The sequence below is a fragment of the Centroberyx affinis genome, unplaced genomic scaffold (assembly GCF_046629955.1).
Source record: "Centroberyx affinis isolate AG114_WGS23_722 - 3 ecotype Tasmania unplaced genomic scaffold, CSIRO-AGI_Caff_v1 ptg000341l_1, whole genome shotgun sequence".
Taxonomy (NCBI): domain Eukaryota; kingdom Metazoa; phylum Chordata; class Actinopteri; order Beryciformes; family Berycidae; genus Centroberyx; species Centroberyx affinis.
The window spans coordinates 13,389-85,477 of record NW_027279015.1 but is presented as its reverse complement, the minus strand read 5'-3'; the positions used below and the strand labels follow the sequence as shown (position 1 = coordinate 85,477).

At 41.1% G+C, this 72,089-nt stretch overlaps 3 protein-coding genes across 3 annotated transcripts; all 3 read right to left on the bottom strand.

The window, feature by feature from the left end:
* Positions 1–19,087: 19,087 nt before the first annotated feature.
* Positions 19,088–30,003, bottom strand: LOC139641090 (uncharacterized). Its single transcript, XM_071515334.1, has 11 exons — positions 29,897–30,003; positions 28,256–28,408; positions 27,487–27,592; positions 26,808–26,931; positions 25,931–26,042; positions 23,839–25,555; positions 23,628–23,778; positions 22,907–23,111; positions 21,855–22,017; positions 20,246–20,378; positions 19,088–19,432 (listed from the first exon to the last, which is right to left on the bottom strand). Exons 1-11 carry the CDS (start codon positions 29,959–29,961, stop codon positions 19,266–19,268), a joined length of 3,096 nt encoding a protein of 1,031 aa, XP_071371435.1. The 5' UTR covers positions 29,962–30,003; the 3' UTR covers positions 19,088–19,265.
* Positions 30,004–32,326: 2,323 nt separating this feature from the next.
* On the bottom strand, positions 32,327–45,115 carry alpi.2 (alkaline phosphatase, intestinal, tandem duplicate 2). Its single transcript, XM_071515332.1, has 11 exons — positions 45,034–45,115; positions 43,689–43,805; positions 41,374–41,489; positions 39,185–39,359; positions 38,098–38,270; positions 37,175–37,300; positions 36,532–36,601; positions 34,551–34,689; positions 33,919–34,109; positions 33,649–33,765; positions 32,327–32,610 (listed from the first exon to the last, which is right to left on the bottom strand). The coding sequence occupies exons 1-11, from the start codon at positions 45,113–45,115 to the stop codon at positions 32,327–32,329; spliced, it is 1,590 nt and encodes a 529-aa protein (XP_071371433.1).
* A 5,427-nt stretch (positions 45,116–50,542) lies between these two features.
* alpi.1 (alkaline phosphatase, intestinal, tandem duplicate 1) lies at positions 50,543–70,511 on the bottom strand. Its single transcript, XM_071515333.1, has 11 exons — positions 70,352–70,511; positions 69,092–69,217; positions 67,855–67,970; positions 64,277–64,451; positions 62,064–62,236; positions 60,608–60,742; positions 60,140–60,215; positions 57,962–58,096; positions 54,698–54,889; positions 52,877–52,993; positions 50,543–51,026 (listed from the first exon to the last, which is right to left on the bottom strand). Exons 1-11 carry the CDS (start codon positions 70,428–70,430, stop codon positions 50,755–50,757), a joined length of 1,596 nt encoding a protein of 531 aa, XP_071371434.1. The 5' UTR covers positions 70,431–70,511; the 3' UTR covers positions 50,543–50,754.
* Between the last annotated feature and the right edge of the window lie 1,578 nt (positions 70,512–72,089).

Genomic DNA, 72,089 nt, shown 5'->3' with positions numbered 1-72,089 from the left:
CTTAAGGCCTCAGTGAGGTTTGCGGCCTGTTGGAGGGGGGAGGGGGGGACTCAGATGTCTGTTTTGAGCAGGAAGGCACGCCCAGAGGATGGAGACAATTAAGACTTGTGACGTTTTGTTGGGTAGGGAGGGTGTTTGGTTGACTGCTCTGGGTGGTCTAGCTCTACATGTCTCTACTAGTTTTATTACAAACAGACACGATATGGTAAAAACACAGACATATCCTGGCAGAGCGCGGAGAACAGCGTATTTAGTGTATTCCCTACACAAACGGTAGAGGAATGAAAGAGCGCTGCCATGTCACTTGTTTCCTTCCATCTTGTTTCCTGCGCTGGTTTCCCTGGCGGTTGATTGGACGTGTCACAGCAGGTGAGGAATGGGCAGACTTGATCAAAGCAGGCGGTAGATGTACTTGACATGCATAGAGGTGCAGTTATACATGACGCATTCGCTTGACAAACTGCAAAAGAGTCAGTGGCCTCTGCTTTTCATCACGGGGCCAAATTGCTGTACAAGTAGTTTGTTATTTTAGCCGTATGTCATATGCCATTATATAATGTCACTAGGTGGAGGCTTTCATCCAAAGTGTCTTACAGTTTCATGAGGATATGTTGTTAAGACGAACATAATCCAACAAGAAAGCCAAAAGAGGCCAACTGATGCAAAAAAAAAAAGTATTTACATAAAAAAAAAACAGTGCAGAAATAGAAAATGTTTTGGTCAGTAGAGAAACATTTTCTGTTTGTGCACTTTTTTTGTCACTTTGACAGCTAATGTAAATAAATGCCAGTCATTTTTAAAGTGTCATTAGGCCTCTTTTGGATTTCTTTGGTTTTATCAATATGAGTTCTTTTTAGTTTTTTTTTTAATGATTTTTGAACCCACACACCTGAGACAAACCTCCTAACTCTGACTTTTCGTTAGAGTCCAGACATGTCTCACTTGCTCTAGTGGCTTAAACTTTAAACCCTCGGTGGCCCCAGTGGAGATTGAACCCCTAACCCTGTAAGTGTAAGTGTCTGTACTCGTTGAGCCACACAGGGCCACAAGCAGAGCATTCAGCTGTGATTGCAAGGGGGTGTTCGTTAATCTGTTAACTTCAGGCTAGGTTTATTTGCAGTGAGCTGGGAGCTCACTCTCTGTAGGGGTTAGGGTTAGTGGAGAGATAAATAAGAGATCAATAAGCTCTTAGCATCTTGTGACTTCGACTTAAGCCACACGGCTCACTGTCATTCCCCTGTCATTCCCCTGATAAACCTTACTATTTAACTCAGTGATACTGCAAATGTGAAAGGTTATTTTCCAAAACTCTATATTTAAATTTTTAGGGAAAAAAATCAGGATCTAAAGCTCATTGTTCAATATTTGTAAAATATAGACGATCTGGTCTGCAATGGTGTTATCAATTTGCCAGCCAAGGCCTTATCCATTAGAAAGTAGCACAATTTGTGTTAGTTCTGTGCTATCAATCATGTTAGAGTAGGTGTCACTTTTTGCAAATGTGGTGGGTATCACATTATGGAATGAAACTCTTCAGGTGTTGCAGCAGCCTACCTTCTGAGTTCATTAAATTGAGCTAACACGCTTAACTGAGTTATGCAGAGTCAGAATTTTCTCGGCCACATTTGGACACAGAGATGTTCAATAGGAAAGTGCTGCATTTATTTAGTGGAAAAAGAAAACAAAAAAATTGCAAGGCCAGTCAGTCCCCCAACAAGGGATTTCAAGCAGTCAATCCTGATTAATAACATCTTCTCGTTAACACATAAACACGCCACGTAGCCTCAAACGTCCCCTCGGTTAATTTGCAGCCCCCTTTTTTTCTATTTGCGCGAATTGGCTCATTTATCCGGCAGAGAGAACACAGATCTTTATTGTTGCATTTTGTTTTGAGGGGGCATAAACGCGTGGGTGGTCCCCGGCTTTTTTTTTTTTTTTTTTTTTAATGCAGTGAGCAGCACATGGATCTGTTAATGAGAGAATAAATTGGCGACTCCGTGCCGGGACCTTAATGACGGAAGTGCCCTCCCTGGTCTCTGCAAGTCTGCTTACTGGAGCAGAGAGAGAGGGATGGAAATAGGAGAGGGGAAGAAAGACAATGAGAGAGAGAAAGGGAGAGAGATGGGAGGGAGAGAGAAATGGTGGGGGAGGTGGTGAGAAAAACAGAGAAAGAGAGAAAGTGTTTGCTGGAAGAAGCCTACCATAGATAAGGACCGAAACTGAAAGATAGATTAGGCGGGCAAGACGGAAGAAGTAAAATGTACGTACATTCTGGGAGATGCAAGCAAATGAACAGAGAAAGACGGCCTTAGAGAGAGAGAGAGAGAGAGAGAGGAAAAAAGGGGTTGGGGGGTTCTTAGGCGGCATAAAAGGCTTCATTTCTCCTTCAGCTGTGGCAAGCAGCTTTCCGGTGCTGCCCGGTTTCACTGTATTTAACATCAAAGTGAAGTATGAACAATTGAGGCAATTTTTCATCCGGCCAAGGTCAATCATTGTTCTTCCTCTGTGAATGTAGAGCCGGTTGAGAGGAATTCGGAGGTACCGTAATCCACCGGCAAGTCTATATTTTAGCACGCCACCTTTCAACCACTTTTTGGATGGATTCCGTTTTTTTTTGTTTTGTTTTTTTTTCACTTTCCACCTGGGCTTCCAGATTGTGCTTAAAGAGTGTTGCATGAATGTTCTAGTCCATTTATTACATCCCTGGCGTTATTTTTTTGGCATGGGTTTCATTAGAGCCACGTCTAGACTGTTTTAAATAATATATGTGACTCATTCCACGTAATATGAAAGAGAAAGTAGATTGATGTGAGCGGAAAAGATTACTACTACATATAAAATATCTCAGGGCTGAAGTTGGCTGGAGACGCTGCGCTCAGATCTTTCGGTTTGCCTGCTATTGGTTAAATTGAAGATGGAGGATCGGTGGCCTGGTCCTGGATCAGATTTGAGATCCAAAAACTCCACGTTTTGTTTACACAAACTAAAAATAGAACTGGTCTAGGGCGTATACCTGGCTCAAACACAGCACATGTGGACTTGTAGATATCTTTAGAAAATATAAGAAATGCTTGTGCTTGCCACATCCAACCATGACCAATTCCTAGAGTTTTCGTAAAAAGGGCCAAATGGCAATTTAACCAGAGAAAACATAAGGAGCCACAACTCTGTAAAGCAGTGATTCTCAACCTTTTTCATATCAAGGACCCCATAATTTAGTCCACATCGAGGCCACAGACCCCTATTTGATGAGATTTTGTCTCTTGGACCCAAATCTGTGAATATTTTTATTGTTTGATATGATTTTGTCCAGAATCTCATGACTATCTGTATTGTAGGTAGAGAGATAACAGTGAAACTATGATCAAAATAGTCATTCTTCTACATTTTCCAACTGTGTTAACTTGTAAATGAAATAATGCTGAAGTTTTACCATCCATCAGTTTGACTGGGGACCCCCTGGAAACCCCTCAAGGACCCCCGGTGGTCCACAGACCCCACATTGAGAACCACTGCTGTAAAGTAAAGGGACTTTGAGGAATCTGTTGGGTTTCTTAAAACTACAAACACATGGGAACCCCAGAAGACTGCTCAAAGAACCCCTTAATAAGAGGTTGAACCTTCTTTAAAGAACCATTGATGAATATTTCTTCTCCTGAGGAACCTATAGGTGCTTATTGGCCCACAGATGAACTCCTAGTTTTTAGAGTACAGGGAGTTATTTCCCTCACCCCTACTACCCTGACTCAATATTGGAGTCACAAATGGCTCCTGAACCAAAGGAACCCTGGTACCCCGAGAGGCAGTTCTGCTATTAAAGGCTTGTGAACTTTCTCAAGTTGAAGCACTGAAGGATTTCCAGATGATATAGGGTTTGGCATTTGCAAGCCAGCTGTGATGGAGAATGTTTATTAGCTCCAAGCCCAAATTCAGACATACAGCATGGCCTGGTCAAAGTAAAAAAAAAAAAACCCTTCTTTTTTTTTTTTTTTTGACCGTGAGCGTGAGAATATCCAAAGATGTTCAGACGCTCAGAAATTCTTTTTGATAATTCATTCTATCTCAGTGTACATCACTGCCGGCTTCAGCATGCTGTAGGCGCGCCACAGAAACCCGGCTCTATATAATACATTACAGTCAGCGCTCTCATTATTCCGTTGCAGGGAAATGCTTTCATTGTGTTTACAGTACCGCATAAAAGCACACCGACGACACTTGAGCTGTATAAAAGCAGACATAATAGACATCGCATCACACAAGCAACACTTCAGAATAAAATAATAAATAAAAAAGCCTAGCATCTCCTATCAATAGATCTGATTTTACACAGCGGAAAATGGCTTCAAAGGCAGACCTCCTTATGTTGTGCTGTAGCGAGGCTCTTTTCTTGAGGCAGGATACTTTTTTTTTTTTTTTTTCACTACGAAGCCGACTTCCAACCGAGTCGTGTTGTTTTTTCTTTGAGATGAATGGGGGTGTTAATGTACACACAGGACAGCTCCTTGTCATTGTTTCTACAGACCACCCAGGGTGTTTATACAAGTCGGGTTATGAGTGGGTTTGCTGCACATATAAAAACATGAGTGACTTTTTCAGTTTCGGGGGGGGGTTGGGCAGACTTATTACACTTATGACTGCTCCACACGTCAGTCAGTGCTGTTAATGGATAATTTAAGACAAAGATCACCGCGACAGAAACACGTTATTTGGAAATGGAGGCGTACATTAAGTGTAAAACCACTTTGTGTGAGATGAACACCTCAGATTTAGCGTGATAAATCATTCTGTTTGTTACACAGAGTTGCTTTCTTCTTGGCTCTGTTCCACTGTGTGTATGTGTTTGTGTGTGTGTGTGTGTGTCGCATGCCTATGTATGTACATGCCTGCCTGTCAGTGTGTGTGTGTGTGTTTCTCTGTTTCTCTGTGATTCATTCCTATGGCTGTGTGTGTGTATGACTATTTTAATAACACGGTTTACCAAACAACACCTGAATTTATCCCTGGCTTTCTTCTCTGTTTGTTTTCTGCCCAGGTCCAGACATGAAGGAGACACACATACACACATAACACACACACACACACATACGGCACCGAGAGTCTGTCTGCGGTCTACCACCAGCCTGCCACACACACACACCTCTTACGGTAAGAATCAGAGACCACCGAGTCAGAGGAGTGGATGTGTAATAATAGTGTGGATGCGGGAAAACAAACTCATTATCCACTACTGTTTTCTTCTCCGAGTATCGTTTAAAACAAATTGAAGAGTTCTGTTCCAAAACGCTATAAATTCATTTTAGAAATAAAAAAAAATCTATCATTACATATACATATACTGTATATGTATATGTTTTTTCTCATTTTGCAACAAAACTCTTCAATTAGTATCACAGCTACTGTTAATGCTCATACAAAATAATGTAATTTTGCATAAGGAGTGATTGCGTGTATGTGCTGTCATGCATGCTTCACCTTATCTAGTGTGTGTGTGTGTGTGTGTGTGTGCTAGGCCTGCTTCACCTCTTGCTAACTATCTCCATCAGTCAAAACCAATCTCCATGAGTCAGATTTAACAGCCACACCACATATCCCACAAGCCCCATATCCAGCCCCCATATTCCACCCCACCCCGAGCCCTTCCCAGACTTCCCAGCGTCCTGCTTCGTTTCCCCCCCAAAAATGGCATGCTGAAATTACAGTGTGTGTGGGGGGGGGAGAGGGGGGGTCACTGTCTTCTCTTCCCTCCTCTGTCTCTCTTTTTCCTTCCTTTCCTTCCTTATCTGTTTCTCATTTGTGCGATCCGTGAGAGGGAGTGGGGGGGGTATTTTTATGTTCATTAAACTGTCATAGATTTGCCTGTTAATTTGCATGTAAAATTACGACGACCCCAGTTCAGAAGGAGGTTAACAAGGTATTAATGCAGTCCTAAAGAAGATAGGCTTCTTGTTTTGATTAGTTTTTATTTGTTGGCCATTACAGATTAGATTTAGGATGGTACAGTTTGTCCTAATATGATTGCTGAAGGGGAAAGGTGTGAGTGTGTGTGTGTGTTTACGACTGGAGAGCACTCCAAAAACCACAACAGTTCATAAATAAACAAAAGCTCTAATTAATTAGCATTGATCCGTTGCTCAATATGTCTCCAGATAATCACATCGGGGCAGGCAAAAGAACAACAACTGCACCACATTAGCATAAGGCCCAACTGCTGGCCTCCTTTCTCCTCTCCCGTCAAATTAAACTCCACTCGACCAGCCTGAACACTTTTAGCCACTGTCGGATCCATTCAGGTCTAACGAGTGGCTAAAGAGAGACTGTCCTGCAGCCACAAGGTCAGAGGTTCCATCCCCACAGCAGACAATATGTCCATCTGCAAACCATGTCTCCTGTTTGAGTGTCCTTGAGCAAAACATTGAACCTCCACCATTTCCTCATTCATATTGTAAGTCATGGAAGTGGTTAAATACTGTGGAGGGTAATGATGATGATGCTGTTCCCTAAGAGCAACACTTATTAACCAGGTTGCACATTTTCATATAAATGAATGTCTGTTTTTCCGCTCTTTATCGACAATTGATATAACACAGTATTGATCGAACCTATATCTAGTTCTAGCTTTTACATTTGCTGTTCTAAATACCCGGTGTCTGGTAGCTCTTTCCCAGGAAAAATCTTCTGCCTCACAGAAAATTATGCATTTTTATGTTTCCGATTTGTTTGGAATAAACAGTAGAAGAAGAACTGGGTAGTTAGCATGAGCAGTGATAGCCACCATGGCTGAACAGACAAAGAAAAGAGAGCGCCACCTACAGAAACTCAAACTGCATCAATGATGTCACAGTCCCGCCCACACTGTTTGATTGACAGGTGATCTCTGGGAAGTGCAGTGCAGAAACCACCACAGCAGTGAGCGCTTAGAGCCAAAGATGGAGACAATTTTTTTTTTTTAAATGAGGAACTGGAGGATATTATTACTTTTAAATTCCAATCAAAAAGCAATAACCTCCTCCTGGTTTTAGCTCCAGGTTCCTCCAGCCTCACAGCCAGCTGCATCAGTCGAGCCTGGACTAGTTGCACGAGGCCAGCTTGGTTAACAGGCGGCTTGAGGTGCAGCGTCAGAGTGTGTGCCAGGCAAACGCCGGCTATTAAAGCCCTTCAGAATCAGAGAGGAAGAGACTCGGGCTGCTAATGGATGTGTCTATTGATGCTCCCGTTTAGCAGTGCACTGTAAACGATAGGGGAATGATTGTGTTGAAGACCGAGGAGAGGAGGGGAAGGAGGGAGGGGGGGGGTTTGGCTGAGCGATGATAATGACAAGGAAGGTTATTATTCGGCACCCTACGGAGTCTCTCTCTGCTTTGTGTATCTGCGTGTGTGTGTGTGTGTGTGAGAGAGAGAGAGAGGGAGAGACTCTTCCTCCATCTCTCTCGCTCCCGTCGCTCTCTAGGCCTATTAGCTATTATTCACTTCGCGCTTTTCTCCTCAGTCCGCTCCTCTCTCGCAATCTCGTGACATTATTCACTGCTGTTAGTCTACATCCAATTGTGGCTGTCTCTCTTTCACATCCACCTCTATTTCTCTTTCACAATGATCAGCTCCTTTTTCAAACGTACAGTGCAGACTCTCATTTTTTTTCTTTCTCGTGCTGGCTGGTTAAAATAGCCGTTATAGAAAGGAGGCAGAAACAAAAAAAGTCAAAGGGAGAATAATGCAGCAGAGGTGGGAAAAGGGTTATGCGTTTTGAAATTCTGAGGATAGAAGGTTGCCCTTGAAATATCGATTTACTCACAAGTAGGAATTTTTTTTTTTTTTTTTGCCCAGCCGTGTGAGAGAGTGTGTGTTTGTCCTGTCAGTTCCAATCAGAGTGTGTGTGATGAATATGAATACAGTCAGCCTGCCTGCAGGTTTGGCAGGGGACCTCCTCCAGCTGGAGTCAGACCCCTGCTCAAGTGTGTGTGTGTGTGTGTGTGTGTGTGTGTGTGTGTGTGTGTGTGTGTGTGTGTGTGTGTGTGTGTGTGTGTGTGTGTGTGTGTGTGTGTGTGGGATTATACACGTCAGTCTGTATCTATCAGCCCAGTGACAATCTGAGGATTAAATAACGGAAAATGCATACCATAATATGCCGTCTGGAGGACGCTTGTATCCAAAGTGCCTTCCAGCACCCAGGATTGCATCTTTTTTTCAGCATGGGCAGCCCCAGTGGGAATTAAACCTTTAACCCTGGCACTGCTAGTGCCTTGCTCTACCCATCAAGATACACAGCATCTCCGCATATTGAAATTTGTATGTTTGTAGCTACTATTGAAAACAAATGCTAGGTTTTGCTCAGTTCTTGCAAACGTTGGACTCTCTCTTATAGCTCTCCGAGGTTTAGCTGGTGTGTGTGTGTGTGTGAGAGACAGTTGAGGGGCTTGATGTCAGTGTTCCAGCGCGCGCTCAATCCTGCCCTCCCCACTTCCATTGCCTAGATTACTGTAATCAACCCCATTCATTCAAACCCAGCTTGTCATTGTTGGTGTGTTTGTCTGTGTGTTGCTGTGTTCACTGCATATTGTTTGTTATTGCACTCCTATAGCTGGTCGATTTACAAATGTCTTGTCAGTGTAGTAACAGTCCATCTATCATTCTCTCTGCTCTGTCTGTGTGTGTGTGTGTGTGTGTGTGTGTGCCTTTGTGTATCTGTATGTGTCTGTGTGTGCGCGCATAATCGCAGGGCACAAGGCAAAGAGAGAGAGACGCCATTCCAGCTGTGAAGAGTCGGAAGAAGCCAACCCACACACACACACACGTACACGCATGCACACCCACACACACACCCGGAGGCGCGTGAGCAGGTGAGCATTAAGTCAGGCAGCTAAACAGATCACGTCGCAGTATGATATCTGCAGACAGGCAGACAGAGGAGGCCGGTCTGTACCTGCAGGCAGAGAGCAACAACTCACAGCACACTCACCAGGAATTTCCGCCACCTCCTGAAAGAGAGAGACACACACAGAGAGAGAGACACAGAGAGAGAGAGAGAGACACAGATAGAGAGAGAGACATAAACTGGTTTCCATCCAAGCATTTTTATGCAAACCCAATTAGAATATGTGAGCACAAACTGGTTCACAAATTTCAATAAAAAGTATTGTGTCACAAAGATTTTTTTTACGCTTGAATGAATCAGAATTTTTTTTGTTGTGGATCAAGCACTTGGAGATAAGTACCGATGAAATGCTGACTAAATAATGATGCATCTCAGCCTGAGGGATGATTGAATCCAATTGCAAAACAGCTTCCTGAAATTTCTGAGAAAAGTCTGTCCACCAGATTCCCAGAAATGTCATACGTGTTGTTTCTCCCATGTATAGAGCATCACAAGTGCATTACTTTGTTTATATAAAATATGGCCAAAATTAGCTGACACTAAAGGACAATAACAACTTGCCCAAAACTGATAAATTCTTGAAAGTGTCTCTCCATTTATTTAGTTTTATTTTTTGCTATTCAGGAAGACTGTTTATTTGGTTCAACCCAGCTGATTGAAACACACCTAATTCGCATTTTACTTATCACAACATTTAAAAAGTTTGATTACAATTTGCGTCACAGATGGATATCACAGCTTATCATAGTTATAGATAGAGGAAGGAAGATTAAAAGACGGAGGCAGAGAGAGACAGGAAGATGAAGAGAGAAAGTAAGAGAGGCAGAGAGAGAGAGAGAGAGTAATCCTGTCAAGACAAATCCCACAAGAAGTGACAGAAAATCTCAAACAGCGTAGCCCAAGGGAAGAACCGGTCCACCCAGGAGGCTGTGCAGCTCTCCTGTCCCCGCTAAAGCTGTCCCTGCAAAATGTCCTCTCCTCTGATTGGCTGAGGTTTTGGACCAACACCCTGCCTCAACCTCTTTTAGGTGAAAGGAGATCCTTGGACGTTTAAAAAAAAGCTGCATATTCACACGCTACTGTGATACCGAGTGTAGACGTCTCCTTTTGTTATTTTGAAGAAATTCGATCACCCCTGTATGATTTGTCTTTCTGGAATTACTGAGGTGTTTTGACAGGGTCCGTGATACATGTCATTGTGAAACTCTGACAGTATCTGTTACGCAAGCTTGTTTCGCCGGTTTGCTATTGTTATCGTCGCTTAGAGTTTTGGCGTGGGGTTTTTCTTACTAAATGTTCTAGCTTTCATTCATTCAAGGTTTGCTCAGCATATATGCTCTTTATCAGCAACGCCCAGTTTCACATTCATACAGTTGCACAAATTCCCACCTGGGAGTTGCTCAGTACAACCACAGTCCTCTACGCCCTCGCTGAAGCAGCTGGGGGTTAAGTTCTTGCTCAAGAGAACCTCAACAGTAGTCGTTAAAGGAGGGAGAGTGTTAGCTAATCACTTTTCCTGCCCAGGGATTCAAACCGCCGGCCTTCAAGTCACAAGCCCGCTTCTCGGTTCTTCAATCTACCAAGTTGTTTCACCCATCAGGCAAATCAGCCATGTTCTATGATCAGCTTTATTCCCCGTCTTAGATTTTCTTTTAGTTCTTCTTCAAAGCTCTTTATATTTAGCCTGAAAAACGCCTCCTGAAAATTTTACAAGTCACAATTCTCCCCACACCAACCCCCGCATCCACTTATCTAAAAATGATTCAGTGGTTAAATGTCAGAGCTGTCCATGCCATTAAGGCCAGCATGTTTGAGGGAAGGACACCCTGCCTCCCCTCTCCCTCCTCTGTCTCTTCTTATTCCTCTCTCGCCCTCCCTTCTCCTTGCTCTCTCCCCATAGCCCCCTCATCATCTATCCCCCATCCATCCCCTCACCCAGGGTGGTTTGAGGGCCGATGTGCAGGCCTTGTCATTCAGATTAGGGCCAGATTGTCAGCTCAGGGCCCTTCTCTCTCTCCACTCGCGTGTCCCGGATCTCTCTTCCTACTGTCGCCCTCATCCTGCGGCCAAAGAAGACCTTATAAAGCAACATTCCTCCTCGTCCACTTCTGTCAATTCCAACACTGTCACTCAAATCACTTTTCGGGAGAGTGGAGAGGCTGAGTTAGCGGTGTCCCTCGCAGCAAGGACTGTGCTTTTTTGTCCGAGATTAGATGACGCGTCAGCAGCTAGCAAACTGTTTTTTGATTGAGCTATTTTGAGTTTTGTGATTTCTTTTCTTTATTTTTTTTGTTCGGTTCAGGACTGAAAAGCTTCTCGAATAAAAATAAGAGAAGTCGCGTTAACTGGGATGTGCAGGAAATGATAAAGAAGAGAAGCGGTTATAAGGCGCTCTTGGATAATGGGGTTTTGGAATCCAAAGAAAACAAAAGGAGCAGGACATTCTTCACTGTGATGTGGTAGAAAAATAAGTCTATGAAAATGTATTCACTGATTAATTAAGTGAGGAGTGCCATAGTACTCTTTATTTATTTTTTTTACTCAATGGCTTCTGTGTGGAATGAATAAGATGAGGCAGGAGATAAGAAATCTGCCACATTCTCTTAGTCACTCCTTACACTACCCTGTAAAAGCGGCCACATACCACGTTAATCATCCGACCACATCTTGACTCAGCGCCACAGTTTAATTGTCACATCGTATCACATTGCCACAGCAATTCTGTGGCATTTCATTTTTGTCCTTCTCACAAACACTGCTGGTTTTTTTCACAGGGTGAGCAACTATGATTCAGCACTGTGTAAGTAAAACCTTTCGTGCAAGATGGCGGACGGTCTCTTTACGGGTATTAGTGCTAGACAAAAAAAAAAAAAGACCCAAGTCTCCACATTGCCACATCATAGCGAAACACCAGATGCTATCGATCTTGGTGAGCTGACAGTGACAGAGTTTCATAGCCGTTGCCTTCCTCGTCCTCCACCTTGCATGCGGCCCTCGAGGCATGCTGCTGTCTGTCTGGAGGCCAAGCCGCTGAGCTTCAGCACAGCACATGACGATAAGCCACAGCCTCCACTCCGGTGCTATGTTTACTAAAGCCCGCTATGAGTCAGGAGTTTCAAGATGACTTCCCCCTTCTAACTGCTACTTACAGCGAAAACAAAATGTGTTCCCATACCCTGACGCAGTCTTTGTCTGGTGGTATAATGACCATGTGTGTATTCTCTCTGAAGCAGAGGCAAGCAGCTAAAGTTGACACTATGTAGCCGGTGACAAGCCAAAATTGCCATTATTTAGGAACGGGTGGGGCAAAGCCAATTCTGCTTTTTTGCAAGGGCTGTGGTAGTGGTAAGCACAAAGTGAAGCTCTTTTAATAAGAAATCTAATAAATCATTGATGGGTTTTATTTGAAATGGCAGACACCCAGCACCAATTTCGAGGACATATATTCATAAATTCCATTTGATTTATCCCAGCATGTTTGATCCTTGAAATGAATCCTTTTTTCTGTCTCCCTTCCTCAGGTACAATATGCAAATGGCCAACACCAGGTGCAAAGAGTGGGAGAAAAAGCCGCTTGTTCTAACAAACCTTATTCTCTGACTGACTCCTTTATAGCTATCAGCAGGTGCTGTGAATTTGAATACTCTAGAACCAAGACCGCTAATGTTAATGGATATGGAAATGGAACATATTATTCGATCTTTAAATCTGTAGATAGTCATCTGATGAGCCAAAATGGAGTCTGCCAAGAAGCTGGCGTCATCGGAGGGTAAAACGCTCATGACTTTTTTAGTGTCCTTCCCGCTCCGAGAGAATGAAAGGGGGATTAGCAGAAAGATAGAGGGAGAAAGAGAGAGAGAGATAGTGTGTGAGAGAGAGAGTTAGAAGCCTCTCTGCCCACAGAGAAGTCTTGTCTCCTCTGCATCTCTAAGCAGACTGTCATCCCGGCTCACCATCAGGTCTGCGCTCGCCCCAGTGAACATTCAACGCTGTCGGTGAGTTTGAGCTAAATTGAAAAAACCATCGACCGTTGATTGTACCCTGTGGCCAGCCCTTGTCGCTCAATGTCTTCAAAAAAAAAAAGAAGAGAGAAACACATGCATAAACTTGCACACACACATGGCCAATGACTCCCTGAACAGTCACATGAAGAACACTTTGTCCCTCTTCCACCTCCTCCCCCCAAGCTCCCTACCGACTTATCCTCCCTTTCCGCCCAAACAAACTCTGCAAATACACAACACCCAAAAAAACAAAAACACAAAAAAAAACTTCCAGCCTCCAAACCACAGCAAAGGTCACAATCAACATTCATTGCTGTCGGTGGGTTTAACTGTGTGGAAGAGCTCACTGAACGATGAATGCAACTGTGTCCCAGATTTCCACGGCCGACCGTCACAAGGAATAGCGTCACGATATGCTGATGATGCCGTTATTTATTTCTCCGCCCGCCTCCCCACCTCCCTTCCCCCTCAACAACAGGCTCATGCAGGGAATGTAAATTGACAGGCAGTTCAGAATGCATCTCGATCATGCTGGCTGGGGTATGTGTGAGGGGATGAGAGGAGGGGAGGGGAGGGGGGGTCCTAATGTGACTTTAGGAGCAGAGGGGGGAAAAAGAGATGCAAGAGATAGTTGGGGAAAAATTACCTTTGAGAAAAATACACAAAGAATGTTGTGCTTGCATTGCATCTAGGGCCTGATAAATTACTTGGTTTTCATAACAGAGTTGCAAGAGGCAGTTGTAAAAATGGCCCTTTAACAAAAATACAGCAATAATGTAGCGGCTGTTGGACCAGAAGGTAGTATTGCATATGAAGAGTTGCAAAATGCTAGGTAACAGTTTTGGAGAAAAATTATCTCCTGAAGTTCATCATTTAATATCTCTGAAATAAAGATGATTCACTCTGTAAAAGTAATGAATTTGTCAGCCAAGTTAAGGTTAGCATCAGCTAAATGTCTTAAATGTAACTACTATTTGTTTTAATTTTGCACAAATAATCATTTTGCAAGATCATATATTTTTTGTCAAATGGTGGATATCCCATTTGGAAACGATGGTGAGTAATGTATGTATTGCTTCTCATTCATGTATATACTGTTTAATATGTGTTACTTAGTGTTTCTTTTTCTGTCTGTCTGCCAAACCATTTAAGGACCACAACTGAAATACGTTTTATAACTTCATTGTGTAATTGTAGTTGTTACAATACTGCATGCTGGTTTGTGTGTTGTATTTTATCAAATAAATGTTATCAGTCAAACCTTCAGTGATGTGCTGGGTCTCTCAGGTTCTTTTTTTAGTTTGGTCAAAGGAGATGTGAAAGTGGTGTAGCACAGGATACAGAGTCTAAGTCCTTTCAGTTTAACCATTCGGAAACAAAGTGAAACTGCCATATATAAGTGTTATTGCTGTACTTATAATTTGGCTTTTTTTGTATTACTGAAACTCTAACACAAAATGCTTACTATAGTCAATTTAGCAAAGGTATCCTTTAAGTCTTTTTGATGGTTACATTGTTGGTGTAGGAGCCATAAAACATAGCGTAGTCAAAGCAACTTCATGTATTTTTTGTCTATAAAGATTATTTTCTTGAGAAATGTGTCTTCATTCAACAACTTAGTGGCCTAGTCACATACACAGAGCAATAAAATACAATTATATATCACATAAATACACTCACACAACCACAACAAGCTATTCAAGCAATCAACAGATCCAAAACAGAAAGAACATACTGTAGACACCATCAACCTCTGCAAATTTGTTATGGCTTTCAGCAAGAATACTTCTACAGAAATGAATAAGCAATAAAGATGCTGATTTTTCATATTGTGTTGAGAATTTGATTCCTTGAATTGACCCAAAACCTAATTAATAAGTACTGCATGTAAGGCCTTTATTCATATTTTAATAATTTTGCAAAGTTAAATTGTGTTTCATTGCAATTTTACTGTAAGATAAGGGATGTTGAATTAATAAAAATATTTTACCATAAGACAATGAAGTCATAGCTGGCTACATGTCTAGCATGTCTAATTGAGATCACATTAAAACAATTTATTAACACATTTTCTGTGTAATTTCAGACTTAAAAAATGTCACAGACTTTATACTATCTCTGTAATTCTCTGCCCCTTTCTTCACATAACATATTTATGTTTTTCTTCCAGAGTATTATGTTACCCATAGTGGCACAATAGAGTTTGTTTTTCCATAATGTTTTGTTCCTAGTGTGGTTGAGTTTGGTCTGTGTATGATAGGAGTGTGCTGGTTAGACACCCAAACATAATTAGGTACTGGCCCATGTTCAAAGGCTGCTGGCTGGGTTACATCCTGGTTTCTGAATACTGCTGTCCTACCCAGTCAACACTGTACCTTTTTCAGTGGAAAACTAAAGAGACCTGATACTGTATCATAACCACTGTACCACCAGTGCATGTACAGAACAGCAATGGAAAAACCCCACTGATATGGTCTTCTAGTTTCACATTTGCACAAGGGGTGAAAGGTGAAACTAATCTTCACCCTTCAAAATAGCTCTGCAATATAGCATTGGGAAATATACAGTATCACCATTATTTTAATTAGATTTGAGATACATTTCGCTGTTTATATTGCATATTTATGCTATACATTTGCCAGACCATTATCTTAAGCATCCAAATTGTGAAATGTGTGCATGGAAGAGTAAATATTCAGGTGAGATATGCAGGCATGTTCAGTCAGATAATTTCATGGCTCAGTAAGGTCACCCAGCCTTAGGGCCACCACCAGACCAGAGCAGAGGATATTCACATTATGTTTATATAGATATATATATATCATGGGGATGCTTGCTAGAAAATATAGACTAACCACTAGCTAGAAGCTGTAAATCTATGTAACCCAATGAGTCATGATAACAGTAATTGAAGAGCTTTGTTCCAAAACTAGATATCCATTTGAAGAAAAAGCAACACCTAGTGCTAGGGAAAAATTAAAACCATTTACAGTGTTTTTTTTGAAGGATAGCAGGCAACTTCCTTGTTTGACAAAATGGTAACACTTTTACAGACCTGGATCCTCAATTTACAGATACTGAATCATGAAATTCAAGAAATGATTCATAGAATGTCTCACTTCTTGAAGGAATTTTGCATAATGAGACAATGAGTGTCATGTTTATTAGACCATGATAACTCTTGAAATACAGCTAAATATCCTGCTGTATTATTATTGGTGTAGTTATCATACAGTCTTACCAAACAGTATAATCACATAGATAATTCTCCAGGAGTAAATTAAATAACCACTCATGAAATTATTCCCAGAAACCAATTGTAACTAATCACACAGTAAGTGAATGAAGAGTGGTTACCCTATGAAGAGGACAACTGCAGACTGGTGAACAATTAATGACGTCCTCTGTCCACTAGAGGGATACAGAGAACAGGACATGAAAAAGACCAAAGACCCACCCAATTCAAGTTCATGTCTTCTGTATTTTGACATCATTGATACAAATAGAAAATAAAGGGGGAAAGGAACATCACAGATAAAGCAATACAAAAAAATCATAATGAAAAGCCAGCAATATGAACACAATCCAGGAACCTATGGGAACCTCATTTCATGTATTGCTGCATGTGAAGGATACATAATGTGTTTGGACAGTCACTGATGAAAAGATGTCAAACATAGATCAGACATAAGGAATTTTATTTCTAGGGCTATGGAAATGAAGTCTACTCATACTACTAGTCATTGCACTATTAAAATGATTTCATACTAAAAATGATCAATTTCATTCTAAATAAAATATGACCATAAACATCCTAACAAACATCCTACTACCTGATCTGGTGATCTCTAGTCTATGATTTTCAACATTGGGGGTTGGGACTGTAAAAAAATATATATTTCTAATATAAAAATGTACCAATTATAATGCTTGTGATTAATGCCTTTTTTGTGATATAATATTTGCAGCCTCCAGACTTATTCCTATTATTGATCAAGTACAATACCTTGAAAAGAGAAAATGAATGAAAAAAACAAAAACAAAACAAAACATTCAGTGTTGAAGTTCACCATCCTGAGCATTAATGCTTGCAACAAGGGATTGTGAGCTAACATTTTAAGAACAACTGAGTCAGTTAGGGCCTGCTTTGACTTCTAGATCAGCCACTTACTGGGCAGGAAGCTAAATATTTTGTCCACCAGTCACAGAGGCCGGTTCATCCCAAAAAGTCACCAGCCACTTTCACTATTTTACTAGCCAACTAGATTTTTAGAACAGATTAAGACGGCTGGTTACCTGCCAAAGAGCCTGGTGGCTGGTGTTAATTTCCCACCCTGGTCACAACAATATAAAATGGCATGAACTAACACACTACACTGTAGTTATTTACTCTTACAACAAATTTCCTTTTTACAAAAACACTACTTCTCTACAAGCTTAGACAGCGTACTGATCTACTCAACCGACAACATCGACTCCCAAGTGCTTTTCTTCTAGAGAAATACATAGCTTCTCATTACATTGACAGTTTCAAACAATTATATACTGTATGTACAGATACCTAATACTAGTGGATGGATTCATTTTATTAGCTGCCGTGCAATGTTTTTTTTTTTAACAAAACGATAGCAAAAAAAGGCACAGAGAAATGAAATGGAAATCTAGACTTGCAAACAAATGATCATCCCATTGCGTCAAATTTCCAGCTTCCAAAACTATATACCTCATTGTTGATTTATCCATGAGTTTTATGAAGCAAAATACAAATTATTTCCAGAAAGTATAATTCCAACAAACCTTTGCGTTACTGACTGGACTCTACTTTATCCACTGTAAACAGGACAGGAGCTTGTATATCCCTGAATTTCACCAGCCACCATCACTATTTTACATCTAACTGATGTCTGGTTACCTGCCAAAGTGTCTGGTACAGCAGACAAACATGCCAGCCTCAGCCAAAATCCACCAGCATCTGTCTGGTGGCACTTTTAGCGCTACAAACAGTGATTTGACTCGCTGCCAAGCTTGCTCGAAGTGTAATACCGTGCTCCCGCTCTTCTCCGGAAATCATTTTTCAAGACATTATGCACTGAGTTGTGAATGTGTAATGTGGCAGCACCTAATATGATTATGCTGCTTAAGACATTAGAATATACTGGTGGATCAATTTGGAAAAGTCATTAGTAATACAGCAGTCTGGGGGGAAATGTTCCGCTGGGAAGAGCATTTTCGAAAAATAACTTTGAAATGCTTATTTGTGGTGACTTCTGAGAGAAGGACCTGCAGCCTTTTGATTATTATTTCCAGGACATTTTATTCATTTACCCACTTTGTTTCTTTTTTTCCATGAGTGGAAAACTGTCTTTGTACAAAGTTCTATTTTTAACTCTTTGTGGGATCAGATTTTTTCTGACTGAACAGCCAAAAAACAAAACTAGATTCCATATTTCTGTTTAGGCAGCTTTAAGTGCATCAGGCCTGTGTCACAAAGTTAAAAATGAGATTGCAAGTGGTTTCCCCATTTAGACAGCTGAGGTGAGATGACAAGTTAAATCTTTGCACCTCTGTCACTCCAGTCTTTTCCAGGTTTATGAGGAGAAACGGGAACCCTGCAGTTCTCCCAATCATGGTTCTTTCTTACATGGCTGAATAAGACAATTCCATATTTTTAATCAGAGTGGCATCTGATTAAATAGTATTTGGTAATGCTCTTTATCAGGGTCCCTGCACAGTTTCAATTTCAAAATAACATACATTTTCCTGACCTTAATTATTATTATTAACTATGCCATATCACTCGGTAGCTGTAGATTATTCTCCACAGCTAGAAATATCAGAATATGTGAGGGGGCATGGGGTCTACAACCATGAAACCACAGAAAATATGCAGTCGTATGTATATTGGGACAGTACGACAACATTTCTCCATGCTTTTGAAAGCGTTTTTGGTCAGTTTTCAAATTTATAAAACTGAATTATCAAAATCTTTTGTCACAGTTGAGACACATTTGGCCACATCCATCTCCAATCCACATATAGGAGCTACGTACCTATTTTAAATGATGGAAATGTTACCAGAGGAAGTGATGTGTATGACAATCTGTGTTTTGGCCAGGAAAGAGAAATCAGATTTCAATGTGTATAATGAAAACACATTTAAATGTCAGTCTGTAGCTACATCGAATTGAGAGACAATCCAGATACAAGACTCATGTTATTGCCAGGTGTAAAAAGGGGCCTATTTGAAATGTCTTGATGTGGTAAACCCCGCCTATCTGTTACTCCAAGTGGAAAACTGTTTGGCCCAGGTTTGTTTTTTAACCTAAACCATACAGTAGACAGTGGTATCTTCCCCTCTGTGCTGCAGTTCACCCCCCTTCCAGCGGGGGTCGCTACTGTCTGATGTCTGCTGGTCTGAGCTGTCTCTCACCCTCGGCCAGGAAGATCTGCATGGCCCGGTACAGCAGGTGGACTCCCAGCTCACGCTTCTTCTTCACCTGCCAGTTGGACACCACGCCGTAGTAGTCCCCTCGCTTCTGATTGGTCAGCATCTTCAACCCTGGGAGGTGATTGGAGGATGAAGAGGCTTGTTAACGAGCTGGAGTGTCAGAGGAACGAGGTTCTCTGAGTTTGTTGTTTCATGTTGTTTTGTAAATTGATTCAGCAAGAACACCCCCACCACAGCTAGATGAAATTTTAATAACAGTAGACAAAATACCTCAAAATCACAAAGAAGTGCCATCCTAATATTAAAAATACATTTTTTTATTCTAATTAAGTATCCAAAGAAAACAATTTTTAGCCCTGCAACCTGCAGTAGAACCATAACTGGGGCCAAAACAGAGAAAAAATACAAAAAAATCTTCTTTAACTAAATACTGTATATTCAGTTAAAGAAGAAACACTGACAGTGCTGCAATCTCAATTCCTTCTCCCAAATATTTAGAACAAAATGTAGACATTCACATGCTGGCGATTCATACTGAATAATAATCATACTAGATATTATTATGGCAGTAATCAGTAAAAGTGGGGCTGCCTCCTGTCGAAAATGCAATAGCCGTGCTTCACACAGTCGATTGTCAATATAATTTATAATGATTAAAATGAACAGCTTTTAAACACATGGAGTCACTTCAAAATACAAACAGTGTACAAATAACATTAATCAGACTGCAGGTACATATTAGGTGAATACCTGTGTTGTTACTCAAAAACATGTTTGAGGAGAAAAGGGAATTGAAATTGTGATATTACTAGTAGTTTTCCAGTAGATTACATCAGTGATTACTACTTTAAGGAGGTAATCTGTGATCAGTATCAGGCTAAAGCATCCCCCCCCTCCCCGACCCCCCGACCCTCCCGTACTCACCGATGGCTTCCACCATGCAGGCCTCTCTGGTATAAGCCTCCACTGGAATGACGTTCTGGAAGCAGTGCAGAGAGATGACGCCCTGCTCCGCCTGCCACACCTGCAGGATGTGCTGCACTTTGGAGCACAGTTTCTGACACAGGGGAGAGAGGGAGAGGGGCGGTGTTTTAAAATTAGTATTTTATCCTTGGTGTTAGTTTTTCCTCGTCTTCACTGAGGGTCCAAGGCCGGTGGTGCCAGGTAGGTGTTTGTCTTTATCTTGTGTCTTGTGCTTTGTTTTCTTGTGTTTTATTTTGTGTATACACTGTATTGCGTAATTTTTTTTTGCGATTGATTGTTATATCTAGGTAGGCTTTGTTCTTTGTCCTTCGAGAGATGCTTTTGTGATTAAGGGCTATAGACATAAGCCTGACTTAACTTGACTTACCACTCAATTTAAGTTAATTCCCATGCTTGCAATGTATGCATTTTGTTGTTTTTGTATCATTGTCCTCGTTGAGTTCTGATGTCATTTGTGCATTTGTTTGTTGTCTGGAATTTCCACTCTTTCAGTTTTCAGAATCTGATGGTTTTTTTTATAAATCCTGTGTTTTGTTGTCTCACCTGCACAGTTTGCATATTTCTTCCCTCTTTTTTCCAGTTGTATGGTTTCCATATGTGTGAATGAACAACACTTAACTTGTCAATACTGTCCTATTGGTGAAAGTGATGATCTTGAGGGCACAATTACAAAAGTACACAAACGGCAGACACTTTAGAGTTTAATACGTAGAGTAACTTTGGATTCATTTTTCCGGATTTTTCTGGAATTCATTTTGCCATGCCATATTGGTCTGTAAATTTGAATACAATTTATGTTCCTATAGTTGGTCTAGAAGCAAACCAGCCTTACGTTTCAGTTATTCAGTTCAATAATTAATAGCTAGCCTATACTATAAAGTGTTTTACTCAAAAATGATACAAGTTTCAGCATTTGCTATATACATGCTGCTCATTGCTTAATAAATACAAAGTTCAATTGCAAAAAACTTTTTTCTATTCGGAAAAAAAAGTTACCCAAAGTTCATCTTTCAGTATTTGTAGATAATAGATGACGCACCTTTTACAAGTGTCACCATTTTGTCATTCAAGGACTTAAGTTAGCTATTATCCTGTAAAATTTAAAAACTGTTTTGATTGTTTTGCTAGCAATGATGATGGTGTCATTTTTTCCCAAATGGTGGATATATTTAGAAAAAAGAGGGTAGGGGAACTACTTTAACTACTATAAAATGAAAACCATTTATTGACTGCTGCCTGAGGAACAATGCATCCACTCAAAACACATTGCCTAATGTGTGTGTATTGTATAGTCATATCTACTCTTCATCAGCAAATGTGCACATTTTTTATCTTGCATAACAGTTTGTTTAAATAAGTAGCCTTTGTTTTTTAATTAGAAGTGATTCCCCTCCCCTTGTTTTTCTAGTACTTTGCCTTCAGGAGAACCTAACTCCTAATTCTCACACCCTATTCAGACACCTCCTTTTGGAATGAAATTGTTTGGATAATGGATAATGGATTTCTTTTCTTCATGAGTGTGTATACTGTCCAGTACAGGCTGCCTTACCTTGGAGGTCTTGTCCCCTCTGAAGTAGTCTAAAGCCTCATACAGGTGACTGTAGGGACGGGAGCGTTTGCCTTTGCCCACATAAAAAATGGCGCTGATGAACGTCTGGAAACACTCCTGGACAGTCATGGTCCGACTGCGGAACGGGAGGTTTTTTGTCACTCTGAGAGGAAAAAAAAAAAGAACATTTAATAATGCATTGAGAGAGTGAAAGTATATATCATTTTTATTACCGGGATAATACACTATAAAACACAATCACACGTGGTGTTGGATAGTTCAAACTTGATGAGCAAACATAAACAACTCTCTCCTAAAGCTAGAGACGAGAGAGCAGGGACTATCTTGATCATTTTGTTAAAACAAATCCAGGAGCCGACCCACTGATGGGAGAATGTGGACACAATCACAGTATACAGACTTATTTTACACTGAAAACGGAACAATGGTTGCTTAATATTGGTAAAAACTCTCATTGGTGTCAATTTTCCAGATTTATACCCATGTAATCTATAAAACCAGCCAATTAATTAGTTTTGTTAGTTTAGTTTTATTTCAGTTTACCACATCATAGAGATGATGTGATAATACAAAGAAAGAAATAAACACACATTTCCGGAGGTGAAATATAATTGCTTATAATTGCATCTCAACTTAGAACCACTCTTGGCAATTTGCAGATTTTGTCGCAAGATTTGTTAACTTTTCAGATCCCATTAGCAACTTAATTTCTCAAAAGCAACTAGTGACAAATCTAGCTCCTTTTTTCGGACCATGGGGAACAACATTAATATGTGGACTCCCAAAGCACTTGGTAACAAATCAATATGGCAGATGCACCAAAGAGATGATCACATTGCTTCCCATACACAGCGTAGCCCCCTGCCTCCACTATGAGCAGGAGACTGTAGCAAATATGTTTATATGCAAAATTAATGTATAACATCATCTGCCGACTTCTAGGGACTTTTTGAGCAGCTAAAAGAGTTGGCAACACTGCTCAGAGGAAAACAAATGTACAAATCAGGCTGAGAAGCAGCTCAGGAACTGACCTTGGGTCCAGCAGCAGGTAGTTGAAGCTGGACTTGATGATTCCTTCCCTCCACTTCCTGTTCTGATCCGGTTGGTCAAACTGCTGGCACAGTGCCAGCTCGTCAGCATGGCAATCAGGCAGCTCGAAGGTCCGCAGGGCCCGGCACAGTTCTGGACTGTAACCCGAATCTGCAGAACCAAAAAGTGAGAACACATGTAAAATCACTTGCTGTGTTAATTACATTAATCATAGGGTAGTTTTTTATATACTTTATTCATGTTCCTCATATCATAATCCAGTAGTTCTTAATTTATCATGCCCACAAACATGAAAAAACAAGGTGATGCCTACTTGCGACCTGCTAACGCTGGTGGTGAACACAATGATTCTTATTTTGCCTTTTCAAGCTTTTTTACCTCAGTAATTATTAGATGACAAATAAGGCAGCAAATATTGATTATTTCACAAGAAAAAGACATTAATCACAATAGTTAATATCATAACTATTGAATTTGGTAAACATATTTTTCACATTTTCACAATTATCTCACGTTCTCCTCACCTCACCCCCAAATCAACCCCCAAGCTGAGGACCACTATCATTATGTAATCATAACCTAAGTCATATTAGTAGACAGTAATCAAGAACTTTTCATTCGGAACACAAGCCTTACCGGTTTGTGGTTGGTCCAACTGCTTCTGCTGTTGTGTCGATTGGGAGTTTGACTCCAGCAACAGGCGGCACAGCTTTCGCATGTAGGTGGGCCGGGTGCGGGTGCTGATGGGACCTGGACTCTCACCCAGCTCCAGCAGTCTGTGTCTCAGCTCCTTGTCTGTCATCCCTTTGGTCTCCGGCATCAAACTGTCCCCCTCCTCCTCCTCCTTCTCCTCCTTCTTCAGCGCCTTCTGGGGTTTCTGGTTCTCCTTTCCTTTGTCATTCAACACGTCGACCCGCATGGAGCGCCAGTCGTAGAGGATGGTCTCGTCACTGCTGGAGGTGCTCATGCTGGAGCTGAGCGAGGTGTTGGCCGTGGGCGGGATGTGGGTCTCAATGAGCCTGTGGCCCTCTTCGGTGTCGGTGTAGAGGTACTCCACTGGTTCGTCCAGGTCCTGGATGTGCGGCCGCCCTCCGGGGGTGTAAGACAGGTTGGCCAGGTGCTGTGGCCGGCGGCAGCTCGACAGCCTGCTCATGCTGTACCTGGGGGTGCATCCGGTGCCTGGGGTGCAAGGAGGGTCGGAGTCTTCCCTGGACCTCCTCGGGGAGAAGTAGCTGGAGCTGGATGAAGATGACCCGGAGTCGGGCTGAGAGACGCAGTCCTCAGTGATCCAGGCATCTTCATTTTTCAGGCTGTCCACTCGGTCCATCTCATGGGCACCTTTTACATTTTCCTTCGTTGCCTCATCCGTACTCATCAGATCGTCTGTCAGAAACTCCCCTCCATCTGCAAGACCCTTTCCTTGCATAGCCAGAATAATCTCCTGGAGTTGTTTTTCATAGGCGTCTGTTGAAGAGTCTGCTTTTTTGTCCAGTACGAGTGTATCGGACAAACTCTGTGAGTCAGCCACGGGCCTGGGGAGGATAAAGGTATCGTCTTGACTAGCGCTCACACTTGAAACAGCTCTGAGGGTGCTGGACTGTGTGTCCTGGCACTCTGGTGGCAAACTGCCCCCACTTGTGCTACTCCCTGAATAGGACGGTGTATAACAAGGTCCATGTGGTGAATTGTAAAAGACATCATCGCTGCTCTGAGACCTGGGGGTTTGTCGGCGTGTTCGAACCGGTGTAGGCAGGGTGTGGTCAAACAGAGAAGACATGGAGAGGAGGCTCTCTGGAGTTCTGCTGGTTCTCAGCGAGCATCTGCTCAACCTCGAGCGTGTCCTTCCTGTTACAAAAGGACTCGGGGTCAGTGGGAGGTCAAAGTCGTCGTCCAAGGCAGCAGCTGCAACGGCTACTGGGGTGTGAACCACTGGCTTCACTGCCAACTCATCAACACCAGCTTCAGCTGCAGTATCCACAACATTATCTTCAGGGCCACTACAAGCCCCAAGTGCACCATTGCTTGGGGATTTTTGGTCAGACAAGGTCAGTTTATCTATCATAGCTGGTAAATGCTCTTTTGAATCTATCTGGGGTTCAGTATTAACAGGTGGAATGTTCCCATCCTGCTTTGTAAATGAGGAATCAGAGTCTGTAGATATTTGTGTCTCTTTGTCAGATTCAACACCAGCAGGTATCCCCTCCTCCACAGGAGGTGAGATCCGTCTGGAGTGCATGGGGGCCTGCAGAGCGCTGGTGTAATGGTCGCTCTCACAGCTGCTGTAGTGACTGCTAGTCCTACTGCTGCTGCTGCCCCCTGAGCTGCAGGCCGGCTGCTCAGGAACCTCCACCCCAACCATGTTTACATTTTCATCCTCCTTTTCATCATCATCCTCTGCCAACGGGAACGGACTGATGACCGTTTTCTCCATGTCCTCTTCTGTGCTCTCGCTGCTCTCCCGGCAAAACACGTAAACGTGATCTGGTGACGTGACGTCAATCCCCTGCTGGTGTAACACCGTGGCCATGCGTTCTGAATCCAGGAAGCCAGAGTATTCAGAGATGTTGAAAGGTGAGTTGTCAGGGCATTGTCCGGCCTCAATGGTTGGTTGATGTTTAGGAGATTCAGGGCTAAAAACAGGGAAATATTCATCTACATCCCTGAAACTCACGCTTTTACGACTTGCTCGCCTTGTAGGACAAGCTGGGAGAACGTCTCTTTGGGAGAGGGAGACCTTGCCCTCAGTTGTTGCAGGATCTGCATGTGCTTTTGATGTAAACACACTGTCAGTAAACAAAACATCCTCCTGAAGAATTGGCATCTCAGGTCCAGAGCCTACTGCAGACATACGAGTGCTTGATAGTATGGAGTGACCCCAATCTGAATGTTTGCTCCAGTCTTGCCTGTGATGCTCGTTAGCGTCCATATCGGAAAGTCTGTTATAAGGCATTCCTCTGCAACTTGGCCTGCTGTTAATGGTCGACAGGTTGAAAAAAGACGAGCGCCTTGTGCTGCTCAGCGGGGCGTCCCCAAAGTCACTCATCATAGACAAGCGGGAGCTGTAGCTGGAGTCTGATTCGGGATAGCTGGACGTGTCCGTCTGGTCTGAATAAACAGCTGTGGACAAAACAGAAAAGGGAGATATAGAGTAAGACAGAGTTCCTACGAGGTGTCAAATTACCACCAGCCAGCCAAATGCTGTGGCCAGTAGGTCTTTATACACTGCCAGACACTTTGGCAGGTAGTCAGCCATCGCCTGGAGGTTCTTTTTGATTATAAAAATCATATTTGGCCGGGAAATTGGGAAACCTGGCACCAAACCAGGCACTGTTGATGGTGAACGAAAAAGTTATGTTTCCTGCCCTGGTTCCTACATATTTTTCAATGACATATCGCACAGTATCCATGATTAATATTGGTTAGTGTCTATGTTAAAAATTCTGCAGGGGTTTTAGTGTAATATCTGATTTTGTTTTTCTTTTGATTAGATAAAATTATCACTTGGGAAAAAAATGCATTATTTAGGTTATTATTCCTTCAAAGAGTTACACAATCTGCCACCAGTCAAGTTAAATGTTCAACACTTGACTGGTTGAAAAAAAATATATAAATAAATTATGAACATATCTCCATGCCATTTCCAAAACATTTTAGATAAGCATTATTTTCCAAAAGTTTTCCACAACTTACAAAATTCCATTTGTTTTAGGTTTCCAATGATCATAGGAATGCTGATGAGTTTAAACAATCGTCTCAGACACATGAATTTGGTAAAAAAAAAAAAGTGGGATTTTTAAGGGAAATTTTGGCCAAGTGTCCCATAGCTGGGAATTTAAGTGATTGACTCCAAACAAGCCAAAGCCTCATAAGAAAATATCTTACAGTATTGGAATTGAGGCAGGTCTTCATGTTCTGTGTCCTCTGAGCTGGTCTGGTACTCCTGAAGGAGCTGGGCACATTTTCGATTCTCCTGTTGCTCTGCCAGCTGTCCTGGTGTATTCCCATCCTGCATGAAGGAAGGAGATAACAGCAGTAAACCAAACTGCTTCAAATGTCAACATTCAGAGGCGGGCCTTTAGGGGATATCCCGTTAATAGCACTAAAGTTTCCTCTGTATTCACTCAGCTGTGAAAAGGAACCATTGCAAGAACTCTAAACCCACTGCTAAAGAAAATGTCAACTTAAAAATTACCGTAATTTACCCAAAGGTCCCTATAAAACAGTGTGTAGTCCTAATGTTTGTAATTAAGGTTTTAATTATGTTCTGCAGTAGGAATATAATTGGGACAAACGCAAAAACAAATTCACCCCAAACACCACAAACATCAAGTTACAGGGAAAACAGTGAGCTGGTCATCTATAAATACATAGATTATTGCATTAGCTTGTGCTGTGAAGTGTATATGCAGGTGTGCATGGTGTGTTTAAAAATAAATTGCTAAAGTTAAAGCTAAAGTTACCCTCTTTAGCTTTCTTAACCATTACTTTGACTCATTAGCCTTATGGAAAATGATTAGCAAAAGACTGACACTGAAGTAATGCTAAAAATAATTCTTCTTACATGATCTTTGATGTTAGCATTCCCTCCATTCATCAGGAGCAGTTTGAGGTTTTGATAACAGCCCCACAGTGCAGCAACATGAAGGGGGGTCAGGCCCTCTGAAGACCTGGGAGAAACACATGAAAACCTCAGACTGGAAACAATGGGAATTACATGCGACTATGGTCAAAGAATGTTTAAAGTCACAAGGAAACAGCATTTTGATGGGGTCTTGCTTCCATAATTTGACTTATTTCCAGTTGTAACAGGATGTTGGGGCGGGACACAACACTGGGAGGCCCTGTTCAAAACTGTTCAAAAGTTCAACAATGCTTTGTGCATAATCTTCACAAATTCAAATTCACCAAAATGAATAAATTCCACCCACTGGGATGCAACCATGGTGCCTCAGGAAAAGGCAACAGTGTTTTTGGGGGTGAACATCCAAAAATTCACCGATGTTGCCACTAGTGTCACTCTGAAAGTTGTGATGTTGCAAGTTTTATATGATTGGAGGGACAGCGGGGACAACTGTTCAAAAATATGTGGTGGGATTATTGGTTGGAATTTTTATGCATGCCTAGTGGCACACAATCAAGAAACCATGAAAAAAATCTGAAATTTAAATTCTTCAGGAATTAAAAGTACTGGGATTTTGACATACAAATACAAGAAAATAAAAATATTTTAATATTTGCCGTTTATTGTTAAATAGATAGATGTTACGATATGGAGAATTAGTTAACAAGGTGAAAAGTCATTTTTCTATTCATTGTGATTTTAACCATACCTAACATTGGGGTCCGCTCCACACTGCAGCATTAACTTCAAGCAGCGTGTGTTCTTCTCAGTCTCTTTGCCAGCAGCCAGGTGAACTGCAGCCACTCCTTTACTACCAACCACATCAGGTCTGCCACCTTGAGAAAGAAGCATCTGCACAGATCTGTCAAGGAAAGAGAGATCAGTTACAATCTATGGCAGCGTATTGATGTCACAGTGGGAGAAAAATATAGGCTCAGTATCTCGTTATAAGGAGAAACTTTTCTCCTTATAACGAGATGTTTTTCTCGATATAAAAAGATATTTTCACATTATAATGACATCTTTTCTCGTTATTATGACATACCAACTTATCTCATTATAACGAGATACGTTTCTTGTTAGCTTGTACCAGAGGTGGGGGACTCGAGTCACATGACTTGACTCGAGTCAGACTCGAGTCGCAAATTTGAGGACTTGAGACTTGCTTGACTAACACTGATAAAAGACTCAACTTGACTTTGACTTGGTATTCATGACTTGTGACTTGACTTAGACTTGAGACAGATGACTCGAAACGACATGACTTTTTATTTATTAAATATTTGCATTTTTCTAGATATTGATATTGAGAAGTTACTGTTACCTGGCTGAAGGGGAGCCAGGGCAGGAAGCTTAACATTGTGATGTAAATTTTTTGTTTCGTACTTCTGTTTTCACTTTAGAGCCCTTTAGAGCTATAGGGTTAGGGTTAGTGCCTTGTGTGACTGTGTGTGTCAGAGATTACTGTGTGTGTGTGTGTGTGTGTGTGTACTCATATGTGTTTATGGTATGGATCCATGTAACATGAAGCCCCCCTGTCTGATTGTTGCTGACTTGTCTCATTCCATGAGTCTAGTCAACTTGATTAAATCGTGTAAACGCCATTCTCAATTTCTCCGATGTCCATAGGCTGTTTTCTCATTAGGCTATAGATCTTTTTCTCATTATAACATTTGAGATATGTTGGTATGTCATTATAACGAGAAACGTTTCTCGTTATAATGAGATAAGTTGGTATGTCGTAATAACGAGAAAAGATGTCATTATAACGTGAAAATATCTTGTTATAACGAGAAAAAGATCCGAGAAAATGAGCCGATTTTTCCCCCACTGTGGCATCAATATGCTGCCGTAACCATCTATAATGGATTTGCATTCAAGCATATTTGGTCTAAGCAAGTATTAGTGTAATGCAAATGAGCATGTGATATTCAGCATTCAAGTTATTTCAAGCATTGCTGTCCATCTGTGCTTTGTGGCCAAATAGAAAGGTCAATGATTTGGGGGGGGGGGGGGGGGGGGTGACATTGCAAAATAACTGAATGAAGTGCACAATGTAGCGTTAAATGAACACATTACAGACCGAGGCATTCAAGGACTTATCAGAAGGAAAAGCTTACAATTTAGCCAGGACAGGAAAATAACCCTAACACTTTTCATCTACCAAACACAGTGGCAGATAGTCTCTAAAAGTTACCAGCCAGTTTTACTATTTTACCAGACGGAATAACTATAGTAAGACCGTACAAATGGTGCTTAGTTAACGAACTGTCTGGTCGCGAGTGATTTTCCACCCTGCTGTAGGAAAACATGTCCGGGCAAAGCCCAGAGAAAGAGGGATGCACATCACCTGGGGTCTCCATCGTTCACAGCTTTACACAGTTGACTTTCAAGTCTCCTTCTGTTTCGATCCATTATTATCCTTGTATCATTTAGTGTTGTATATCAGGATCATCTGAATTAGCTTATAGATCTGGGCAGCCGACATGGGCAAATCGAGGCTAGCTAAAAGCTAATTAGCGACAGAGAATAGGAAACCTATTTCTTGCACACGTCAAACTACATTTTCATTTAGAGTTAGTCAGCAATACGCCTAATACTCCTTTCTTTTCCATAAGAACCAGAAGCGAGATTTTGTTTTCAAACTCTACAAAACAGCCACCAACACTTCATTGTTTACTAGCGTTATCTTTGTTTTCGAGGACGCCTGCTATATTTTGGTTAAACTTCCCTCCAAGCACATCGACCCGCCTCTTTTCTCGCAGCAGGCGGATGTCCCGCCTACAGAAATCTTTGATTGGCTAAAACTAACACAACGCCTCCATTTCCACCAATCAGATGAGACGCTAGTTGAAAGGGAAGCATACGTCCTAATCGATACTAATTGCCTAGTCTATCCACTACTCTACTCAATCTGTATGTGGTGGATGTGTGTACTATAAAGGAAAGGTGAAGTATCAAAGCCATTCTTTTTCTTTCATCCATTTTCAACAGCAAAATGTGACGGGACTATAACAACAGTTATATGAAATGAAATGGCAACAGTTTTCATGTGCCAGCTCTTGCAACCTTGAGGCCTTGCAGCATTTCAGAAATATATATACCTAATATATAGACGTTTGGATGAAATAATGGGTTGCACACCTCTTTTAGTTTCTCTGATCTTGTTATCATTTCTTGGAGATACACATGCATTAAATGACAATCAAATAAAGATCAAATATTTGCTCAACTAGGTTTGGATCACATTATGCAAAAACAGATTTTTGTCTACTCAAATGCATTCTATAGTGTTCTATGTAATTTTAAGATGGTACTAAAATACTAATAAACTGCACGAGGTTACCAGTATCAGAGTAGAAATGGATATTTGTACTATTTGACACTCTACGCTCAGTGACTTTATCCCAATCCTAACAGAATTAGCAAAACAGCAACAGAGGAGATAGAAGGTGCCTTACTATTACATTTTAACAATGGCGTTTTGCCCATGTTTAGAGTGAAGAAGGGGTCTGAATGGAGGTCAACAAAAGCTTGTTTGAATTGAAATGAAGAGGCACTCATCAGCTTGTTATAGACCGGATGGGCTGTTAGGAGAGGTGTGTAGGCACAGTCAACATACAAAGCTTTTATATCAAGGGTGTAGAGCTAGTGAAAATTAAGTTGAAATGCCATTACAGTGAGCTAACAGGCCACTAGATGAAGAAGAAGACTAATTTGTTTGGCCAAGAACAAGTGGCGGATGATTAAAACATGAAACTGTCTTTTAGCCACTATCAAAAGGCTACATTTTTCTAATGCTGTTTAATCTTTGAGAACTATTACCAGTTGGAAAATCATGTTTATTCAAAATACATATAAATAAGCTGTACAGTGGGAGTGTAGGAAGTCATACATCCATGTTACAATAATAGTTGTGTTTCAATATACATTTCACATAATCTGAACAGGTAGATACAGTATTTTCCTGAGTGGCAGTGCTGTGAAGGATGTGCGACTATACAGCGCTAAACAAGTGCATACAGAGCAGAGCGGGTGATCAGAGGCACTGGCAATGTTTGAAGAGACAAAATCTTCAAGATGGGAAACATTGAATTACACATGTAATCAGGTTCCATCTGCAGTCAGACTGGTTTTCACATCATGTCCAGCAAAACTGATGTATAACAATTTTGAACGTGCATTTTTTTCACCCACTTAAAGCTGCACTAGGCAGCGTCACACTTTGGCCGCCCCAACTGGAGATAACTGTTAGAATTTTTGAAAGTTTGAAGGACTTCATTACCCAGAAATCATGTAAGGACCTACATTTCTTTTTCTTAGTGACGGATACGGGTGGAGATGGTGACAAAAAAATCTTTTTTACCATCGTTGGTGAGTCCAGCTTTTTCTGGACAGAGCGCTCGCTCCCTCGCTGTTTAGGAGAAAGTTTTGCTTTGAAAGTTTTCGCCTATAAGTTTTAATTCTCCACCTCCTGTGGGCTGAGAATATTTCCCACCAGTGATCATGTCTGACACCTGAAATGAAATACAGCAAATACGGCGAATCTACATTTTCACAAGTTGGGATTTAGACTGATAAGATTGTATTTTTACATTAAATCCTTGCCTAGTGCAGCTTTAAATAAGTACATTTTTCATAAATCTAATTCAGCCACATATCACACATATAGAAGAACAATCTAAGAATAACTGCTTTTTTGACCAAACTAGTCAGCTGAGACCTTATAATTCCAAGGTCAGATCAAGTCACATTCCAGGGAGTCTGTAGTGTCTCAGACTCAGACGGGGCGGAGGGAGAGGAGGGCAAGCAGGAGGCCCATCAGGAGCAGCAGCAGGCTGGGGTGGATGGCTCCGGCGTGGCTCTGCTCGGTGGGGTCGACCTTGCAGCTCGTGTAGGGCTCCAGGCAGGCGGCGTACGCCATGGCGTGGGCGATGTAGTTCTGCTCCTGGACCCCGTGGAAGAGGTGTGCCATGGGACCTTTGGCGAAGATGGCCACGTCCTCTATGCCGTGGGTCTCTGAGTCTTTGGGGACAGGAGCCTGCTGACGGTAATCGTCACCCGCTGGGGGAGAAGGGGGGAGAAATGAGGATTAGCACGGCTCTAAGAAATCTCATCCCTCAAAGGGCATAATGACATGCTGAACAGAATTCAGCAGTTGTATGTTAATGGTTTGTTGTTATTTGTGCCTGGAAAGAATGAGACTGGGATGTTTTTTTGGTTTGTATGTCTTCAAGTTAGACCCTCTTCAGACTTGGGTCAAATACCATTTGCAAATAACTCTTAATATTTGAAGAGCTCTTGTCCAAAATGCTATATATATATTACAGAAAAATAAAAAAAAATCTCTCAGATTTCTCAAATTTAGAGGGGACGTTCAGTAAAAGTGTTATCACTTTGTCAACCAAGGACTTAAGTTACTTACGGTTCTTTAAAAGGTACCAACATTTGTTTTCAGTTTGTGTTGGCAATCATTTTGTGAGTGCAAAAATATAACAAAATAGTGGATATGTCATTTTGGAACAAAGCTCTTCATTTTGTTTTGGTATGTTTCTGGTCACTAACATTTAGGCCCTCCTGTGGCCTTTTAGCTGATCCCTTTTAGCTCTTGTCCAGAGAGACTTATAGTGAGTGAGCAAGTATAGGGGTTCAGTTTCAGTTTGACAGGACACATGGTTTTTGTGGGGATTTAATTATTTATTTATTTAATGTTTATTTGATAGGGACAGATGCATTAAGCATAGAGAATTGCACAACAATTATCCAATGCAATGCATCACAGCGTTTATAGCTACTGCTAATTTCCAGTGCCCGTCCCTAGAAGGGCCTTTAACGGAGGGGACTTGGATCAAACTTTTGACCTTTCGGTGATGGGACAATATGGGACAATGTGAGATTCCATCCTGATTTGTGCTTCTGTAACTACCATCAGCATGAGCGCAATAAGTTTTACTCCAAAGTTATTTACCATGCAATCTGTGTAAAGGTTCCTCTATGTGATTCCACTGTAGGTGTCCAGTTGCACCACAAGATGGCGCTACCACATTACCTCAGCTTCCTTAGAATGATAATCATGATGGCTGTATGGTAGGCTGCACTTACATGAAATTGACTCGTTCATATCTGGGCGAGATCCATTGACAATCTGGTATCCTGGTCCATTTCCATACACAGCAGTGGTGAAGTGCTTGTTGTCGGTAGCCAGTTCACGGGACACTCCTTTAAATCAGAGGACAAAATGGTATCTAGAGGTTTGTTCTGACTTGGACAATCATTTGTGACAGAAACTCCTCTTCCTTGATTTGAAACATAAACTGTGGTCAGCTGTAATCACATTCTAAAGACAAATGAGCTGTATGTGTGCATTTTTACCTAAAACCGGGTTTCCTCTGGCAGAATATCCTCCGAAGGCGAAGACGTGGGAGTGGTCAGCAGTCACCACAGACAGGGTGTCCAGCTCACTAGTGAGTTCAGCCGCCCGTCCGATCGCCCGGTCAAACTGCACCGCCTCATAGAGGGCTCTTTTGGCTCTGCCCCCATGGTGACCGTGGTCTATTCTCCCCCTTGAAGTCCAAAAAAACACACTGACAAATAAGCATGAGTAATAATGTCCCTGCCCTTAGTACTTTTGAACAGATTTAAATTAGTCTTTGTAACTCTCATTTCTGTTCGATTTATTCAACATAAATCAGTGTACTGGTGTCCCACTGGAAATTTGAAAAGTCCAATTTGATCTTGCAGTAACTGAAGAGTTTCCAAAAAGAGATACGCACTATTTGAAAACTGTGACCCCACCAACAACATGATTACTGGTATGAACATAAAAATCACCACTGAATGAATCACTCGTGAATCACCACTGAGGTTTTGTTTGTTGTTTTTTTTTTCTCAAATGGATATACTGCATTATGGACTAAAACCCTTCAATTCTTCCCTGAACGGCCTGTACTTTCTGCCGTCCCGATGTGGTGATGACCCCAAGACCTACAGAAAAACAATTATACTCATCTTCCACAAAAAGGAAGAATCCATTGGGGTTCTTGCTGAGAATCTTGATGGCTTTCTCCATCATCTCGGTGAGGGAGGGGTCCGTGTTGGGATTGCGTTCCAGCTCGTAGCGGCAGTCTTTGGGCTCAAACAGACCTAAATGTGTAGAGAAATTGGAAGCCGCTGCATGAGGAACTACAAAACACAAGCCAATCGGTGGGTGCTGTTACCCAAAGCCCTTCAGGGTATCATGAGTCCATACATTTTTGTTGCCTGCTTCACTTGGAATAATAATAATAAAAATATACATAGCACTTTTTAAAATAACAAGTGCTTTCCAAAACTGTTACTGAGTACATAGAACAGAAGACAAGAGTAGATTAAAAATGAAACCAAATGTAACCAGATGTGAAGTTAAGATAAGATAAAATAAAATAAAGCTGCACTAGGCAAGATTTTTACATAGAAATACACCTGTTTTATTACTCTAAATCACGAATTGGTTGTCCCATCCCCGCTAAATGAGACCCCATAGTTTACCCTACTTGCCCAAATAAATTTCTGGTGTCAGGTTTGGTCACTGGAGTGAAATATTCTCTGCGCATGAGAAGCGACAAATTTAAAGCTACAATCGAAATACAAAACTGTCCCATAAACAGCAGCGATTGAGCGCTCCGTCCAGAGAAAGCTGGACTCGCCAACATTGCTGCCAAAAGATTTTGTTTTTACAATCCCCACCCCTACCAGCCACCAAGAACAAGAAATGCCAGTCCAAGGAGTGTGCAATTTTCTGACACAATGTTACATGATTTTCTTGGTCATGAAGTCCTTAAAACTTTCAGAAATCCAAACAGTTATCTCTCTCTGCCACTTCAGGCTGCCGGAGTGTGAAGTTGCCTAGAGCAGCTTTAATTCTCTCCATCAGTAATTTCTTATTATGGGTGAATAGTAGCAGCCAGGCAACTTCAGAGGGAGAGGATAGAATAGTAATGCACTTCTTTTTTTTTGTTTTATCCTAGTCAAACATAGGCAGTGCGCTCCTGGCCTTGTTCTAACCTGTAGCCGACTCAGTATCTGCCAGTGGTGGAAGAAGTACTCAGATCTTTTACTTAAGTAAAAATAGAAATACCACAGTATAAAAATACTCTGTTACAAGTAAAAGTCCTGCATTCACAATGTTACTTAAGTAAAAGTACAAAAGTATTAGCATCAAAATGTACTTAAAGCAGCAAAAGTAAAATTACACATTATGCAGAATGGCCCATTTCAGAATAATACAGTATATATTATATTATTGAATTATAATTATTGATGCATTAATGTGTAAGCATCACTTTAATGTTGCAGCTGGAAAAGGTGGGGCTGATTTCCACTACTGCTGGGTATCTTACAGTAATCTATAATAATACATCACAATTTATTAGCTGATTATATTTTGTATTAATAATCTGAATCTGCAAAGTAACTAGTAACTTAAGTTATCAAATAAAGGTAGTGGAGTAAAAAGTACAATATTTCCCTGTAGTGGAGTAGAAGTATAAAGTAGCACAAAATGGTAATACTCAAGTAAAGTACAAGTACCTCAAAATTGTACTTAAGTACAGTATTCGAGTAAATGTACTTAGTTACTTTCCCCCTCTGGTATCTGCCAAACATCGTTAAACAGTTTGTACAGAACCAGAGCTGACTGGTTCAGATATAGTTCGCATCCTGGTTAATGATTCTTTACTTATGAATGGCATCTTTTACAACTCTCCAGGAAACAGTAAAATTGATTGGTAAAATCTGTAACATTGAACACACATTGATACTGAATGCTGTACTGTGATATATATAGTGATATGCAGAGTGATATGTATAGTCTACTGTATATTCTCTATCTTGAATTGTGAGGTTTCACTATATGTGAGGTCCTTTTTAACTTTATGAAGTACTGTTGTCCTGGTATCATGTGTGTCAATATTGTGAGACTCTAGAAAGTGTCGGTAGAATTCTTACCCATCAGGTAGTCTGTCTTCATAGGATCGACGGCATCAAAATCGGACTTGTTCCACACATACTTAGCATTCTGTGGGCCGCAGATAAAGAGGAACAAACACTGTTAGGGATGCAGCTCCAAGCAACTTCTGAACGATTGATCTGCAGTAAGGTGGGAAGTGTGGTGTTTTTTAAATAATGTAGTGTTCTCAAACTGATCAGAAAAAAACATTAAGTTTTTTTTTTATTTTGGTAACTCAGGAGATTGTACATTTATCTGCAACTCATCCACAAAATCTCCCATAATCTGCATTTATATGGAGCATTTATAATTACATATGTTTTACCCTTATTTAACCAAGCAAAGGGACGAAGAACACATTCTTATTTACAGCGACTGTGGGAGGAGTTTCAGAAAAAACTTTTCTGAGAAAAAATGTTTCCTGGATTAAAAAAAGGCAGACTTTTTGGGAATCTGGCTCATTGGCTATTTACCTTTTACACGTTACAAATAATCCACCAATATAATCTGTTGTATCTCTGTCTGTATATTAAGTGATTTCAGTTATCCAGAGTTGGTGTTGTCTTTTTTTTTTTTTGTCACATAAAGGGTAAGTTTTCCCAAAAAGTCGGTGTAGTCCTTTAGTATGAGCATAACATTTACATTTTTGTTCTTGAGCCACTCAGCTACGAGATCCACTCCATCGTTACGGTCTCCTCTATAGGTCGGATACTCCGGGTCCGATGTGGTTCTGGGAAACATGTACTGACGACCTCCACCAAGAATCACCTGCACCGAGAGACATGATGACCAACAGTTCATTTACATTTCATACATTTTAAGCATTTATCAGACACTCAGGGGTTCAATGACTTGTTCAAAGACACTTGACAGTATAAAGTCAGCATACACAGCTGTTGGCAGACACATTGACTGCTGCAGTGATCGAACCTGTGACCTTTCAACATGCTGCCCCTGCAGTTTATTCTTTATGTGTGTGAAACATGTTTCTACAAAGGAAATTTACACACTGAGGGATTTATGGGTAATATGTGAGTGTTGAACTATTGTTTTGGATGTTAGTTTTGACATACGGTGCTACTGATATTGCTAAGTAATCTTCTCATTATGAATACCTAGTGATGTTTCCATAGAATAAATTACCATATTCTCTTTCACACCTGACCCAAATTACCCTTGTAAATGACCTATGGGAATACTGTCATCAGTCTTTTTAAGAATTTGTACTTTGTTATGACAATGAAGAAAAAAGTTGCCCACCAGACCTACGGTGTCCTGCAATGGTCAAGTGGTGACTCAAGATGGCCGCCTGACGGTGCTTATAGTTTATCGTTCTCTCTTGTTTTGGCTTTTTGCAGTGTTTTAGCCTTTGCCTTAGCCTTTTCATTCTACTTCTTCATGATTCTTCTTTTTTAATCATATAAGTGATGTAATGCTTTGGAGAACAGCCTTGGTCCACAGGCGCCCTCCAGCCCCATGAGTCCTCCACCCCCCCCTTCCTCCCCCCACCCAATGAATCATTATTGATTACTGTCCCTGCAGGCTGAAGACCTTCTTCATCTTACATTTATCTCTACGTTGTGGACCAGCTGGTAGGCGATGTCGCGGCAGCCGTTTTTGACGGCCTCTTCGGTGAGGTCAGAGTCGGCGTACCAGCCTCGGTTGGCGGTGTGAGCGTAGGTGGCCCCGGGGGAGGCGTGCTGCACTCGGGTCGTGGTGACGATCCCCACCGATTTCCCTGAAACACACAGAGGAAGGACAGCAGCTCTGATCACAATGTGGACATCTTTATTCTTTATTCTATATTCTCTATCAGGATCCCAAATAGCACTCAGTGTGCGCTTGTCTTGTCCAGGGCTTTTAAAGATTTTAAAACTCAGTTGGCAAGACAGGTAGACATGGATATTACAACATAAACATTTACAGAAATTCAACAATCTACGAGGCAATCCTAAAGGTGATCCACCACTGTTGAGTAAGGATACAAGACTATTTAAAACATGTATATTAAAGCCAGCTATTAGCCATTTCAGATACTTTTTAAATGTATATTTATCTTGTATTTATGCCACTTGGGTCAGGAGTGAATTCCACTCTGTAATTCCGATGTACACAGTTCTTCTCATGAGATTTCTTCTTAATCTTTGTCCTTTTTAAGCACTTTCAAATTAAATTCTTTCAGCATTCAACCAGTGGCAAAGGTATTCATTGTCTGGGTGTGTGCCTTTTATATTCCATTAACATGAAATGTACCATATTACATGTATAATTACACTGTTTTGTTTGTTTCTATCTGTATTTATATTCCTTTGCTGCTCTGCCAAGCACTTTGTGATGAACCTGTTTTGTTAAAATAAAAGCTAAATAAATTCATTTGACTTGATTTAGACAAAGAAAACCCAAAGTAGATCAGTTCCATATTATGACCATAATTTCCATAAGAATCTTTGTTCTTAAAGGGACAGAAGTTCGGGTAACACAGTATATTCCAGTGTTTTAACCTGTGTACAAAGCTATAAGTACACAATAATACTGTGCTGTGTAAATACTTCATGTACACCTCCAAGGTCATAACAAAGCAATGTAAGCACAAATATTACAAGCATAAGTACACGGGAATAAAAACACATTCTAAAGTAAAGCGTTGCCTACCGGACATCTTGGCGCGGTAGAGAACAGAGTTGACCTCGTTACCGAAGGAGGCGCTGCAGTTGTACCTGGGCGTGGCGGCGGTGACACCCAGCGTGCCGTAGTTGGCCTTCACGCCGCATAAGTACGCTGTGGCTGTGCCGGCGCTGTCTGGCATCTGCTGGTCCACGTTGTACGTCTGCAGGGAGCAAACACAGTCAAACACACATATACAATATTCAAATTCATTATTGAAATAGTCAGTGTTCTAGGCAGTTAGTTGATGCAACTTACACCGACTTATAAACTGATCTGCGGACTCTGTTGACACTTTCAAAAAGCAGCTAAAGACTCATCTGTTCAGGCTGGCTTTTGTTTAGCCCTTTTTGTTTTTATGTTTTTATGTCTTGTTTTTAGGTCTTACTGTTTTTTGGTTTTTTTTACTGTTTTCTGGTCTTACTTTAACTATTTTACTCCTGTGAAGCACATTGTGACTTTGCTCTGTGAAAGGTGCTATGTAAATAAACTTTACTTACTTACTGAATAAGCTTATATGCCTAGATTGCCAATATTAAAAGCAATGTGCAAGGGTCAGGACATATTCATATCCTATCCAGTTTCTTTCCCTGGGCCATAAGCACACTTAACTCCAACAAGCATTGAATGACCCCTCACGTGCAATATGATGACTGTTTTTCTAGGGAAACCTACGGGATCTAGTGCAATAATTGCATTTATTCTAGTGCAATAATTACATTCATACTAGTGCAATAATTACATTTATTCTAGTGCAATAAGCACACTTATTCAAAATTTCATTGTATTTATTCATTTTACTTATTATTTTAGAACCTGTGTTGTTGGCTGTGGATGTTTGTTTGCTGAGGTTGTTTTGTTTTGTTTCTGTTTTGTTTCCCTGTGTCTTTTAATTGCACTGATCAGGAGTAGCGCTCCTAATTTTGTTGTATTCTGTACAATGATAATAAAGGCTTTCTATTCTATTTCTATTCTATATAAGACAGCCAGTCAAATCTGTAAATACAGGTCTGTTTAACTCCAGTCATCACAAACATTACAAACCTTTCTACAGCCTGAAAACACATGCTAAACTCATGTCTGGCTCTCACATAATGTCAGCCCCTTGCATCAAAAGCTCAAACAATGAATTCCTGAAGCAGCCTTTCTACAGCATCAAATAATGCAAACCTCATGTCTGGCACACTGCAGTCAGACACTGTCAGTCCTTACATCAAAAGCTTAAAACATAAATTTCAGAGTGGAAAATGGCCTTTCATCCAATAAATCTCTAAATAAACAAAGCCGTACTAGTTCTGGGTGAAGACGTTTGTGGCCTCAACAGATGAAAAGTTGTTTGAATCCTTGTTTAACCAGACGGTTTGAGATGGCTTTTCTCAGAAAGGATTCATTTTTCAAACAGTTTGTGTATCTGGGACAACCCATATTCATCATTCACTCACTTCATCATTCACTTCAACAACATGTTAATATCGTTAAATGCCTTTACTGAATACTCAATTCTGATTGGCCAAGAAATTAGCACATTCTGAGGTCTGTTGGGCCGATGTTACATGTAAACATACTCACATCACTCCAGAGCTAAGAAGTGCGGTCCATATTGCTGATTTATAATCAAATTAACTGGTGTCACCTTATACCAAAACCCTAACCCTACTGTAGACCGTCCTGCTGGACTATATATATATTTAAATATTAATTCTTGCAGCATACCAAGTATCTAGAAACGTTCCTTTATTGTACAAGAGATAAAAAGAAGAAGCAGGAAGCGAAACATGTTGTTCGCCCCTAAACTTTTTGTCTTGTGTAAAATAAAGGAACCTTTTCTAGAGACTTGGTGTGCGGTAAGATTCAATAATTTGCAACAGTGGTTTTTCCTGCACTTGCCATCATCCTAAAAAACATATTTCAGTTGTGTAAGGGTTAATCAATTTTAGTTATACATGTAAGTATCTAAGTTATATGTAAGTTACTTTGGCTTGTTTCATGTCAAATGATTATAGCTGCATCCCCTACATAATAAGAGTCAATATGTGACATTATTTACACGTGTTCCATTAGAAAGTACAATAAACATTTGTTATCCCAAACTACACACATGCATGTGTTGAAAATGACACATCCTCTTAAAGTATGAGTAACTTATTTAGCGTCCCGGGGCAGGTGTGCAGTCTGACCTTAGATAACGCCAGGTAAGGGAAGGTATCCATGACCAGACTGGTCTCCTCTCCAGACTTTCCTGCCATCTGGCCTTTGAGGATCCGGGTGGCGGTCACCGTGGGCACGCCCATACCTGCAAACAGGTGGAAACACACCTGAATGTTAGATAACATCGGCCGGGGAGCGAGGAGGCACAAGGTCGCCTTTGTGCCCCGTGACCCCGCGCCTGTACGACCGAGCTGATGTGAGAGTTAAAAGAAGGGCGTTGACATCATGTGAGGTATTTACAATGCTGAATTTCACATGTTGGAAAAGTTTTGTTCCCAAAGGAGAAAGAGTGGCGACTTTTACAATATGATTGGTTGCGCACAATTCAAGAAGTATGGTACTTTTTGAAGAAGTAGTGGTTGGTAACATAAGTTCTTCGTTGGCAACATTTTTACAACATTTGTATTATAACATTATAACTTTTAAAGACTGGATCTTTAATCTAATTTAATTGAAATCATTTTAGAGACGCTGAATGATGAAGTTAATGATTTATTTTCTTCCAAAAGACAAACTCTTCTTATAGTCAATGGAAGCAAGATGATAGAGAATAAAGCAACTGCAGTAATATTCCATCTGTCTTCTCCTGTACACACTTGAATATACTCTACATTTAATGATCCTTATCTGTGCTCCTCCTGTAAGCAACTTTAAGTATTTATGATAGATTCAGATTAGATGAAACCTTAGATAATCATCTCTCAGCACACAAATTACATCTAATGAACAGAGTTAGGTGAAAAGACATTACCTATTCTTGCCTTTTTTCACGACATTCAGTGCAGTCATCAAGCTGACCATATAAAATCAGATTAAATAGGCCTTTGAAAGTCATCAAAGCTAAAGTGAAAAACTCCACATATACCGTATATGTGGTTGGAACCGGACACTCAAAGCCCAGGACAGTGGATTCAATTCTATATTTCAAGCTACACCTGCTGTGCACTGTGGCATCAACACTGACAGAGTGCAGTATGGATGGTTTTAGTAGCACTGATAGAGATCATCCCGCCTAAATGTAGTGTAGCATCACCACTGGGCCTTTCACATCAAGAACTTTGCTATTTGTTTTCATAAACGTGTCAGTCATGGAGTGAGCAAAAGTTCCTGGCCAACGCACACACTGATCAAAGCTTAGCTCCACCACTATCAGTGTGAGAAAATATGGACTGTGTGGGATGTGTGTGTGTGTTTGTGTTTGGGTCAGCAGGGTGTAGGCTGCTGTAAATGTCAACTATAAATCCATAATTTGCTTATGGTAACTTGGGCTGAATATAAATATATTGCCAAATAGTTGTTCTTGGGTCATGGGGTTTTATAGAAGGCAGTAAACAGCAGTAACTACTTGAAGTGTGTTTTAAAGTTTTGAGCTCATGGGGTTTAGATTTCATATCAGCAAACATGATCCTGTAAAGGCTTTTAAATGATATATACAGTCCGCTTCAGTAGCAAAACATTTTTTGTCTTGACAGGAGGTAAACTTTGAAGTTATTTTTCTCAGTATCACTACTATGGTTACGTCTCTTCGGCCTGGTGGGGAAGAATATCCTTCCTCTTTACCCCGTTTGCACCCCAGCCTCTTCCTCAGGGTGCGATCACACCTACAGTTAGTTTTCTTTGGTCTGAGCCGCAGAGGAAAAGTCTGCTTTGTTGCATTTTGTAATTGTTTAGTTTAGGTTCACAATGGCCAATTACAAGTGAACCAGGGTTTGCAAACAAAAGTCACATGACTCACAAGTAGCTTGTTTATTGGACAGAGTTTTAGTAACCTGTCTGTCATCCTGCCAGGTTGGAGAATTTGGCAGCGGGTAAGAGTCAAAACGTGCTGATTCCAGTTCCTGTAACTTGAACTAAGTTACATGATAGACTTGTCTGCACCTTAATTGATGTTCATACAAGTTAAAAATACATGAAAAAATAGCTGAATATGAGCATCAGTCCAGACTTCATTTTGATCTGCTAGGGTTTCCATGCATGAGGAACTGCTGGCTATTACATGTCAACATCCATCCTCTAATACCCATAAACCCTTGTGTTTTGGGGTTGTTTCCTGTAGTTAATTTGGATTACGTTCTCACTCCTAACAAATAGCACCACAGTTCTCTTGGACTGAGACTCGCATTTCCTCAGTTACTTTAATTTATTTGGTTATTTGGTGCCACCCAAGTTTGAATGGCATTGTTCCCACCAGGCCAAAACGAACAGAACTAAAGGAGTAAACACTCCAGTTTGAATAAACTGGTTCCCAACACGTTTGGTGTGAAAGCCTCTGTCTCAGACTCACCGTCCCCCAGGAAGAGGATGACGTTCTTGGCTTTGTGCACGTTAGGCTTCATGCTCAGCGCGCTGTGCAGCGCCTGCTTCGCCTTGTTGTTCCAGTAGCTGGCATGGAGCTCTTCCTCTGAGGAGAGACAAGACAGAGAGAATTACAACAAGTGGACAGGTAGGGATTCAAGCAGACATCAACAAGACACATGGCTGCTGATGGACACGTTAGCTGGTGTGGGAATCACACAACAGGACAGTCTGTCTCACCATCCAGCAATGGCTTATTAGATGTTAGATGTAAGATATTAGATGTACTTTTACATTTTACATCTACATTTCAGGCATCTAGTTGACGCCTCTTATCCAGTTTGACTTTACAATGAGCGCAACAGGAGAGTAAGATTCGTACCATCTAGGAATAGTAATCAGATTACTTTTTTGTAGTAATGAGTAACTTAACACAGTATCTGATATAGGTTAGCTGGTCAGAAAACTGACCCACATGTAAACTTCAGTAAATGGAAATACTTGCATTAATTTGAACTGTTCAAAGGAAAAGGTATCCTGCAAGTTATGCATTGTGGACAAATGCCTGTCAACTGCAAAGAATAGCACTTCAAATTTAAAAAAGCATTTGCATGATAAATACAATATAACAACACTTGAGAAGAAGAGTGGGTAACGCTCAAACAAGTTACTTTTAATAAAGAGTAACTATCTAAAGTAACTGGTTGGAATTTAGGAGCAGTAACTTTCCCCAACACTGTAGATGACTGACATTACAAGCAACCTATGATAAGAAGTGCAAGGGTCAGAGCCATAAAAGAATGAGAAGTGCTTGAAAAATAAATAAAAGAAACAAGAGAGAGGAAAGACTCTGATATTGTGCCCATGTTCAGTCATCTAATTCAGTTGTGGGCCCATTCTGTCTAAGCCTTTTTGTCTGTTATGTTATTGTGAAAGTGGTTCTAAAACATTTATGGGTGTGATTTATTGAGTGAGTTTTTTACAACTGTATTTTTCTGCAGCCTCAGTAGAGACACAAGTATGATCAATAGAAAAAAAAAGAAGGTCATTGCCAGTTAAGAAACAATTTATTGTTGCTGTCTGGTAATAACTGCAATTTTGGTTCTTTTTCTTTTGCCACTTGAGTTGAAAGTTTACATTGCCATTTATACTTTATATTAAGTTTCATGACCGCTTGGGCCTTTGAACTCTGCTTGAAACCCAATTGTATAATTTCCACATGACATGGGCATCAGTGAGAAAGGCAGCATTCTTTTTCTTCCTTCCTGAAACACACAGTTTTTGCAGATACATTGTTCTTTGTCCAACGACAGCAATATGTAACAGATCCTTACCTGAAACAGAAAAAGCCCAACTCCACTCCACTGAGAGGAAAAGCAGTAATCCAGTAAAGATGAGGTTGTGTTTGCCAGCCATGGTGTTGGCTATATGTGTGTGTGTGATAGTGACATTAAAAGTTAAGCTGGACCACAAGCTGCGGTCCCTTTATAGCTGCAGACAGGGAGCAAAGGCCACATGAAGGAGCCTTACTGGGTGAACGAGAGGTTACTTACAACACACACACACACGTGCCACACACACACACACACACACACACACAAAGGACAGGAGCAACCTAAATTATCCAATATTTCTTGAAAGTGGCATGTGACATGAGCGAGGCTTGTAGTTTATTATGATGTGTCATGTGACAGTTATATATCATGCATACCAAATTCACAAGGAATGACTTCAAGCCTGCTGTATGAAATCAGGCAAATGTGGGTTTCCTGCTCAGATAGAGGAACTTTTCTTTGCTTTCTGTCTGGTTATCATAGCTGTAATGTCTCAAAGTTCAGCTGATGTCACTGTCACTGTCCTTGATATGTATTTTTTTCAGTGGTTCTGACTAGTGTACAATGCATTCTTTATTTTGAAGTGTATCTAAGACACTAACACGAGAAAATGTATATGAGGCTTATTAATGTTTAATCTGAACAGCGCTCTAATTAGTTTTTTTATGGGTTCCCGTTTAGCTGAAATGCAAACGTGGCTGCAATAAGGAGTGTTATCTGGCAACTGTTAACCAGTAACATTGTTAATCATTGTTGTCAAATAGCCACTGTAAATATATGCCACGATTATCTCCTAATGATGATGATGACAATGATTGATGGTAACCTGCTTATATACAAAGCGTGACCATTTGTAGAAGCTCAGGCATTATTACCTGATAACGTGTGTGTGTGTGTGTGTGTGTGTGTGTGTGTGTGTGTGTGTGTGTGTGTGCGTGCAGGTGGGGAACAACCTGTCTATTGTTCTTCAGTGAAACCCTAGTGTTGTTAAAACCCACTCTTATACTGACTGGTCGAGTGTTTAGAAGGACCGTCCTGTGAGTGGAAGGTCACAGGTTTGATCTCTATGGTTACGTTGATCTCAGATGTGTTACAGTACAGTCTGTGTCGAGGCACTCGCACATCCGATCGTTTTTGTAACAGGTGCTTGGCTTGGGATTGCAACTTTAGAATAAGAAAAGAAGCCTGCGCGCTGTATCTTGCTTGTAGCACTAGAGTGATTTATTTAGCAAAATAAATCACTCTAGTGCTACAAGCAAGATACAGTGTGTACACGTGATCTTCACATGAAAAGCTTTTGCTAATGGTTGAGTTTATAGGCAAGTAAAACAACTTGTGTTAATTACCATGAGGTCCCTCTTGTGGGATGATCATTACAAACACATGATTCACAGCCAAGCTTTGTTCAAGCCCACAGAACTCTATTTTAAATTCTAGTCAAGATCCCAAGGTTTCCAAAGATACCAAATATGTGATGCTGAATTACAAGGAAATGTGTATAAAATGATGCACAAGACATCTGAATTTTTCCATTTGATGTAATGGTGCAGCCATAAAGAAATGGCTTCTTGGGTTTGAATATTTCACTCAGTATAAGCATGATATAGCTTCAATGAAGCTTTGGAAGAAGTAGATACAGAATATGTCATATAACATTGTCATACTGTATGGAAAAAGTATTTCTTATAACTTTAAAGCTGCTAAAGGGGAAATTTAAGGGGAAACTCAGGGTGCGAGGGGTTAAGGTTTTGGTCAATAAGAAAAACTCCGACATCCTTACTTTCCTTTAATTTCAACATCAAATTACCACGTTTCAAGTTGTGTCTGCTCCACGTAATCCTTTCATTTCTCTCACTTTTCGTGCACAGAGTACGTTACTTGCATTTTAATAAGTCGTGCTCATGACTCATTAGCAGCCATGTGTGTTTGAGCAACACGCTGAACCCCCCTACCTGCTGATCCACTGCATGTTACTCTCATCAAGGGCGTCAGACAAAAGGCCAAAAAATGCACCATGAAAGTAGTTATAACAGACCGTCTGCCTGTCTGTCTGAGAAACTTGTTTCAGACCCCTCTCACATCCTCTCTTAGTAGTTTTCATTATCTTTTAATGAACCAATTGGCCCGTGGTGTAGACTCTCCCTGTACAAGCTGGATCAGCACTAGCCCTCGCTCGTACTGATTTCAGTAATACCACTAAATGCTAATGAATGGATATCCAGGGGGTTGAGTCAAGGTGACATGCAGAAAGCAATCCTTTACACAGCCAAATGTGACTGGGAGTGTGTGTGTGTGTGTGTGTGTGTGTGTGTGTGTGTGTGTGTCTTGAATTCTTGCATACAATTTTTTTCTGATACGGTAGCATTTGATGTTCAACTATAAAGAGTATCTTATCTTATCTTGTTCATTATGTATTATAACTTTTGGGGTTGATGGGTTAATGGATTGGAAGGTGGGGGTGAGGGAGCAGTAAAAGTGACATAATAGATAATAATAATAATAATGATGGTAATAAATAATATCTCAGATGTTATAAATCATGAATCTTGTCACTGAGTGAACTAAGTCAACTAAAGGGGGCTTCGGGATTTGTGTATTTTTAAATGTTATCTCCTGTTTTGCACTTTTTACACACACCAACACAGTTTCTGTTGGCAGGATACAAACCTTGACCTCGACTTTGACTCAAATCCTCCTAAAAGTAGCAATACCATAATGGAAAAATACTCAAGTAGAAGTAAAAGTTCTGCATTCAAAATGTAAAAGTAAAAGTATTCAAAAAGTAATAGTATAGAAGTATTAGAAGTAAAATGTACTATAGTATCAAAAGTAAAAGTACTCATTCTGAAGAACGGTCCCTTTCAGAGGGTTAAATTATTGATGCATTAACCTGTAAGAAGTATTTTAATGTTGAAGGTGTAACTGCTCCATATACTGTTGGGTAGTATAAACTCTAACAATGCAACATATTTTATGAGCTTATTGTATGTTTTGCATGTAAAACCTTATTCTGCGAAGTAACTAGTAACTCCAGCCATCAGATAAATGTAGTGGAGTAAAAAGTACAATATTTCCCTCTGAAATGTAGTGGAGTAAAAGTATAGTCTCACAAAATGGAAATACTCAAGTGCCAGTACCTCAAAACTGAACTTAAGTACAGTACTTGAGTAAATGTTCTGTTACTTTCCACCACTGGTATTTTTAAATGCTGTTTATCTCCTTTTTTGCACTGTTTTACATGCGTGTGTGTAAATTTTGTTTTATTGGCAGAATACAAACCTTGACCTCGACTTTGACCAAAAGCTCAATATGGAGTGTGTTATCAAGTTATTGATTGTGTAGCAAGGTGTCTGAATGGTTAGAGTGATTGTACCATAACAGAAAGGTCACAAGTTTGATCCCTGCATCAGCTGTATGAAACACACTGAACTCCTTCTGGCTCACTGCTAAATGTCTAAAATGTAAATGTAACATAAACAATTACTACAATCAAATGTGTTGGAGCATGGACTCAAGGACATCAGGGAAAATCAAGTTTTGTTTTAATCTTTTACATAACTAACATTTGTAAAAACAGTATAAAAATACATTGACAATATCTGCTTACGAAATACATTCATGTAGGACAATCCAAATAGATTACATGCCAAGTGATAAACAATCTTTACTATTTGGAACCAATGAGGTCAAAATACAAACTTATACAAATCTTAAAAGCTACATGTTTTCCCCTCCTGAGAGACTCAGGAGGAGATACAGCATCTTAGTATGAGTTCCTGTAAGCTCTGCTGGTGCGGCGGGCTGGCTCATATGTTCGGGTCCTGTAACCGTCAAGTCACAGAGTCGAGCCCCACAGTGACCAATGTGTCAACATCAACTGCATCATGTGTGCATGTGTCAAGATGCCGAACCCCCGACCTGCTCGCTTGCTGCAAGTCACTCTGGGTAAGAGCGTCAGCTAAATGCCTGAATTGTAAATTATAGCTCAGTGCGAGTGTTTGAAACCTGTGATATGGAGAGAGATTGGTGCCAGCACAGGTTGTGTTTGAATTGCAGAAACGAGACAAGGACAAAAACTTAACTAGCTACTGAAACAACTAGCTACTGAAAACTAGTAGTAGTAGTAGTAGTAGTAGTACCTGTATGACCTACCACCTCCCAGACGTGTCTCAGAGTCTTAAATGTGTGTCTTAATCTGAAAACTGAGATATAGTTCAAGCTTAAATTCAATAATAATCACATTTAATGTCAAGATGTTTCATTCAATTTCAAATGGCTTAGAAATTGTATGTTAATGTATTAAAAATATATATTTTTTAATTTAATGGTTCAATATGAGCATTACAAATTCAAATTTAAACAATTCAAATACAATCTCTGCTGGCATTACTCTCTCTCCATACCTGTCAAACATCTTCCAAAGCAAAAACAACAAACAGTACTTCAGTGAACTTGTAGTATCAGTGATTCTGTTTTCCTCATTGACCTTGATCAATGAGGTGAAATGAGTACCTGGAAATAATTGCTTCATCAGACGGGCTGATACGCCTCATGACTTGCACTTTTGAAGTCTCTGGAGCCACTGTCGGTGTCTCATTATATTTAATCAGTTCATAGATGAGGGTGCGTTGCAGCCCGCTGGAATCCCAATGCCCAATGATACTGGTTGGAAATAGCCCTTATACAATAAGTGCTGATGACTCCACAATGACAGCAGCTGCATGGAGTGTTTGTGAAAAATGTCTTTGTGTGTGAGAGAGCATGTTCGTGTCTGCATGTATACTAGCCTGCCTGTATGTATGCAGTGTGTGTGTGTGTGTATGTGAGAAAGAGATAGCACATGCATGTTCAGGACTGCAGTTTTGCATGCTAAGCTACCAGCTTGTGTCTGTGTGTGTGTGTGTGTGTGTGTGCGCGCACGCACAGGTGTGTCTGAGTGTCTGTGAACACATACATGTTTATCTCTGGATTTTTTCAAGCATACTGGCTTACCAGACTGTGTACATACAGTGAGTGTGTATGCGTGTGTGTGTGTGTGCATGCATACATGTTTGTGTGTGCGAGTGCATGTTCATGCCTGCATTTTTGCATGCATAGCCTGCCTGCATAGGTGTACACTGTGTGTGTGTGTGTGTGTGCGTTTGTGTCAGGGTTGGGGCCATTCATGAACTGAATTGCGAACGCATGGTAAATTCCAATTCAATTCCTGGAGTTGGAATTGGAATTGGAATGTCACTCAGCTCTAATGAAACAAAATGTGAATTGAATTTGAATGACAGGAAACAGAAGTGAATTCCATTAAATTCTATGACATTCCAGAGGTTGTAAACATTGCTGTATAAATCAAACATTATGAATCAAATAAAAGACAGTGAAATCAATCAAATAAATTAAATAATAATGTATGTATTACGATTACATGTTATGCATCAAATACCACCTGAAAGGTACCTTTAACATTTTATGATATTCAGTATTGATAATATATAACACTACATGTAATCTCAGATATGTGGTAAAAAAAAACAAAAAAACATGGAATTTCACAGAATTTCATTGAATTAGATTAAACTTCCTGAAATTCCAGTTTAATTCAAAATCTGTTTCCTGTAGTTTTTTTCAAATTCCAAATCCTCAGTTCAATTGGAATTGATGAGTTGAATTCATGAATTGACCCCGACCCTGGTGTGTGTGTATGTGTGTGTTCACGAGTGTGTACGGTCATCTGAACAGCAGCCAGAGGAGACCGGCCAAGCCAAGCAGCGGGCCGGAGAGTGCGTTCACACACCCGGCGGAGGCGTGCGGGTGGGGGGGGCAGTCTGTGTAGGGCTCCAGGCAGGCGGCGTACGCCATGACATGAGCCACGTAGTTCTGCTCTTTGACCCCGTGGAACAGGTGGGCCATGGGGCCTTTGGCGTAGATGGCCACGTCCTCCCCGCCGTGCGTCTCGGCGTCCAGCGGGACGGCGGCCTGCTGCATGTACTCCTCATCGTCTGGGGAGGGGAGAGAGGACGGTTCAACCACACTGGTTAACTGAAGAGTTTTGATACTCAACTATCAGGTAAAGTTTTTATTCTCAGCTATCAGGTGACAAAAAGTTGATAGATGTTCAGCAGAGTGTCATTTTCCTTGCCTGATTTCGACAAAACTGTCAACTCGTTACACTCCATTTCCATCTTCAGTCTGACATTGCCTCCACTCTAACCGATTTCCGTGGGGGAGGGGGATTCGATTTTCCCTAACCAATCACTAGAGACATTTTAAGTCGACACTGATGCGTAGCCATGACAACACCAGAGACGGTTCAGAAAGTATACAGCATCTTTGACAACACGGAGCGAAGTAAAAACAAAGTACGACGACTTTTAATGGATTTAGAACAGCCTCGATAGCAGCGTCTATCTTGTCTATAGCGGTCGCCATTGTTGTTCTTACTCCTCCTTGGTTCCGGCGCACAGCTTGACAACAGCTTGACAACGGCGTTAGTCCCGCCCGTGGCGCTGATTGGCTAATCGTTAGTCCCCCCCCCGGCGCTCATTGGACCGATCATTTTTCAACCGAGAAACCACTGTTTCATGTCACGATGCCAGACCAGGATCACTCAACTCGGTGTAGTGGGCGGATTCAAAGGTTTGGACCCAGGCAATCATTTTCCTATTTGCTGCATCTCTACAGATTATGTAACCCTGACCCTGATTTCAGCCTAACCCAAATCCCAATCCCATAACTAACCCCAGTTCAGACACTGAATATCTATAGAATGCTTTTCACCCTGTTATGAATATCAGCTGAAACTTAGTAGACTTTTTAGTCACACATGATATGAAGTTGATTATCAGCATTCAAATAAAGTGTGACCTTGCTCTAAAATGAAATATGCACTGTTAGAAAATGTACATGTACACACACAGACACACAAACATGCGGAATGATAGAAGTTACAAAATTAAACCAACGAGAGTTCGAGGCACTGTCACTGTTGTAATAGCAAAAGTTTTATTTTATTTTAGTGTTATTGTACATAGGCAATCTGAAAAGTTAAAACTGACCAATGTGTTTCAGATAAAATGAGCCTTTGTCACTCTAACTTTTAACTGGCATTTAACATCTGCTGTCACAACAAGGTTGGGGTTTTTAATACATGCTCCCAAACCTTTGGTCATTTACCAAATAAAATCAAAACACAGTGCTTATAAAATGCAGAAAGTGATTTCAATCCTGTTGAGAAAATGATAGCACATTTACTGCCTGATTTCATCGGCCTTCATCAGGGTACAGAGGCTGACTTTTGGAGTGCCTTGGATCTCTCCTTTTTCCAGATGGATATATATTATTTTGGAAATTAATTCTTCAATTTGTAATTGAGTGTTTGCTTTGGTTTCCCTGGTGTGCCAGTTGGGTGGAGTTTGCGCTTCTGGGACAAAACTAGGGCAGGTTCCAACGCATAAGGCAAGGCCAGTCAATTTCAAAAAGGCATAAATCCTGACTTTAAAAAGTAATTCATCCCAGGATAGAGGTATTTCCAGATTACTGTATACACACTCATGCAACGACTGAAGCGAATGGTGCAGAACAGGAGGAGGTGGAAGTGGATCATCAGTGTCCGATGTTCCATAAAGAAACACAAATGGCCTACGTAAGTAAAGTTACATGCACACGCTGAGAACAGAGTACAACTCAGTACACTGAACGCCGCAATCATTATATTTCATCCATGCTTTCCACAGAAAAACACAGGCATGAGTCATCCATAAACCACATCAGTTCGCGTTGTCTATATACGCATCACCACCAACTGTACACACACTAGCGCCACAGCTGAAAGACATTAGTTTCTACTTACAGTAATCCACCATTGTGATGTTCCCTCTGGTTCCGTTTATGTGTACATAACCGGGGCCGTTGGCGTACAGGATGCTGGTGAAAGGCATCTTGTCATCGGCTTTCTTCGGAGCCAAACCTGAATGACGAACAATGGTGGTGAAGGTGAGTAATAACAGGTAGGCTATAATTCCACATTGGAGCAAAAAAGGGAAAACAGTCATTCTGCCCATTCATTTAGTTGTTGTTATACCATTACTGGTTTTCCTTTTTGTTGTCATTTAGCTGTGTCTTATCTTTTTATCTAGATTTGTTTTAGGTATTTTTTTTTCTATTTCTTGTGTGTTTCTCTTGAGGTCAGGTTTCATTTGGCATCAACTTTGGAGGACTGCTACATATTTGATATTCGGTATAAGACCTGAGTTAAAATCCAGTCTGTATGACCTACATTCATGCATTGTAGGGGATTCAAAGAGATTGAATGCTGAACATATATTAGTAAATAAATAAATAAATAAATAAATATTTGTAGAGTAAGATGGTCAATGTCCTATCTCAAGGCATATGCAGTTGTGTCACAAATCTAGCAACCCCGTCTGATGCCACCCTGGAGGTCCATTTGAGAATTGGCTGTGTGCTAATAATGGCTAAATATAACAACCAGGCTACAAAAATAGAGATACTTAGAAATGATTGTGTTGAGGGTGTATAGGTCAATTTAGTAATGATAAGTAAGTATAAGTAAAAGTGAATAGTCTGATAAGGTAGATATTTTTCCAAATTTAGGTTATTGTAACAGTAATCTATTTTATCTTGAGCCCTAGCTTTGACTCCCAAACACTGAATTGCGTAACAAAGAGTTAGCTCAATTAACCTGAACAAACACCTGGTTTTTGGCTTTGACAGCTAGCTAACTAGCCAGCTAACTGTCCTAACTGAGCAAAGCAACTGATGTTACTGTTAACATGCGACTACTAGCCACTTCCTGCTATTTTCTACTAAATACATTAGCTAGTGTGCATATCAGATGTGTTAACAACAGGACAGTGATGGTTAGCTGACCAGATACTATGGTTAGGTACGTAGCTGACTTGTAAACCAAAATTTATCAGATGTATCAGTTGCGAAATGATCAGTCCCCAATCAAATATAGCACAGAAATGAATCACTTCTATTCAGACGGCTGTTCTTAACCACTGTTGCCAAAGAGCTGATGACCTCCAATATGGCCGCCAGAGGGTGTGTTACGTTATGTGTGTCAATGTGAGCTGTATGTGTTCGGTTGACAAACAGTAAATATAATTTGACAGTATGTTTAACAACCAGACTAGCTAGCTATCCAGCCATGTCATTGTCCCCAAATCAATATCAAGATTTTCACGAACAAATGAAATAGGCCATGTGTACTGTCGGCCGCAGCCTGAAGTAGCGAGTTGAATAGCGAATGGGATGTGAGATGATCGCTTACCATATGTGATACAAAGTATCAGTAAGTTCAGAGGGGCAGTGTATTTCTTGCAGTTTGTGTTACAGTCGTTATCCTGTGGCGTTCAGAGGATGAGGCTCTATGCTATGTTTACTCATTTTAGATACAGGCTGATACTACGTAGCCAGCGCATTAATTTAGAACGGTGAACAGACAGTTTCACTGGAACTACTTAGTAGGTGGCCATTATCAGGAATTAATGGACACCCTGCAGCCAATCAGAATCGAGTATTCAACCAGACCATGGTATAAGTCTGCATAAATGGCACCAAGACAAAGTCCTTCTGAGTTCTGATTCTGGTTCTGATGGTGATTCTGATTCTGGCCTACATTGAAGGTCTGTGTCTTGGACCGTACCAAAGATGGGGTTCCCTCGGGGCGTGTTCCCACCGAAGGTGAAGACGTGGGAGTGGTCAGCGGTGACTACAGTGAGCGTATCGCATTCCCTGGTTAGCCGCGAGGCTCGCTGAACGGCCCGGTCGAACATCACAGCTTCTGTCAGCGCCAGCTTGGCGATGCCATCATGGTGGCCGTGGTCAATTCTCCCTCGTAACGGAGGACAATGGGACAGTGAATTAGACAAGGCTCAAAACATTAGACACTTCACTAGAATAATTTTAACAAAGGAAAATGTTTTACAAAATTAAACCATTAAATGAGGCCCCAGCAAACAAGCCCCTGCGGGGCCACTGTGGGGTTTTTGTGGGCAGTGTGGGCTGGGGCAAACCCACTCTAATCCCACAAGGGCCCACTGTGGTTTTGCCCATGCGGGGCCCACAGTCTTTTCCCACCTATGGGCCCTGTATGGGTTTTTTGTGGGCTGCCCACACTTGGGCAAGCCCACAGAAAGCCCATTGGGGCCCACTGTGGATTTGTCCATGCAGGGCCCACACCCTTTTCCCACCTATGGGCCCGCATGGATTTTCTGTGGGCGTTCCCAGGTGTGGGCAGCCCATAGAAAGCCCATACTGGCTTTCTGTAATGGTATTATTAAAACTGGCTACGCACATAATCTGCATTTTGAAATGACTCAGAGTCATTTGAATTTCTGGATGTAAACCCTGTAAAAAAAAAAATCCTGTGGTACCTGAAAATGTTGCTGTGGTATTCCTGCGGTACTTAATTTTGGTACCACAGGACAAACAAATTCTGTGGTACATTACCACAGGCTTTATGGTAAAGTACCATAGATTTACCACACACTATGTCCTGTGGTAGTGTACCACACGCTTTATGGTAATGTACCATATATTTACCACACACTGCATGTCCTATGGTAATGTACCACATTTTAATGGTATTTTCCCACATGGTCAATTCCAGCATGTGACATCTGGACTCAAACTGACTAATAAAACATCTTAGGGAATACTGATTAAGCATAAATGCAGCATTTACAGTATTTTAATAGAAACTCATAGGGAGAGTGCATACATTTTAATCTAACAGCAAAAATAAATAAATAAATAAATAAAACTGTATTATGACATGAAATGAAAAGGCTTTTCCGAGATATTTTCTGCAAACTCTGAATTTTTACATCTAAAAAAACTATCTACAGTATATATCATGCATTTGTTGTATATAAAAGTGATAATTTAATCCCATTAAACATGTTACATAAGCAGTAGTCGATTTGAGGAGGGATGTGAGGGGATGCCATCCCCCTTGAAATGAAAATTGTCAAAAACCATCCCCTTTGTAACACTGCCATCCCCCTTTCATCCCTCTTTATGGCACAAAGATATCATTTAATCAAGAAATGTGTAAGCCACTTATTATTGATATTTAATCATTTTAATGAATATAGCACATCTGGAGTTTAGAGCAAATCCGAGGACGGGGGGTCACATGCACCTGCATTGATACGGATGCATGTTTTTTTATTGGTTGATGGCACAGCAAATCTGCAATGACACCTTGAGGATATTATTTTGGCTATTATAAATGGGCTGGTGGGCAGGTAGGTCTGCAGGACTACAGGTGTGAGAAACGTCAGGAGTCATAGTGATTATTTTCTGTAATTTAGCCTACACTGTTTGAAGTGGGGAAAAAGAGAAACAGATATTAAACAGAGATCAGATAGCTAGTTGACATTTTAATACATTTCACTACATTTCATCCACAGCGGGATGTTGCCAGGCAACAAAATAAACGGGAAGTCAAGATTAACCTAGTTTGAATTTTGTTGTTCAAGTGGCAGGTAGTCACCGTCAAAGGGAGGAAGCCCTTTGTGTGTCGTTCTCACGTAAGCCCAAATAAAATTTGACTAAGGATCACAGGACTTAGAGCACAAAGGTGTTTACAGCGCTAGTATGTGCTGAATTTTGTGGAGTGGCCCTAATTTGATTACTTTGGGTGGTAATCTATGATGGTAAAGGAAATGGATAACTGCTAAGGCTGAAACAAATGTAAACACACACACACACACACACACACACACACAGTAGGGGTTCCTTTGTACGAAGTAGCCTATTTGGCCATCATTGAAAAGCTATTGACTAGTCTATATTTTCGACCTAGATGATAGCCAGGAGGATGTTTTAAGAGACGATGCAGCAGAGGCAAAGCAAGCAGGAGAGGATGACAAAGCGAGCATGAGTAGAGGTTTGATAACTATAAATTTAAAGTTTGGATAAGATAAAAGTGCCATGAGTATTAAGTTATGTTAAGTTACACTTTATTGATCCCTGTGGGGAAATTTGTCCTCTGTATTTGACCCATCCTAACTACTTAAAAGCAGTGGGCAGACACAGTGCAACGCAGGGACCAATTCTGAGAACAGTGCCTTGGTTCAGGGCATTGGCAGGAGTATCTGATACCTAACATCCCTAACTTGCATGTCTTTTGAATATAGCATTACGTTTGTGCTGTTACAATATAAACAAAAGGGTCAACATCTGGTCCCCTACCCTCCATGCTGTCGCCACTATCAAATTGTCTCCATAAGGATCCCACCATCCCCCTTGAAATTTGTGTACAAATCGACCACTGATGTTGCTTGGGATGTGTAAAGGCAGTTAGTAGGCCTGTTTGGAACGCAGCCAGGTGTGTGCTACTAATGTTGTGAGCTCGCACTGGTCACACATGGGCCCCAAAAGGGCTTGTTTGCTAGGGTGTCAGTTTTGTTCTGTTTTGTGCTTATAGAGCCATAATATAGGCTATTTGAAGATTAAAACATTTCTTGTGCTTTTGTTTTTATGTTGGTATATCGCTGCTGTTTGGTAAAATTCAAGTATCTGAGTACATTTGTCAGACATCAATGAAGGAATGCCTGACTTTGCATTGATGACGATACTGTATTCTGGAAATCCTACAATGGGGTTTTAACAGGTTTCAAGGTGTCGTAGCACTCACTCGGGCATAAATTACCACGTTACCTTCAAGTGAGAAAACCACCAAAATTACAGTTATGTGTTTCTGATACTGCATTATGTTTCTGATGAAGAATATGCTTAGTGAAATTCTAAGTTGCACTTTGTACAGATATTGTTGTCATTTACAACGAATGGTTAAAGTTTTGATTCTCTAAACAGTTACATATTGTCTGCCATCAGTTACTGTGGCGGTTTGCCTAAAGAGCCATACTGCTGACAGCTTTACTGTCATGGTGGTACTTATCTTCCACAAACAGGAAGTATCCTTTGGGGTTCTTGCTGAGGATCTGAATGGCCTTCTCTGTCATCTCCACAATGGACGGGTCACGTGTGCTGTTCCGAAAAACCTCAAACTTCATGTCCTTCGGCTCAAACAGGCCTGGAACCACAAGAAGGAAGGAAAGAGAGATTTTGAGGTAAAGCAAAATGAAAGAAAAAAAATTGTGGCAAAGCTGTTCATGGCATATACCAATACACGTGCTGAATACTGATGTGTTATTTAGCAGACTGGAGTTTTAGTTAGCCTATACAAACTTTTCCTGGAGGCAGAGCTGCTCTCGAGTCAGAAATAATCTTATAGGTTGCGTTAAACCTCAATGGGCGGAGCCAAAGGACCACAGTGTTTTGGCGAAGATAATGTTAGACTGAAGCCCAGCGATAAAGGCGAGAGATAAGAGAGGACAAAGCTAATATTATGAAGCCTAGCACTCTGCTACTAACTGAAAAAATACGATCTTGTCATACTTAATTATCAATGTTAGCTAGTTAGCCTAGCTGACCTTCCAAGTTCAAACTAGCCATATAGCTATCTAGGTAAGCTGGTTAGCTAGCTGCTGACCTTCCAAGATCGTGAATTCTGTGATCATGAAGGGATGAATAAAAGTCGTTGCATTTATGTTTTATTTATATTCCTTCTTGGCCAAGTATGCCAGTTAGCTAACTTGCGTTCTGATAAACTGTGGTTCTTTGGCTCCGCCCACTGAGGTTTAACTCAACCAATAAATTTAAGAGGCTGACCTGACTTAGATGTTACAAGGGGTGTAGGGACGATTGTGTGGGTATGTCAGGGTATGACTGGGATTATTAAGTGGGCAGCTTCCATCACAGAAACCTAATTCTCATCTACTGAACACTTACACTACCTTGACATTGCTTCCACACTTACCCTGCACATTGAGAAGTTAATGTATATTTAACTGAATACCCCAAAAACCCCTTCTAATCAATATGGCATGCTTTATGCTTGTGTAGCCTATACAAGGCTTAGCTGCAGTCAAGCAAATTCGACTGGTCCAAGACACATTCTAACCTCATGATAATTTCCATGAGGCTTTATTGGCTGCAGTACCAGCTTTGGTGGTAACCAGAGAGCTAGTTTGCAAACGCTCTTCCTTTTGCCTCTTTTTTATTCAGATGTAGGAACACTTCTGTGGAGAAAAGGTTTCAGAGAGTACATATCCATTGGTGACTGATGCATGAAAGCAATAATACCACAGTGATGATGAATCTGGAGACTTCAGTGTTTGCCAACAGAAACTTGGCTGCGTCTGGTGGTGCCTACTGCATTACTGTTGTACTCATCATCACAGCAAAGTGCTCAGGCTTTTATGGCTGTAGTGAGAGGTGATAATACCAGATATGCATTTGTGAATTCACTGTACTTTCACACCTTTGCTGTAAATACTAGAGCTGTCTCGACCTTACTGGAATCCCATGGTACATATACTCACCAAGCACTTTATTAGGAACACCTGTACACCTGCTTATTCGTGCAATTATCCATTCAGCCAATCATGTGGCAGCAGTGCAATGCATAAGATCCTGCAGATACAGGTCAGCAGCTTCAGTTAATGTTCACATCAAGCATCAGAATGGGGAAAAAATGTGATCTCAGTGACTTTGACTGCGGCATGGCTGTTGGTGCCAGATGGGCTGCTTTGAGTATTTCTGAAACTGCTGATCTCCTGGGATTTTCACGCACAGCAGTCTCTAGAGTTTACACAGAATGGTGCGAAAAAACAAAACACGCGTGTACGTGCATGTATGTGTGTGTTGTGGGTCGGTCTGCGCTGTAATAGTTGCTGGTTTGTTTTGTCTGGCTCCAGGCCTTTGTATTATTACATGGAAAAAGATAAATTGCAGAAAACTAATATCTACCGACCCAACTCTTTCTTTACTGTGAACGCTGAAGAGACATCACTTTATAAACAAATTCCTGCCTACGGATTCTGTATGGTGTGTTGTGTCATGTGGGCGTCTTTCTGCCTGCTTATCTGCCCTATCTACTGTCTGTCTGTCTTGTGTATGTGTGAGTGTGTGTTTGTGTGTGCGCAGATATACTATATGTTCATGAGTGTTGGTCTATCTGCTCGACCCACTATCTGTCTGTGTTATGGCCTCTACTGTATATACCAATACTAACCCATGAGCCGGTCAGTAGTTTTCACATTGATCTCATCAAACTGCCTCTTGTGCCAAACATAGTGAGACCTCTTGTTCTGAAACACAAACAAGACAAATACATCTGTGACTATTTATCTCACGACATTTGCCAATAATTGACACATTAGGCCTCATTTATGGAGCCAAACCACAGTTATGATTTATGAATATTCAGTCTTGATGCCAAAATCAGCGGGTTGCACTGATTTTCTCCATTTGTCTGACTTAAAAGATAAAACTAATTTCTATCAGTAACCAGAACAGACACTTCCACAGTCTTACTGTAGAGCAACTGTGAGTTTTCAGAGTGGCTTCAGTGGCCTTTCATTGTACATACAGAAAAACAATATGTGGGCAACAAAATCATACATGAGTTACTGTAAGGAATTATAAAGCATGTGTCATTTTATTTATTTTTTTATCTTTGAGCAAAAGAAAATCATCCTACTGGTTTGGCCTTCAGCCACACGTCTATGAGGTTCCTCCTGTCTTTGCGATCCCCCTTGCGAGAGTTGGAGGTGGGGTACTCTGGGTCCGGGGTGCCTTTGGGTGTCATGTACATCCTTCCTCCACCCAGAATCACCTTATAGGGGCACCAGACAATGCAATCATTATATTGAACATTACAGTCAATACATTGAGGAAACCATATTGCAGCCATAACCATATCCATATTGCATATTGTGGATCCTAGGTGTGAAAGCGTCTCTGATTAAAAGACTAGAGTGAAAACCAGCAGGGCTCTTGGAACAGAGTGTCCATGTGTCTACAGCCTTTGTAGAAAAGGTTGAGCGTTTACAGCAGCAAGATTCACATCATCTGTGTATGTTTGATGTGTAGATCAGCGGTTCTCAATGTGGGGTCCGGGGACCACCAGGGGACCTTTAGGGGGTTCCAGGGGGTCCCCAGCAAATTGATGAATTGTTAAACTTCACCATTATTTCATTTAAAAGAAGTTAATACAATTATTGAATGTAGAAGAATGACAATTGTGATAGTTTCACTGTTATCTCTCTACCTAAAATATTCTCAGATTTGGGTCTGAGAGACAAAATCTCATCAAATGGGGATCTGTGGCTCTAATGTGGACTAAATCTGGGGTCCTCAATATGAAAAAGGTTGAGAATCACTGGTGTAGATCATAAGGTAGACCATAAGCAAGTCTGATTTACAATCTGTGCATTGAGTAAGCCAACAATATGTGTTAAACAGTGATGCAGTAGTTAAACAAAAGGTGCATAAATTATTAACTACACTAGAGTATGTTTTACTTTCTAAAAGACAACATTTTCATGCAGCTTACATCAGTTAGATACTACTTTCTTTAATGCATTTTTGGAATCCCAAGGAGTTGTATCAAATGAAAAAGATGAATAAAGTGTGACAAATCTAATGGTGGGTAAACTGAGTTTCCCTGTTCCATTAGATCACTTCATTCTTTAGCCTTGAATGTATGTCTTGAAAGTATGTATGCACTCTACTCTGAGGTCATGTTCTGTTTTTTCTTCTTCACCCAGTGTGTCAGTCCTGTATTGTGCAACTGTCTTGTTATGTGCCAAGCACCGTTTAACCAGGTCAAATTCCTTGTGCACCCGTTGGACTTGGCAAATAAATGTGACTCCAGGCTCTGATAAAAATCTTATTTAAATTGATCTGATTTACCTGTGAGCAACGTGTAAAGTGACACTACAGAAGGGTTCATTTCCAAATTGCTCAATAACCATCTGGGGAAAACAACAACAAAGGACTTTGAAACGTATCACGCTTTGCTACAATGTTTGTGCTATCAGTTATAAGAGTTAAGAGAAGGAGGCATTTTTTGAAATTGGGAATATGTCACTTTGAAACGAAAAACTTCACATTTTAACTGTCAAACGGCAGCAACGCGTTGCTTCTTTACGTACATCGATGTCAACGTTGGAGACCAGCTGGGTGGCGATGTCGACGCAGCCCTGCCGGCGGGCGCTGGAGGGAACGTCGGCGTCGCTGTACCAGCTGCGGCTCACAGAGTGAGCGTAGGCAGCGGCCGGGGAGGCATGCTGGACACGGGTGGTGGTCACGATGCCTACTGATTTACCTGACCAACACACACACACACACACACACACACACACACACACACACACACAAATCAGAATCACAGCTCTAATTGGCAAATACAAGAAATGTGCAGGAATTTGTCTGATTGAAGACAAATTGACAATTTACACAGGACCTTAAATATGCAGATTGGAGTTTTAGTTATACAAACATTTCTCTGAGGCTCTAACTCAAACAATGAGATTATTTCTGCATCCAGAGCAGCTCTGCCTCCGAGAAATGTTTGTATAAAAACCTGCCTTAAATACAGTGTAAAGGGACAATTCAAGGCATACTGCGGCAGTCTGACACACACCAAAAACAAACCATACATCATGTTACTACACATAGTGAATATCAGATTTCTCATAAAGATAGTATAGCTAAGTGTATTGGCTATAAATGGCACAGCGATAGACACGTGTGCACAGACACCGATTCAAGCATGATCACAAACACGCTCACGTACACAAAACTGAACAGTCGCACACAAACATACTAACAAGAGCATGACACAAACACATAAAACACAAAGATACACAAACACAAAACTGAATGCTGTTTAAAGCTATATGATGTCTAGGCCTATTGTGAACCTTGACCCATAAGTGCTGATGATCAGGTAGCTGGGAACTTGCTTATCAGATGATTGTTTAATATTAAGGCAGATAATGAGGCGGGGACATTGCATATCTTGAGATAAGAATTTATTCCAAGCAAGTCAAACTTTTCCATCACACAGTACACTAAGCGATAGCATGAGTGCAAGTGTGGAAAATTTCTCAAATGAAGCGGAGGAGTAGAGGATGAAGCGGCGGCTTTGTGACTGGAAAGTTGGCAGGATGGGGAAAGGTGAATGATTGACGTTGGCCCATCCTTCAACAACTGTAGACGTGTCTTTGCGCAAGGCACTGAACCCCCAAACTGCTCTGGTTGGGATCTACTCAGTGACAAATAGTTCCGCAGAACAATAGTAAAGTCACGTAATCATGCATAAAATCATTAAAAATGTCCCTCAGTTAATTATCACTGCCTCTAGATGTCACTGAGGACGGCTGATGGTTTTATGTCCACTTTATTGGCTAAAATACCCTTTGTGCATACAGTTTAAACGTGTCACACTTTATCTATGTTAGCTTTGACAATAGTTCTGATTGGTTAAAACATTAAACCCTTTGATTAACAGGTTATACAGGGCTTTAGCAGTTTTAACCACAGTCTAATCTATGGGTTAAAGTTCCCATATTTATGACTGTCCATGCACTTTGAGTTGTTTAATTTACTTTTATTTGTTTTTGCACCTTTTATTAATCAATAAGCAATTGATTTGTTAACGATGACATTTTTTCTGACTGCTTATAGGCCTATTCTGCTTTTTCAATTTTAAAAGCTTCAATTCTACAGTAGTTTATTATTACTATTATTTTATTTACTAGGCAACAAATTTGTTATATGTAAAGACAGTTTATTTCTGTAGATCTTCTCCTCTGACCTCTGGTATTTTAATTCTCAGTAAACTCTACACTACAAAAAAATGGAAAGCTGTCAAATGAATATGGTACTCAATACATGACAGTATGACTTCTTTCAAGAAATCATCATAAAACAATGAAGAAAATCTTGAAACAAGAAACTTTCTCCAAGACAATTTCACTTTTACCAAGTAAATGTCCTGAAACAAGTTACATCCTCCTGAAAAAAAGTAAAATTTGTTGAAACCGGTAAAAATCCTAAAATGAGCTTGATAAGTCCGGGAAACAAGATAATATCTTACCAAGTTTGTCAGTTTTTGCAGTGTAGACACTATAGTGCCAAAACACCTGAAACGGTGGAAACGGTGAATCTGCTACCAAATCAAAATCAATCATTCTAACATTTGATCAAATTGTAGCTGAACCTTTCCACCCTGTCTGCCTACTTTATAATCATACTTAAATAACACAATGATAGCTATTAGCTGTATGCATAAACGGGGAGGTGTGCCTAATAAAGTGGATACTGAGTCTAAGTGAATCGGTCCTGTTCCATCAATGGTTACCTTGTGCTTTGGCGCGCCGCAGCACTGAGTAGACCTCGTTGCCGAAGGTGGTGTTGCACTCGTAGGCGACTGCGTGAGCGCTGAGTCCGACAGTCTTAGCGTTAGCCTTCACCCCACAGTGGTAGGCTGTAGCCGTGCTAGCGCTGTCCGCTACCTGCTTATCCACACTGTAGGTCTGCAGAGACAAAACACAGTGAGAGAGAGAAAGTGGGGTTGGCTATAGGTTGAATCACTTGTGTTATATCAATTTGCGATAACAAAAAGGACATTCATTTATATGAAAATGTCACAGATTATTACTAGTGCTGTTAATCGATTAAAAAAATGTATCGAGTTAATCACAATAATAGGCTGTGATTAATCGTGATTAATCACAAGTTTAAAATACTAATATTTACTTGTATTTTTTGGGGGAGATAAAACAAATACATGTGTGGTGATGGAATAAAGAAAGGCATGACAAACTGGTTAGAGGAATCAGAGTTTTTTTTTTACTTTACTATAACATCAACTTTACTACAACAGCTTAGTTTTGGTGATTTCTGAATTAGAATTAGAATCTCTTAATTTGCTGAGTAAAAAAGTCTCAGGGAGTGCTTGGCATTGCCCACAACATCCATAATGAATTGCAGACTTAATTAGCAGACAACCACATAAACATAAACAGTTACAAAGTAACGTCTGCTACAAAGTGAATGTAAACAGCTTGCCTGTAAATTGTTTGCAAAGTAACATCTCACCCAAATGAATACTACAGTGAGTAGGCCCTATTTAAGAAACTGAATGCCTTTAAAAAACGTTTTAAAACCTTTTTAAAACTAAATTTGCCGTTCAGCACACCAGGGGATGTCTCCTCAGTCATCGTGTTATCTGCGTTTGCCACGCCTTTCAGTAATTCAGCCAGGTAAACATCTGCGCTGGAATTACGGGAGGAAGTTGGGGGCAAACTTGGTAATATGATTAATTTGTGTTAAAAAAAAAATGAACACGTTAAGGTTTCCAGATTAATCGCGAGCGTTAAAGTCGACAGCCCTAATTATTACTTCAAATAAACCCAACGCTTGGCAACACCTAGCACGTATTTTGCAGGCCAAGTGTGTGAGAACAATGGTGTGATCTCATGAAATCAGAATTTTTATAATCAGATGTTAGAAACTGCACAGAACATGTGTAACCATAGTCTTAGAGAGAGAGAAATATAGGATCCCAAAGGTCTCTTTTAACAAAGATAGTCATCGCAGACATAGAAATGTGGGTTTTCTATAAGTTAAAACACAGCAATACCATGAGTATCGGGGTTGTGGTCCCCATAAACTGTTTTCGGGGGCCGTTCAGAACATCTTATCAGATGAACGTGAGGCAGGCTGGATCACACAGCAAACACACTGGATATTCAGACACTGTTCCAAAATGTCCAGCGTTTAACCGAGTGTGAAAACAATTGAGGGATTATGCTTGGCCCTGAGGCTGGATCTAACTTTTATCTGACCGTGAGTCTATTTTCACTGTTTCCTGCTTTCACCGCAATGTCAGCGTTTTCAGCTAAAGTGTTGATTTTAGCTAAACCCTTTAACACTCTTCTAACTCTTTGCCTGCAAAATGTTTGAGGACTTAAGCAAGCTGGAGTGGGATGGAATGAGGCAAGATGCAACATGTTAAGAGGACAAAGCATGTGAGCGATGGACACACACACACACACACACACACACACACACACAAACACACACACTTCGCCACTGACCCACCCATCTATATATGGGCGTATTATCTTGCAGTATCTCTCTCTCTCTCTCTCTCTCTCTCTCTCTCACACACACATACACACACACACACTCTCCATCTAACAACACCCAGAGATGACATGAGTCGTTCTCTGAGCCTGTCCACTGATAAGAGTGTGTGTGTGTGTGTGTGTGTAGGTGTGTGCACTTGTGTGTGTGTGTGTGTGACTGAAGGCAAAGAGGTCACAGAGTGCAGTAAGGCTGCATGGTGTTAAACAAAAAATATTTCCATTTGTTTCTTGCATAAACTTTTTTCTGTGGCTTTTGTTTTTCTTAATTGTGAAGCAGTCTGTAAAATGTGTTTTGTGCTATAATAAGTGCTGTATTAAAGTTAATGATGATATAATGCAGGTTTTTTTTTTACTTTTGTGATTTTTTTGGATATGAATCACTATACTTTAATTTTTTCAGTTTTTTAGTTTTCTTGTTACCGCTTAAAAAAAATTCTCAAAATGGGCATTGTGATAACAGAGTGGTATGTTAATGCTTTGGATTTGCTCTGTTTGAATGAAATTAAAGCTTTTCCTCACTCTATGTGATTTGTAGTCCAGGGATTCTGCGCAGCTCGCTCTATTTTTGCTCTTTATGTTCTATACACAAGCATAAATTACAGTACATCATCAAGTGTGCCTATTTTGCACATATTTCCTATCAAATATTGATATATGTACAGCATATATCATCCCACTAATGTCATTGAATACTAAGTTCAAGTCATTAAACTTGAAGGCGATGTTTGGAACCATAAACATGCATGCAAAATGAACAGCGCTCTCACACAGAGTTGCATAGCCTACAACTCAAAATTTTAGCTATTTCACTTATTTTCTAGCTATTTCACTTATTTTTATAGGAACATTTGAGCTTGCAAAGCTGCCGCAGGAATGCAATTAAAAGTTAAAATAGATAAAAATATAAATCGGAATGTTCATTCATTGGTAAATGATGAATACGTATAATTAAAACCAAAAGGAATATGGAAAAGAAAACCATTTTTCAGGTAGTGACCATCGAGAGAGAAAGTAGACCAAATATGCTGGTATTTAAAGAGTAAAGCCTATGCAGATGGTCTGAAGTGGTGCGTTTAGGCGTGTAGGTAGAAAAAAAAATAGACCTTAAGCCTAAAAAGATGGAGCAGGTCGGAGTGATGTGTGTGTGACGGAGCTGAGGCAGAGCCAGAGCAGAAAACAGTGTTAAAGGATAAGGCCGGTGTTTTTTAATGCATTGCTTGCTGTTGCTCTGAGCAGCATATTTCATCATCACGATGCACCGGGCCGGCCGACTTTTTCCTCAAACAACTTAATAAGCCGGCTGTAAACACGTTTGCGATCTCAGGAAAGTAGTTCCGTAGCACCGAAAATAGTCCCCGGCGTAATGAACAATTTGTTCCCATTTGAATTTGATTTGGTAATAACTACAGCCTGACTTTTCGTGGTAACAGTTAAGGATTTTTAAAATTGAAACTATGTCTTTGTGAGCTGTATTTAAAGGTTTTCAGCTTACAATTGGAGCCAATGACTTCCGGGTTGACAGCTAAAAACGGTACGTGGGAAGTCAGAAAGTAACGGGAGTAGAGCATAGGATATGTTGACGGTAAGCAATGCATTAAAAAACACCGACCTTATCCTTTAATTATATTGAGAGTGTTTCTTTCAGAGAGATGGACGACTAAAACACAGCTGAGTCTCTTCTGGTGTAGACTGGGCTTGATGAAACACTACTGCCTTTTGCAAACTGGAAATTGCAGTATAGCCCATGTTGGATATTTGGATATGTTGTCGACCGTGTTGTTGGCACCTTAGACAGAGCGAGGTATGGGAAGCTGTCCATGGCCAGCACCGTCTCCTCCCCGGACCCGCCCTCCATCTGACCACGCAGGATGCGAGCCGCCGACACCGTGGACACGCCCATCCCTGGGGGGGAGAGAGTGAGTGACAGGTGAGTGTCAACAAGAGGCTCCGCCCATATTGTTTGTTTACATAACAACCTTTGAGCCTGTTGAGACATACTGTTTGGTCTGGTGTTTTAAAGATACCATGAGGAATTTATTTGAGCATTTAAATGTTGGAGGTATTCACATTCATATTCTTGGAAGAGTTTCACATTCTGGAAGTTTCTTGACCCCACAGAGCTCAAAATACAGCTGTGTGTTTGCAAACATTACAAATGTGGATAAACCTTTCACAGTCGCAGAATACATATTAAAATACAAAAAAAGCTCAGACTGTAACATTCAGAGTGAAAAAAAATGACTTCAATAAATCCTTATGTAAACAAAGTCAAAAGAGGGCAAGGGCATTAGCATGAATTCAATTTGCAAATGGACTGGGTTTTCAACTCAGTGGTTTGCCAGGAGAACTACCTTTTCAAACAAAATCATTTCACACCCCAAAACTGACTCAGAATACAAAACGTACCAATGTATTGTAATACTCTAGACTGCTATTACACCAACTTCACATTTCAGGGACTTGCAAAGGCCTAGGCAGTGTAAAATACATGTGCTGTATGTTAGCTTCTGATATCAGTTTCTCCAGAACAATTTGGGGACCCGCTTTTCTCTTCCTGTGATCCACCGTTCAGTCCCACAACCGGCTTTAAAGAAACCCCTCTCACTTTGTTGCGCTTAACTTTCCCCTAAACACCACAGTTACAAAACTGAGAACAAGCTCTGGCCGGCATTATTGGAGCACGATCGGGGAAGATACGTGAAGAAAACCCAGCCACGACCACCCAGAAATGTAACTAAGCAGGTCTGATTAAGAGCAGAGATTCTGGCAGCTATCAGGAAACAACTCTTAAATCTCTGTGCCTTTTAAACGGCTCCCCTTACAAAAACTGGTCTCATGCCTCACCAGCTGTTAATATACCGCCCAAGTGACGATTATTTGCGAGAAATTCTCCGATCAAATCCGATCCAGATGGAAACTTTCCCCTAATTGCCGTAGAAATCCTTTTCGCTAGACGGTGCAGCCGCCGAGTGCCAGGCTGCTGGAGGAGACCACATCTGGAGGCGGCGTGTCTCTTCACCTACCGTCGCCCAGGAACAGGATGATGTTCTTGGCCCGGTGCTCCCGGGGGCGGAGCCTCAGCGCGGCGTCCAGCGTTTCCCGGGCCTGAGCGTCCCAGTAGGCCGGCTCCTTCTCCCGCTCATACTGCGCTGCTCCATGGAAACACACACACACACACACACAGACAAGAGAAGGGGATGGATGTGTGTGTGTGTGTGTGTGGATGTGGGGTTGATCTCAGAGGTTTAACAGGTAGAGAAAAAGAAGTGTGTGTGATAGTGTTTGGGTATGTGTGTGTGTGTGTGTGTGTGGTGTTTGCATGTGTGGGATGGTAAGGGCTCAGGTACAGGAGAACTTCAAGTGTATTTAAATGTGTATGTGTGTGTGTGGGTGTGGGTGTGGGTGTGGGTGTGTGTGGTGTTTGCATGTGTGGAATGGTATAAGGGCTCAGGTATAGGAGAGCTTCAAGTGTGTTTTAGTGTATGTGTGTGTGTGTATGTGTCAAATGGTAAGGGCTCAGGTATAGGAGAGCTTCAAGTGTGTTTTAGTGTGTGTGTGTGTGTGTGTGTGTATGTGTCAAATGGTAATGGCTCAGGTATAGGAGAGCTTCAAATCTGTTTTAGTGTGTGTGTGTGTGTGTGTGTGTGTGTGTGTGTGTGTGCATGCGCGCGCCTGTGCATACATGCCCTCTCCCTCTGTCTTTCCCTGACACTTTGAAATACAAGCATGGCCTGGGGTAGGACAGAGGAGAGGCGAGGAGGGGGTTTCTGAAGAGGCGTCAAAGTGACAAAAACAGAAACAAGAAGAAGAAGAAGAAGAAGACGCTCTCGGTTGCTGTCCGTTCACGCCCGCTGATGACAGGCAAACAGCGAGGGAGGGAAGTCCAAAAGGAACATTCCTCCGGCCACGCACCAAAACAGCGGAAAGGCAAACAGTCCGTCCAACATTTCGTAACGCTTTACATAAACAAATGGACACAGACAAAAATACATACACACATTTTGTGCACGGACACTGACACAGACTCCTCCATTACACCTACACACCTGAGCTCTTACTCACAAACCAATGCAGAAGTTTAAGCCCTGAGGCAGACGCACACTCCCTCTCACACACACACTCATCCTTTCCCAGCATGCAAACCTCTCTTCACCTCTTACTCACCCACTCCCGGAGGCTGAGGTTACCTGCTCACGCCGCCCTGTGCGTCCAAATGTCCGCCCACAAAAGCGCTACTAATATCCCCTCCGCGGACAACAATAACAACTCTGTCGTCTCCTCACCTTGGCTGTCCGCGACGGCCCGGTCGGCGGCCAGCAGGACGGGGCCCAGGAGGAGGAGCAGGAGCCTGGGGGTCTGCATCCCTAACCCCAGCAACCTGGAGGCTGGAGAGGTCGACACAGCCGGCTTTTCAGAACAACACACCGAGACAAGAGAGACAAGAGGCACAAGAGGGAGAGAGAGAGAGAGTGTGTGTGTGGCAGCGAAGACCTCCGGCCCTGCCTTTTTAAAGCCCCGCTGGGTGTGTTGTAAGGAAGGGCCCACGCCAGCTCATAGGCTTAGAGCCACAACAGAGAGAGAATGAGAGAGAGAGAGAGAGAGAGAGAAAGAGAGAGAGAGAGAAGAGCCAGGAGAGCGAGAGAGAGACAGAGAAGCAAGGACCACACAAGAGCGCTGTAGCATCGCAGCCCCTCTCCTCGCTTTGATTCCTGAAAAAGCACCACCCCCCTTTTTATTGTTTTAAAAGGTTGCTTTCATTTATTTCTCTCTCTTTTCCTGGCTGTCTCACTCTGAAGTGTGTATGATAGAAATTTGGTCCTTTGATGTGGTAAATGCATAATGGGTCTTTTTATGCAGCAGTTGATTTAACGGGGAGAAGAAAAAAAACCTCTGCCCAATTTGTGTTGGCATTCATCATGATACAAATCATAACGGTTTCTCTTTCCATTTCTTTCCCCCCCCTATCCCCTGGAAAAACAGTCCAGGGGAGAGAGGGAACGAGGTCCAATGTATTCTCGGGAATATCATGATTGACTCATGATGTGCTCTGCTTTTCATGTCAGGAGCACGGTCATATTTCCATTTTCCCCTCTCTGAATCTTTGCATTTAAAAGACCCCAATATTTTCCCTCTCTCACCAAGTCAACTTGGCCGGTTTTTCCGTGGGAAGTAAAGCGGGGATAACATTTTTCCTCCGTGAGGTAGTGGAGACCGCCTGCAGAATGAAAATGTCTCTTTTTTTCACGCAAACACAACAGTTTATGTGTGAAATGAGGTGAGTTGGGCCAGCTTTGTTCCGTGCGGCCGGAGGAAGCGAATTCCCGGCGTGCGGCTCTCGCCGCGCGAACCCGGGAGGCTGAATCTCGTTACCATTCAGCGCTCCACAAGACGTCTGCTCTCTGCCAAGCGCTCACCCATTGCCAACAGGGGTTTGCAGTTAGTCACATGTGCCTAATCAAGACTGCAATAAAATCATAGCAGCACCCTGGATAAAGAGGCCTCACATGACGCGGCCCACACCACATGAGCTAGAATTACCAGCGGCAATGTGTGAGTGCGGGAAAACCTGTGGAGGCACGTCTGTCTGTCCATTTGTTATGGGTTCGCCCCAGAGAGAAAGGCTGACTTATGTTGGGAAAGTCAATTTAGTTCCCTCCGAGACAAGTGTAAATAGCCGGTGGCTGTTTTAGGTCTCAGCGTGGATCATTCATCCACCAAAAGGTGCTTAGGCACTTTTGTTGGTTGATTACATGACAAGCTTGAATGCTCGTGGGAAGCCTGTGAACTCATGGGAATTTAAAAGACTAACGCAAACCAACCAGAGCAAAACAACAGTTTAAGAAGTCTACTCCCACAAAATACTACTGTGATTATTTTGTTAACCAAGGACTTAGCTTATCTGCCATCTCTTCAAAAGTATAATCATTTGTTTCAGTTTGTGCTGTTTGTCATTTTTTGTCAAAATAGGTGTTACTTTTTCCAAGAGGTAGATATCTCATTCTGAAAACAAAACTCTTATAT

Bases quoted from the DNA above. Each gene is read 5' to 3' on its own strand.
- LOC139641090 (XM_071515334.1), bottom strand. From the start codon at position 29,961: ATGGATCGAAACAGAAGGAGACTTGAAAGTCAACTGTGTAAAGCTGTG. The intron at 25,556-25,930 runs GCGCTCGTCTTT...CCCTGTTTTTAG, and splicing joins GCCCCGCTGAGCAGCACAAG to CCCTGAATCTCCTAAACATC. The intron at 19,433-20,245 runs GTGAGTACGGGA...ATCACCTCCCAG, and splicing joins CTGCATGGTGGAAGCCATCG to GGTTGAAGATGCTGACCAAT.
- alpi.2 (XM_071515332.1), bottom strand. From the start codon at position 45,115: ATGGCTGGCAAACACAACCTCATCTTTACTGGATTACTGCTTTTCCTC. The intron at 37,301-38,097 runs GTAAGATGAAGA...CTCTCGGTGCAG, and splicing joins TCCACAACGTAGAGATAAAT to GTGATTCTTGGTGGAGGTCG. The intron at 32,611-33,648 runs GTAAGTGCAGCC...CTTCTCCCCCAG, and splicing joins TATGAACGAGTCAATTTCAT to CGGGTGACGATTACCGTCAG.
- alpi.1 (XM_071515333.1), bottom strand. From the start codon at position 70,430: ATGCAGACCCCCAGGCTCCTGCTCCTCCTCCTGGGCCCCGTCCTGCTG. The intron at 62,237-64,276 runs GTAACCATTGAT...TGTGTTGGTCAG, and splicing joins GCGGCGCGCCAAAGCACAAG to GTAAATCAGTAGGCATCGTG. The intron at 60,743-62,063 runs GTACGTAAAGAA...TGCCCCTATAAG, and splicing joins TCTCCAACGTTGACATCGAT to GTGATTCTGGGTGGAGGAAG.